This window comes from Castor canadensis, chromosome 3 (assembly GCF_047511655.1).
Source record: "Castor canadensis chromosome 3, mCasCan1.hap1v2, whole genome shotgun sequence".
NCBI classification, from domain to species: Eukaryota; Metazoa; Chordata; class Mammalia; order Rodentia; family Castoridae; genus Castor; species Castor canadensis.
In genome coordinates, this window is record NC_133388.1 from 99,297,802 (window position 1) to 99,369,890 (window position 72,089).

Consider the following 72,089-nt stretch of genomic DNA (forward strand, 5'->3'; position numbering starts at 1 on the left):
GACCCTGAGTTCAAACCCCTGTACCACCAAAAGAATAAAATTAAGTTTTTTCCATGACTGGCCTCAAACTATATTCCACCAGATCTCTGCTTCCTGAGTAGCTGAGATTATATACCTGAACCACCATGCCCAGCAATTTTTTAAACTTGAATTTTAGTCAGAATAATTTAGAGAATGGAATGTAATCCACTTTCATAGTGCTAAATAGTAAGAAGCAGGGACTTTTATAATGCTGTACTTTCAATTTCTCTATTGGTGAACTCACTCTCAATTTCAATATTAGAATTTTGAATACTAAGGTTCTACTAATTGAATATTATTTCTGCCAGACACAAATGTGAATATAAAGAGCAAAACAATAGGAAAAATCAAAAGCCATTTCTGGATGTTGTAATAAGTGACTAGAAGGAAGGAAGACATCAAAATGTGTTCCTTCATAGAGTGGGGTTGCCAGGAGCTGAGGGAGCAGGAAGTGGGGAGGTACTGCTTAAAGGTTAGAAAGTTTCAGTTTCACAAGATGAAAGGAGTTAAAAAAGTGTGTGGTTGCCATGGCTGCCCAATAAAGTGAATGTGTTTAACAACACTGAACCACAGACTTAAAACAGTTAAGTTGAAGAATTTTCAGTAATTTATTACATTTTAAAGATAAAATAAACTTTGTAATGGCTTAATTGTTTGTGATGAGTTCAGAGAGAGATTTTATTTTCTTTCTCTACTTTTCTTTAGTGACTATGTTTTACTTTCTTAAACAGAAAGTATAAATTAACATTATAGATTCATCATTAGAATTTCAATACTTGTGTTTTTACTATACTCAAAAGGAGTTCAATGGAATGTAAGTGATAAAATATCACTGCAATAAAATATCAGGTAGTAGACAGATAATCATGTAGGCCTAGTCCACATATTTTATAATGAATGGTTGGGGAAGCAGCAAAGTATCTGAGTAGCCTGTTGGGTCACAGTCTTGCTCATCCTTAGGGATGAAGGGGAAAGGGGCATGTGAAGACCATTAGTGCATGAGAATTGGTGGGAAATGGATGGGCAGATTGGTTGGCCAGGATACACTCAACATAATTTTCCACATCTGAGGACAGATCTTCATTCCTTTTTTTCACCTCTCAGTGCTTTCTTTGATTTAACCTTTGTTTGTTCCTACAGGGTGTTGAAATTGGTGTGCTTTATAGGACTTTCACCACCTTCACCATTCTTATTCTCTGATTGCACTTCATTTACCTGCTTCTTAAACTGGAGGCAAGAGAGTGAAAAGTAGTACTCTTTGGCTTACAGTTCATCTTCATTGTTCACCTCCTGGCCAATATTTACTTGTAGTCCTCAAATCAGTGATCACTGGCCCTTCCTTGGTTGTTCATGGCAAGAACGGAATGGAAAAATGGCTGAAGTGTATGTGCCACATTCTCAGCTGAAGGTGAACCAGGCAGTGCCCTGCCTTCCAGTGTTGGCTCCCAGTACATAAGTATAATTTTCAAGGTTGACTGAATGCCATGTTTTTCTCATTTTTGTGCTTTTTCTTGGTGATTTCACTGTTTACAATGTCCCTTGAGCATAATGTTGAAATGCTGTCCACTGTTCCTGAGGACAAGAACACTGTAAGGTGCTTTATGGAGAAACTATGGCCTGCTATACCTTTCAGGCAAAAGCAATAGTGCTGTTGTCCAAGGTTTCAATGTTAGTGAATTAATGAATCAGCAATGCAAATTAAGTAAAGTGTTAGGCAGAAATACACATAAAGCAACTTTATGTAGTGCTCAATTGAAAAAAAAATAATCTGACCAGAGCTCATAGGAACCTATCCTAGTGGTTCAGTGTGACCTCCTTCAGTGTTCACAGTGACCTTGAAGAATACAACTGTGAGTATGAGAGGCAAATCTACCTCTCCTAATGCAATTTACAGTCTCATCAGTTTCCAGCACTAAATCACATGGTTCATTCATATTGAATTTGCCACATACTAACAGTCCTGTATGTTTAACTTATGACAGTTTCCTAGCTCTTGGCTTAGGAAAGTTAATTTTTAGGCCTTAGTATATCTAGTACTTATAATACACACTCACATATGTATCTGAATTATGTAATGGTGTGTATTTACTCTATACACTCTGCACATTCATAGAGTGTATATGTTTGCTCCCATTTCTAGTTTACAAACAACTTCATATTCTAAATGTTATATGATATATTTATTATTCCATTTCCACAAATTTGATGACTATAACTTCACATAAGTTATTACATTCTTCAACTTTTCATCAACATAATATTTACCTAAGATAATCATTTTTTGGCAGTACTAGAGGATTGAACTCATGGCCTCATGCTTGCCAGGCAAGCACTCTACGATGTGAGTCATGCCTTCAGCCTAGATTTTGGCTCAGAGTTTTGAAAACATATTATGTATGATAATATCAGTCACCAAATATAAATAGATTTATGCATAAAACATACCTACATGCCTGAAATAAGAGATCTCCACACTGTTCAAAAGAAAACTACTCTTGTGTTTCAGTCTTAGCTTCTGTTAAACAAAGCCTTTGTAATTTTTTCATTATACTTGTCTATTACTGAATTTAGCATGAAAGTTAAATACATAAAGTATAAGTCATCCTTATGGATTCTATATATAACTTTTTTATAGGGTAGCTGTCATGTCCTTTGCCACATAAAATGTGATGTAAATCAAAACTCTGTGTCACAGAATTCAGTTAGAAAATAGTCCTTCATTTTAAATTTTTTTATCTACTGGAGCAGAATTGGAAATCTTTTTCTTGAAGAAGAAGTTGAAGTCAACCAAGATGGTATTTTGTGGTGAAATTGATAGTACAGTTTATTAGGAAAGTAATACACTTTCAATAGACTGAAAGCAGGTCATCTCGACAGAAAGAATGAAAATGACCAACATAATTTTTTTAGACAGTATCTCACTATATAGCCCAGGCTGGCCTCAAATTCTGAGCTCCTCCTGCCTTCACCTCTTGAATGCTGGCATTACGGGCATGCTGCACCAGGCTGGACAAGAAAAATATCTTCATAGGTTCAGTTTGAGTACATTGTAGACATAATAAAAATTAAAATAAGCAATTTCTTGCCAAGTAGATTACATTAAATGATGATCATTAATTAAAGAAAATTAAGTTGAAATCAGAGTAGAACTGGCGCAGGAAAAACTTTTCTCTCTGACATACAGTGAAAAGGTTCAGAGCAGAAAGGAGAAAACATACTCTTTGCACTTTTCAAGTGAAGAAAAATATCTTCATCCATGCCTAAACCTCCACAACAGCTTTCTTTTCTTCATCTTTTCCAAAATGTTGAAGGGACCTAAAAACTTAGGAACTTCTGGAATATGCTCAGGATAAATAAACTTATATGAAAACATACTAGATGGAAGGACATCTTCAAACATGGTACTTTGCCATGCACTCCAGATAGAAAGTTCTGTTCTATGGCAGGGCTGAGGTGCTGGCACAGGTGGGGTTGTGGAAAGGAGGCTGGAAGCCTTGAGATAGCAATGCAGCTGTGATGAAAATCATCTTTTTTCTCAGTGGAGAGCAGGATGTTTATCTCCTAAGGGGAGAGCAAGTACAAGAGGAATAGGGAAAGGTTTGTAACCCAAAACTTGAAAGTGTTTGATGTGCCCCTGTAGAGGAGCAAATATAGTAATCTTAAACTGACAGATGCCACTATGGGAAGGTGACTGGGAAGTAGCAAAGAGGATAAAGATGTATCAAATTTGGGTTGCAATACACTTTTGCATGGAAGCAATGCTAGGAAACTCTGTTTATCTCAAGCTAGCAAAAATGCTATGTCTTACTTATTATCTCTTATGTTTTCAACAAAATTGGAGAAGAGGGCAGAACAGGTTCTGCCTGGAAATGAAGGGGTTGGGGAGACAGGGAGGGAGTGGGAAGCAGGGGTCAGAGATGGCCCAAAAAATGTATGCACATATGAATAAATGAAAAATATTTTAAAAACTTTTAAAAGTGCTTGCTTTCAGACATCATCTCAATGAGCAGATCCTGATATTAGTAGAATCTTGCTACTGTTGCAGATGGAGCCAGTATAGGGTGTTTTATGTGTGTGTGAGAGAGAGAGAGAAAGAGAGAGAGAGCCCACACATTTACCCATTTTTCCTAGAACTGCATTGGGATAGGTAAATGAATGAAGGAGGCAATTGTTTGAAGAGCTTTGGGTGCAGACCAAGTACTTCCACCCACTTCACCCCAGGATAAATAATTCACTAGATTATAATGCTTGATTTTGTATGCCTTGGTTATAACAGTATAAAAGACATTAGAGAAGTTTTCTTGAATTTACTGTTCAGTCTACCAATAAGACAGGACAAGAGAAATAAAACTCACTCTACAATGTGCCTTAAATTAATCTTTTGATTTAAAGCATAGAATAAAATTTTTCAGATAACTTAGAAATAAATCTTTTCTCTGAGGTTACAATATTTGTGTAGGGTCAGAACAGAACTTTTCCCAGGTGTCCAATGCCTGCTCTTACATCTGAAACACTGGGACTGAAAGCAGCTGAGAGACTCAAACCTGTACTTTTATTAAAACTGAGTGTGTAATTACATAAAAATAAAAGAGTTTGAGTTAATCATCAATTCCAATAGAATATTGAATTCTTAATTGAGAAAAAAATGGAATTGCATATTAGAAAGTATAGCTGTCTAAACAGGTTAACTTAGAAATACAAGCATATGAGATATATACAATTTAAATTCTGCTTGGCAAAAAAAGAAAACAACTCTATGTGGAATGAAAACAAGCATTAGGCAGTAAGTCCCCTCAACATTATGAAAAGATGAAGAAAAGAAACTGCTGTGGAGGTTTAGGCATGGATGAAGATAGTTTTCATCACTTGAAAAGTGCAAAGAGCATGTTTTCTTCTTTCTGCTTTATCTTCCTTACCCTAACCTTTAGAATATAAATAAATCTCTTCTCTGAGTTAGCCTTCTCCAGTTGTTACAAAATAGAGTCAGCTCTAGGGTTACAGGTCATGCTACCTCAATATTTAATGGAGTCAGCTCAGGAGGGAGTATATCAACAGCCACTTGGGATATGTGTGAGCAACAACTGTAGTCATTGAACTTGTGCTTGGCCTGCCATTTCTGTGAGATTGTGTCCTAAGTTCACAATGATTCACATGTCAGTTTCATGCAGGTCAATCTATGAACAATTTCCCAGTAAGAAATGTATTCTCTCTCCTCTGTATTAGTTTGCAGGGAATCTTTTGTTGGCAGTATCTTTGTATTTCCCCCAATACTGAAGTGCAGTACAGTATTTTGATATATTAAATAATTTAACTTAATATATTCTATATAATCAGTCTGCCAACATGAATCCTTTTTAAAAGTAAGTAGTGTCTAAATTAAACTAGATTAATTTGCATCAGAAGTAGAACAATTTAAAATAGAGAAGGTTAGAAGCTTGTTCTATAAGTTTCAAAATTATTTTTATGAAAGAATTTATATCCACTGAATAATTGAACAGGAGTTACTATAATCACTATTATTATTAGTGGTACTATTATTGTTTGTAATCAAAAGAGAGTGTAACTCAATAACTTCATGTTAAGGATTAGGCCCTGAGTGTCCAGAGAGATTAAATAACTCATGCAGAGTTGTGTGAGAGAAACACAGAGCTGGATCCCTGCCTGTGATCCCAATGCTAGGAGTCTCAGCTGATATCCATACTACCTTCTCTTTGTGTAAACCATAAAATACATCAATACTTTTGTAGTGGGCAAAAAAGGTGATTGCGAAGCCATATATCCAATCTGACATTTTCACAAATCCAGATCTGCCATTTTTTTTGATTTTGTAGGGTTTTTTGGCAGTACTGGGATTTGAACTCAGGGCTTCATTCTTGCTAAGCAGACACTCTGCACCTGAGAGACTTGGCCAGCCTAGAGCTTCTTTAATCAGCCCACAAAGTGTACTTGGTACAAATGAGTGAGAATCAGACCTCAGGAAAGTGGGTGTGGCACCTGGGGATAAACAGCTATTTCACATGCTCACTATGTAAGCTGTTATCATTTATATCTTTAATTCAGTTGGAGAATTTGCCCTATTGCTGTTGGTATAGAATCAAATTTGGTGTACAAAACAAACTAAGTGTGGCCTCTGAGCAGACTTACCAGCTCATGGACCACCTGCTCTCTCAGGGTACTACAAATTCTTGGTGTTCAGAAGCTCTAATATTAATTATTGTTTTATTTTATGTTTCTGGATTTCCAGCTAATCCCTCATTTGAACCAATGTATACTCTCCTGCAAAAAGTAGATACATTATTTACTCTAAAGCTTTTCAAGTCAGTAAATTCTTTAAAACTTTGTTATGTTTTCTTAGTAACACCAGCAGGGCAGAGGAACACTGACTGAAAGTCTTCAAAACAGTGGCTAACAACAGTGCCATGTGTGAGCTCTTGGCAGGAGCTCAGGTGGTCTGATTTCTCACCTGGGCAATTGGAGCTGGCCAATATGGGAGACAGCTTCTGCTGTCTGCAATGTGTGCAGATTTTAAAAAAGCCCTTAGGAAGTCTTTTGATAAAAGCTAGTCCTTCTTGAAAACTGATGTTTACAGTAAGAGAAAGAAAAGCTAGGAATAAGAATAAATGCCTGTGAATCCTGTGTCTTTTCAAAGCCCACCATTTTTAATGGATCTAACAGTCACACTAAAAATCTATGCATCCCAACTACTAGAGAAGTTATATTGACTTGCATTTTATTCTCTTGATTTGGGGTAATTCTATATCTATTCTATGATATCATTTTCTCTTTAAAAGGAATGGATTTTTCTACAGGTGTTATTCATTTTGGACCGTATTTCAAAGTTTTTTTACTTTAAATAAGTATACAATATTTTCTTTATTTTTAATTTCTTATTATAGACAAATATACATAAAATAGCATTTACCACTTAACTATTTTTCAAGTACATAGTTCGATGGCATTAAGTACATTCACTGTGTTGTGCAATCATCACCACCATCCATCACAAGAACTTTTTCATGGTGGTATAATATTTTTCCTTCAACTTATAATATTTGTTTAGCTAACCATCTTTTTTTTATAATAATAACTTTAAGGTTGTATAAGTCCTGAGATGGGATTTGTAGGTCAGTATTAGCACGCTCTTCTAGTGTTAGGAAAAATGCCCCTCACAAAGAAAGCTCAGAAGAAAAGTCTCATATCCAAAAACAAAGTTTAATGGCAGGCACGAGCTGCCTAACAGACTAGAGAAAGATGGCGCAAGGGCTGACTCTGGGCCAGTTGTGACCTTTTATAGAATAAGGAGGGTAAGAAGTTGGTACATGTGCAAGAGTCTCCAACAGGGGTGGAGCTTGTCTTGGAGCATGGGAATTTTTGTAAAAGGGCAGGGCTATTATTGGGAATGGCTCCATTGTCCAAGAAGTGAGGCCTGAGAATAAAATGGCAGCCAATTTTTAAAATTGTGGTATTATTGTTCTATCACCTAGTATGTGTGAGGACTGGGGTTTGATCCCCAACACTTTTTTAAGGTTCCTAAAAAAATGTCAAAGGCCCTGGGGATTGTTGTAAATCTGAAGGGAAACTATGGTGAACTAGGTACTGCACACTAGCCTTGACTTTGCCAGTTGGTATTGGATATTGTGTTAAGCAGTTTTCTACTTATGTGGCAAAATGCCTGGGAAAATTAATTTAAAGGAGGAAAGATTTATTTTGAACTTTGGTTTTAGAGCATTCAAACCCTGGCTGCATGGTACCATGCCTTCAGGCTCCTGGCAAGAAAAAAATGTTAGGGTGGGAATTGTGTGGTAAAGCAAAACTGCTCTCATTGTTGCAGCAAGGAAGCAAAGAGAACAAGAGGAAGAGGTAACTCTGGAAAAAAATTTGGAGGCTACTTAAAAAGCTAGACATCGATCTACCATTTGATCCAGCAATACCACTCTTGGGGATATACCCAAAAGACTGTGACACAGGTTACTCCAGAGGCACCTGCACACCCATGTTTATTGCGGCACTATTCACAATAGCCAAGTTATGGAAACAGCCAAGATGCCCCACCACTGATGAGTGGATTAAGAAAATGTGGTATCTATACACAATGGAATTTTATGCAGCCATGAGGAAGAATGAAATGTTATCATTCGCTGGTAAATGGATGGAATTGGAGAACATCATTCTGAGTGAGGTTAGCCTGGCCCAAAAGACCAAAAATCATATGTTCTCCCTCATATGTGGACATTAGATCAAGAGCAAACAGAACAATGGAATTAGACCATGAGCACATGATAAAAGCAAGAGCACACAAGGGAGGGGTGAGGATAGGTAAGACACCTAAAAAATTAGCTAGCATTTGTTGCCCTTAACGCAGAGAAACTAAAGCAGATACCTTAAAAGCAACTGAGGCCAATAGGAAAAGGGGACCAGGAACTAGAGAAAATGTTAGATCAAAAAGAATTAACCTAGAAGGTAACACCCACGCACAGGAAATCAATGTGAGTCAATACCCTGTATAGCTATCCTTATCTCAACCAGCAAAAACCCTTGTCCCTTCCTGTTATTGCTTATACTCTCTCTACAACAAAATTAGAAATAAGGGCAAAATAGTTTCTGCTGGGTATTGAGGGGGTGGGGGGGAGAGGGAGGGGGTGGAGTGGGTGGTAAGGGAGGGGGTGGGGGCAGTGGGGAAAAATGAACGAAGCCTTGTATGCACATATGAATAATAAAAGAAAAAAAAAGAGGAAGAGGTAAGAGACAAGATAAAGTCTATTTCTTCCACTAGGCCCCACTTACTAAGTTTCTACTGTCTTTCCAATAGCTCATTAAATTATAAGTCCATTAATACACTGATGCATTGATAAGGTTGAAACCTCATGATCCAACTGCTTTCTAAAGGCCCAGCTCTCTCCACTGCTTCAGTAGGGACTAAACCTTCACTACTTGAGCTTTTCAGGAATACATAAGATCCAAACCATAAGAGATATTGAGGAAATCACCTCTCTTTAAGAGTCCTATTGTCTTATCAAGGAACAAAGCATATCAAACTTAGAAACAATAAATGTGCCGTTATTGAGAAACAGTGACACATTAGATTAAGAAAAATTAAAAACTTCCAGCTTTTGAGTTGTGATTAACTTTCTATAATGTTCTATATGGAATCAGTATGCAGATATTGTAAAACAATGGACTCAGCAGACTGAATATTATTTTCCTGAAGTTGAACATTGACATCACAATTCAGTGCTGATCATTTTCCAGTAGAAATTTCTGTGATATTTGAAATGTACTCCATTTGGACTGTCATACATGAGATTAACTGGCTGCACAGGGCTATTGAATATCTGAAATGCAGGTAGGATAATTCAGGAATGGCATTTTAAATTTCACTTTCTGTGACTAAGTTTACATTTAGATTGAATAGCCACATGTGGATAACATGTGCTACATTGAATACTGCACCTTCAAGCCCATTCTCTATAACTACTAAAACTTCACTATTTAGGTCTACCTATAATAACACAGATATTCACCAACATGATCATATCAACATACAAAACAAGTGTGTTCTGCTGTCTTTGTGGATCAGCTCACTCCTTTTCTCCCCAGGCAAGCACCGATCTGCTTTCTGCCTCTCTCTGTAGATTTGTTTTGCTTCTTCTAGAACTCCGTATGTGTGAAATTGCAGTTTTTCATTTTTTGAATCTGATTTTGTTCAATAAACATTATGGTTTGAGTCTCATGCTTATGAATGTGTATCAATAGTTCCTTCTAACATTTTGCTAAATATTAGTTCATTTATTACTGTACCACAAAATTCCACTATTGATGAATTTTTGTGCTGTCCATAGTGGTGTCCAGTTCCAGGTGACACCACTATGAATAATTATCTGGTAGTGTCTGCATATGTGAGTGTGTGCACATACACACTCACTTGTGCTTTCATTTCTCTTGAGCTAAAACTTCAGAGTAGAATTTCTGGGCTGCATAGTGAAAATGTCTATATTGGAAATTGTTGGGGAATTTTGTGGGTTTTTTTTGGAGGCTATTCAACATTATGACCAATAAACTTTGATGCCTCCATTTTAAGATTATTTTTTTCTTCTCATTGAAGTATTTTCAATATATTCCATTATGTTGTTCTTCTGCACAATTGTTTATTTCACCTATGCTTTTGAATGGATGCTGAATACAGCCTAACATAGATATTCAATAGAAAACAATAAAATGAAACAAAGCCTGAGGCTATGTCCCGTCCTGCAGGACACATCAGCGTGGGTAGCGAACCTAGAAGGGGAAGAATGAAGGGACAAGAGACACGAAGGAGACAGCAAGACAAGAGTTCTGATCAAGCTGCAAAATTTTATTGTTCACACAGGGGTATTTATGTGCTGAGGGAGTGAGGGGTACGACGAGGTGCAGGCTGGTTGGCTGGTTCTGCTATAGGACTTCTGATAGGGTGCACGTTCGCGCTGGTGGCAAGGTAAACTCCCGGAAGAGAAGCAGGGATGGCGCCATCTTGTGCTGGAGATGGAGAAGTTGGGAAGGTGGTGCGATACCGCAGGGTATTTGCATGAACACAGGATGTTCGGAGAAATGCAAGATGTCCCAGGAAGACAAACAACCGCAAAATGTTCCAGGGCAAGGTCAAGACAGAATGGCTCACAAAGGGAGCCTTGTCTCCGACAAGGCTAGTGCCTTTTACAGTTACTGGCCTTCTGTATTCATATGGAAAGTAACTTTTAATTTTAGTATCCATATTTAGCAAATTTCAAAGAATGACTTATGGATCATTCTTTCTATAGCATTTTCACAGATGTCATGTAATGTCATTGGCACTTATTGGCAGCAAATTCATTTTATTATATTTTTTTCTAATATAACTGGCTCATTTTCCAAAAATACTATTGGTAATGACATTAAATCCTATACCTTTCATTCATAGGATTTTGAAAGAAATCCAGACATTCTTCAGCTCAAGGATCATGAACAGTGGTGGACTTGAGCAGCCTGTCTTGGCTTCCCACAAAGAAGTCATAGGTGGCTACCTGGGGAAAGGGGATGAAATGGGTCTCAGGAGATAAGGAAAAGATGATTAAAGTGTTTGTTGAGAAGACTCCAGCAGGTGATAGCAATTTCAGTTATGTACTGCAAAATTCTTACTTCCTGGTAGCTGATTAATTTTTAGCCCAAAGATGGTGGTATTATCTTGGCTCCCATCTTTAAATGACATCATATTCAAATGCTTGGGATTAGAAGGAAGACCCAGAAACTTTAGTTGCTAAACACTTAAGCGCATTTCAAAGACAAAGGTTCTGTGCAAAGTGTCAAGTAAACAAAAATGTTGTTATGCTGGACCATCAGTGACAGAGCCTGAATTCATTTCCATCTGAGCCTGCACCTGCAACCAGGTCCTCAGCCTGGCTTCCTCACTTTTGTTTTCTTCTGGGCACCCTGGTAGGAAATAAGACAAATTGATGAGTTTCACAAATTTACACATGGAGTTCTTTGCACAAAGCACATTTTAAAAGTTTAAAGTTTCTGTTGTTGAAAAATGTGAACTTTCAATTTTATGATATCATACACAAATTAAAAGAAAACTGATGGATCTGAAAACCTTATGTTGTATTCATACCCAGTCCTGATTTAGATAGAATAAGAAGAAGTGGACATTATTTTCCTTCTTCATGGAAGCCATACTCCTTTGATTGTTGTTATTGACAGAGAACTAGACTTACAAGAACACACAGAAAGGCAGCTGGCTAACATGCCAGAAGGGAGCACTCCTACACACAGATGAACAAAAGAACCCTGGCGGACTTTAACTCTGGCCCTGGGACCTCTCATCGCCATGACATCAAATTATTTACACTAATGCCATCTCACACTCAACTGTCATTGATAGGTACTACTTCAGAGGTGAATGTATTTTGGAGACTGTTTTTTGCTTTCCCTAGATCATTAACAAAATGAAGCCATACTAAACACTGTTAGTTAAACCTAATAAAGGATTAAACCCTAAGAAACGTCCCCAGGAATAACAGGGATTTTCATGCAAGTCATCTGATCTTCTAAAGGCCTCCAGTAGTGATATTCCCATCTTTCTGATTTCTGTTCTGAGGCCTTACTTCTTGGAGAAAGTGAAACCATCCATTCTTTCACTCATTGTACCCTTCCTTCTCTCTTTCTTTTCTGCTTTCCCCCCCTTTCTTCTCCCTCATTTTTCCTTTCTTCTTTTCCTCCTTTTCTTTCTTCCTTCTATCATTTTTTTTCTTTCTTTTCTTTCCTCTTCCTTCCTTCCCTCTTCCTTTCTTCCTTCCTTTCTTCTCTCTTTCTTTCTTTCTCTCTTCTTTTCTTTTAGAGACACAAGGGTTTGAACTCAGGGCCTCTTGCTTGTTAGCAGGTGCTCTACAAGTTGAACCACACTCCCAGCACTTTCTGCTTGTAGTTATTATTTTTTTATAGAGTCATGCATTTTTGTCTAGGGCCTGCCTCATACAGAGATCCTTCTACTTATGCCTCCTATATGACCTGGTGCACAGTTGTGCACCACAACACCCTGCTTGTTTGTTGGGATGGAGTCTTGTGGACTTCTTTTCTGAGCTGGTCTAGAACTATGATCTACCCAATCTCAGCCTTACAAGTAGCTGGAAGGCACACACCACTGCTGTCAGCCAGTTTTTTAAATTCATTTTGCCAATGTATGTCTTCTAATTGGACAGTTTAGTTTATTTATATTTAAATTACTTACTGATAAATAGGAAAGTGTGTCATTTTGCTAGTCTTTCATTTATGTGTTATAGCTGTCATACCTCATTTTTTATAATGTTGATTTAATTTGTGTCTAATTGTTCTTGTCAAAGTTAAGTGTTATAATTTAATTCTTATTTTATGTTGAGTAAATTCTGTAGTTATTTTCTTTGTGGCTATTGTAAGCATTACATTTAACATCCTAAAGTTATAACACTGATTTGTACTTTTACCAGTTTAACTTACTTACATACAAAAACAGCTCCTATACTACAATTCCCAACCTTTTTTTATTTAATGATGTCACAGGATTAAATATTTATGCACTATATGTCCAAGAACATAAATCTAATAATTGTATGTAATGCATTAGGATACTAAAGTATGTAGAAAAAATCCAAATTTAGCAATAATACCAACTTTTTGACTAATAATTGTTTAAATATCATATTATTTTAAATCCTCTATAGCAAACAACATCAGAGTAATGAACAATCATAGCAGCTTTCAGGCAGCATGGACTCACCCTGACTGAGGTCTTGGTCCACACACCACACGAGTCACTTCATAACTCTTCATCTCACTGTGCACAGCTCTTCTGAGCATTTCTTTCAGGGCATGTCTAGTCCTGATGAAATACTACAGCTGCTATCCTGGAAGGACAATTTTGCCCATCACAAGATTCTTGGTTGATAGAGTTTGGTATTGTTTTTCTTTCATCGCTTTAAAAATATTGGCTTAATTCCTTTTGGTCTTCAAAATTTCTCAGAAAAAATCTGCTACTAATCTGATTGAGCTTCCCTTCTATATGATGACTGTTTTCTCTTCTTTTCAGGATTCTGTCTTTGTCTTTCAATAATTTCGTTAAACTATATCTTGGTCTGGGTATCTTTGAGGTTGATATATATATAAGTCACTGAGCTTCCTGGATATTGATCTCCCTATTTTTCACTTAATTTTGGCCATTATTTACCAAATATTTCTCTCAGCCCCCTCTCTGTATCTTTTCCTTGTGAATTTTACTATACATATGTGTGTTACTTGGTTGTTTTCTATGGCCATTTGTACTCTTCCACTCTTATTTGGATTTTCTCCTTTCTATCTGTCACACTTGGTAATTTCCTGCTCAAAGCTTCCTGTGGTTCCTACTAGTGAATTTTTCACTTTAGTTATTGTAGTTGTCAGCTTGAGAATTTTGTTTTGTTGTCTTCTTAGATTTTCTGCCTTGACTGAACATTACTGCTGCAGTCTCCTGTGTGCCACTTCTTAATATTTTCATCGTGTCCATACATTATTTTCTTAACTGGCTCCACATCTTCTTTTAGTTCTTTGGGCATCTTTAAGGTAGTTGTTTTCATTTCTTCCTTTAATGGCTTGCAATCTGGTCTCTTTCAAAGACAATTTGTATTTGTGTTAGTCGTTTTTCCTCTGACTGGACTATATTTCTCCATCATTGTCTTCTGTTAGGAGCATAATGTTTGGGTAACTGAACAATTTACATGTTGGAATCCTAATACCCAGTATGATGGGATTTGGAGGTGGAGCCTATGGCTGGCTTTGAGGATGAGATTAAAGAGGGTGAAATCCCATGGTGGGAGGAAGACACTGGCACTATGCCTTGCTCTCTTCTACTCCTCAAGGACACAGCAGGACACTGCTCCTCTGCAGAGCAGGAAAGAGCTTCACCACACACTCCACTGTGGCACCACAAATCATGAAAGACAAGTGTTTATTGCTCAAGGCACTTAAGTCTGTGGTATTTTGTTATAGTAGACCAAACACACTAACACTTATGCTTTTTAATCTTATTTTTACTAACTTTGAATACTACATTGCTCTATAGCAGGCAAGAGGGTCAAAAAAAAAAAAGAAACTAGTCTGCGTTTTGATGATGTAGCAGTGGAAAGGGGATGGCATAGCAGGGAGATAAAAGTTAAAAATCTAAACATAAAAAGGATCATGTAGCACTGGGAGTGAAGTAGCCAATTTAGTTACATGCAACCATATATGGGATAAACCTTGCTTTTTGCTTCTGTAACCTATTGCAAGGGCATATAAGGTGAGAACTCTTTGTTCTCAGGGCTCAGTCTTTGGATGTGAATTCACTGAGCTGCTGCCAGCACACTAATAAATATTGCCTCCTCAAGAGCCTTAGTGTCCCATGTCTCTGTTCAAGATTGCTGTAACAGCTCTAGAAATAAGATTATTCTCCATTTTTTGGGTTTGGTGATTATTTTTATAGTTGTGAGCCATTTTCACACCACAGACTGGCCTACTTGTGAACTTAAGGTTTTCTGGGGTTTTTGTAAGCCTGTGACTTTCCTAGGCAGTGAGTTTTTAAGTTATTCTGTATAGATGGTTATTTTTTAATGAACAAATCTTTTTAAAGACTAAGAGAAAAACAAGTGAGGACAAAAATAAATGATAAAAGAAAGCAATAGATTATGGTGTTTGAAACACATTTATAGTCAATTCATCCTTGTGGGCAAGAAGGGTCTCATAGAGAATGGTGAAGTCTCAGCTGCCTTCCTCCTTCCCTGTACTTTCATGATAAGAAGCAGTTGGTGATCAGAACACAGACCCTCCATACCTGAAAGACAGGACCCTTATTGCCCACCCTGGCTTATGGAAGTTGTATCAGCCAGTCCAGAAAAATGTTCAAGACTGCCTTACCTGAGGATGAGGCCAGAGGAAGGGCAACTGCTACTGAGGTTAGAGCTGAAATTGACCAAAATGAGCCATAATTCATGACTGAAGCCTTCCCTAAACTTTGCAAATATTGGAATAGACAACAACGCACTTGTTGTTTAAGAGAGAAGACACCTTCTTTACCATCTTCCCAGGGTTGTTTCAAGGTTGTTTTCTTTTTGAGGCATTTTGACTTGGTTCTCAATTCTCAGCTGAGTGTGTGAGTTTCTCTGTGTGCTCCATTTGTTTGGCAAATAAGATTTGGGCTCAGTGCTGATTCTGATCATCACATAATAGTGAAGCAATGAGATCAAATAAATACCTTCTTTCATATGGAGATGAAGATGGATAAGCTTTCCTGGTGCCTTTTAACTGTTTTATTACTTTTGTTTTTGTGTAGACAGATTTCTGGTATATCTTTTCTGCACTATAGAAAATATAAAAGAATCCAAATAGTTATTCCTCAAATCCAGCCTCTCAGCAAATCTAAATGAAGTTTGAGAGAAGCAGATTTAGCAGCAAACTAATAAAAAGTAAACTGAGGACAAAGAAAAGTAACGAACTTGAAGGAAATGAAGCCAGGCTTGCTTACAACACGTTCCTTAATGCCTCTTGCCTTATTTTCTGTATTTGTAATATGTGGCATGAATTCTGCTATCTCCTGAGATATAATAATGATTGTAAAAAGAAGTATCTAGAGAAACAGGAGCTAAAACACACACACACACATGGGGAAAAGAGGAAGGAGACAGATAAAGAGAGAGAGAGAAACAGAGAGAGAGAAAGACCAAGAGAGAAGAGAGTTGATTTTAAGGAGCTGGTTCTTATGTTATACTCCTTGAAGAGTATTCTGGACTCTGATGGTTTGGGTAGCAGTTTATGTTACAGTTTTGAGTATTAATTCTGCATACTGGGAAATCAGGAACGGTTTCTATGCTTCTTGAGAATTCTTTCTTCTGGATGAGGTCTGCCTACACAATGGAGGATACATTGCTTTACCAAAAGTAATTGAATTGATAAGTGCTTGTTAAAATGCAAATCATGGCTGAAACTATACTTTTACAGCAACATCTAGGCTGATTTTTAGTCAAACAACTAAATAATATAGCCTTGACAAACTGACACAAGTTAATCATCTCAAAATATATGTTTATCCCATGTAAATTTCCTCCTTTTCCTACTTTACATCATATCTCTTTACCCTTTCCTGTTACCCCTTTCTATTTATTATTAATAGTTTTATCTTGAATAATTTTTAAATTTCTATATATTCTATCTTAGTTTCTGTCATTTCTAACATTGTTGTTTGTATAGTTGTTTCTAGTTTCTTTTTTACTACATTTAAGTATCTGGTTTGTTTTTGAATGGTTGCTTTCATACAGCTACTTGTTTTTTCCTCTGAGTGGTAATGGGAATCATAACCCCCAAGAGAAGGCTGTCCACCAAGAAGACCCCATGAAAATTGAAATGTTATCCATCTCAACAGATGTGTGTATTTCAATGTGGAAACTTAAGAAAATGAAAAAGAAAGGTAAAAGACTTCTCCAAAAGTTTATAACTCTTCAATAACCAAATCCAAAGATACAAAAAATGGTTAAAATAATATAAAAAGAATTCAAAATTTTAGTTTTAAAATTGATCAATGACTTTAAATATGATTCAACCAAACATATGACTGGAGGAAAGAAGTTAATTCAAGATGTGGGTAAAAATTCAGCAAGGAAATAGAGATTCTCAAAAAAGAAAATAAAAATCTTAATAAGTCAAATAAAACCTTCAGTGGAAAACAGTATCAATAGAATAGACAAAGAAGAAACAATGCTGGAGATTAAAGATAAAGTTGATGTATTATCACATTCAGACAAAGAAAAAATAAGAATTCTTGGACATAATCACAAGACCAAGTCTATTAATCTATGGGACAGAAGAAAGAACTGAAATACAAACTAAAGGCATAGAAAAAAACCAATTCAATGTATTATAATAGAAATATCCCCAAATATATGTAAGGCATGGCCAATGAAGCATTTAGAACCACAACTAGACAGAAAAGCATCTCCACATGTCACATCTAATTAAAATGCCAAGAGGTGAGAACAAAAAAAGATATTAAAAGTGGGAAGAGAAAAATAACTTACTTACAAATGCATACTTCAAAATTTTATCAGTCATTTCAACAAAGACCATAGAGGCTGGCAAGATATTCCATGTTATATTTCAAGGTCTGCGAGTAAACAACTGCAAACCAATATTACTATATATACCAAATTTAGCCTTTAAAATTGATGGAGAAATAAAACACTTATAAGATAGGCACAGGCTGAAGCAATTCATGACCCCTAAACCAACATTGCAGAAGATATTTAAAGAAATCTTATATAAGGTTGAGAAAGACAGTCAAAATCACAATTCAGGCAATAATAAATTTCATTGAAAGATGTGAACAAATGAGAACTAGGCAAGAATCAAATGAGTTCAACTCAATAAACCAGAAAACCTCTAACAAGAATGAAGAAGAAAGAAAAGAACAAACAGTACTCAAGTCAACCAGGAAAAAAAAAAGAAAAACTGACAAAATAATAGGAACAGCACATAGCTCTCAATAATAATTCCAAGTATAAATGATCTTAACTCTCCAATAAAAACAGTGCAGATTGGCTAATTGGATTAAAAAATTATTTCCAACTTTTTGTTTTCAGCAAGAAATGCATCTGACTGGCAAAGACACACTCAGACTTGAAGTGAAAGGATGAAAAATGATTTGCCAAATAAATGGAATTTGAAAGCAATCAGGAGTAGTTACATTCATATCTGACAAAGTAAAATTCAAGACACAATTTGTCAGAAGAGATAAAGAAGTTCACTATATATTAATTAAGTGTACAATCCACCACTAAGATATAGCACTTATAAATATACATTCACCACATGTCATCATACCCAATTTCATAAAAAATACAACTGTGGCATAAAGGGACAGATGATAACTTATATGATGACCGTGATAGCAGCAGAGTTCAATGCCTCATTTTCATCAAAAGACAGCTCATTCTGACCCTAACACACTCCCCTCCAAATAGAAACTTGAAAGTTCAGCTGCTCAGTAGTTCAAATGCACTTCACAGAAATCTATGGAACAGTACATTCATCAGCTGTGAATACACATTCTTTTCAGCAATCCGTGTAACTTCAAGTGAAACAGATTACATCTTAGGCCATAACAAATACTAGAGAAATGAAATAATTTTTTTCACCTTATCAGATCATAAGGAAGTAAAACTAGAATTTAACAGCAAGAAAAATTACAGAAAACACACAAATACACGATCATTGGGTAGTTGAAGAAGTCATGAAGTAAATTTTAAAACTCATACAATCTCACCCGCGCCCCGCCGCCGTCACGTGATGCGGCTGCGGAATCTGAACTGCGGGGCCTAAACCTAGGTAAATTTGTTGCTGGTGGCCGCTGCGTGCGCAACCACAAAGGCTAATCCGACAGAGTGGGGGAAGCCGGTGGAGTTGATGCTCCCTCTTCCAAGTCAGGTCGGCTCCCGTTAGTTGGCTGCCGTTCGTTGCTGCCCTGTCCCCGAGCGTTTGCATGAGCTCCGGCGCGTGGGGACACTCTGGTGACCATGTAGGGGGAAGAGTGGGGAAGCTCAGGTGCCTGGGACAAGCTCAGCACTGTCGCCCCTCCGCCCCCGCAACCCGAGTCCCTCCACACTCCCGCCCGGAGCGGGCCTCGCGCAGGACCGGTAGACTCTGCTGGGAACTCCGACCTCCAGCGGAGGCCCGGCCAGGAAGCGCCGCGAGTTCTCTCCAGGTCTCGCGAGAGTTGAAGTTGAAGGACTATGGCCGCATCTAAGCTGTTAAAGGACACGGCCTCGCGACAGCTGGCCAGGTATCACAGTTCTCAAGGAAACATCTCCAGTTACTGCCACATAGCCGGAGGGGTCTGCGCCCCGGGACAGAGGTTCCATCACCGGGGAGAAGAAAGTTTGCGGGAGAATGGAAGAAGACGCGCAGGTGGGCTGCACCATTCTAGGGTTTTTAGTAAGGCTCTCTGGCCCGAAAAGTAGTGGCTGACTCCGTATACTTTATATACTTGTATGAATACACAGTGAAACCTGTTGAAATTTTTTAAGAACGGGGAGGGAGAAGAATGGAGGGGGGTGAATCTAACCAAGGTACATCCTAAGCATATATGGAAATGTCACAATGAAACCCTCCTGTGCAAGTAATCTATGCTAATTAAAATGTTTTTACAAAGTACTGAGTGCAAGCAGGGGGCAGTGGTTACCTCAGGGAACATAAATACTCAGGGCGGACTGGCTCCCCGACCCACCATTATACCTTCAGGCGGTGCAGATGGCTAACAGAAAATAATAGAAGAGAAATCATAAGATGCTTGGGAACGTCCTAGCATGTCTTCTTTAAGCCACACTCATAACTGCCTCATAGGTGAGCCTGTCTTACAAAATGGACACATTTTGTTAAGAGGAATCTATTATCTTTTAAAAGGAACTGCAGCCTGACTCCCTGAATTTCATCCACTTAAAAGCCGTTTGACTTTGAGCAACTTTCTTAAATTCTTTGTGCCCATGTCTCCTTATCAATAAAATGAAATTATCAGTAAAAAAATAAAAAATAAAACTCATGCAATCAAATAAATATCAAAATTCCACTTAACAGAATCTATTGGATAGCAAAAGGCAGTTCTCCTTGTTTTTCCTTTTTTTTTTTTTTTTTTGGTGCCACTGTAATTTGAATCCAGGGCCTCATCTTGCTAGACAGGTACTATACCACTTCAGCCACTCCATCAGGCCTCTAAAAAGGGAGTTGAAGAAAGAAGCTTATAGCAATGCATGCCTGCATTGTGAAAATAGGAGGTATGTCCAATAAATAATCTAATAATGAACCTAAAGTTCTTAGCAATGTAATAATAAACCAAACTCAAAACTAGCAGAAGGAAAGATATTGTAAAGATCAGAACTGAAATTAATGAAATGGAAATCAAATGATCCCTGCAAAACATCAGTAAAACAAAGAGTTTGTTCCTTGAAAAGACTAAAAATGATTGACAAACCCTTCTCAAACTATCCAAAATAAATAGAAACTAAAATTAATAAAATTAAAGACAAAATGGGATAGTATAAAAGATTCCACTGAAATTCACAGGATCATTTATTTTGAAAAAAAAAATTTCCAAATAGTGGAAAACCTAGAAGAAATGGAAAATTTCTAGAAACATACAACCTACCAAGAGGCTATAGAAAAACAGATCTGTAAAGAGCAATTAGAATGAAATAAGAGTCTACAATGAAAGAAAAACCCAGGACCAGGGAGATTTCCTGCCGAGCTCCACAGGACCTTTAAAGAAGAACTAACACCATTGCTCCTCAAATTTTTCCATAAAATTGAGAGGAAAGCATCACTACCAAACTCATTCTATGAAGTCAGTATTATCATGATATTATAACTGAGAAAAGAAAAAAAAAACAGAAAAACCAAACTGTGGACCAATTTCCTTAATGAACATACATATAAAATTCTTCAAACAATAATTGCAAACAGAATTCAACAACACATTAAAAATCATTTACCATGATTAAGTTGGTTTCATTTCACTGCTGCAAGGACTGTTCAGCATGTGCAAATCAGTAATCATAATACAATGCCTAAATAGAACCTAGGACAAAGATGACATTATCATCCCAAAAGATGCTAAAAAGGCATGTAACAAAATTCAAACTCTCTTCATAATAAAATCCCTCAATAAACTAAGAGTAGGATAATCATACCTCCATATAATAAAGCCTGTCTAAGACAAACCAGTAACCAAGATTATACTGCATGATGAAAAACAGAAAGCATTAACTCTTAAATCAGGTAAGAAAAGGGTGTGTATTTTCATCACTCTTATTCAATACAGGACTTTGAACTTTACTCAGAGCAATAAAGCAAGAGAAAGAAATAAAATCATTCTATTAGGAAAGGAAGACGTCAAAATATCCTTGTTTCCAGGTAATAGCATCTTGTACTTAAAATACCCAAAATATTTCAGCAGAAAACAGTTAAATCAGATCAATAATTTCAGTTAAGTAGTAGTATTCAAAATCAACATGGATAGCTTTTCTACATACTAGCAACACATTCCTTGGAAAGGAAGTTGCAATCTAGTTCACAATAACCTCAAAAACAAACCAACAAACAAAAACACTTAAGGACAACTTTAATCAAAGAAATTAAAGATCTCTACAATGAAAACAATAAAGCACTAAAGAAACAAATGGTAGAAAACACTAGAAGACAGAGCTCTTATGTTCATAAAACAGCAGAATTAATATTGTGAAAATGACCATATTACCAAAAGTAATGCAATCCCTATCAAAACTTCAATGACATTCCCACAAAAATGCAAAACAGAATCCTAAAATTCATATGGATCAATAATAGACCTCAAACTACCAAAATGATCCTGTGCAATCCCTTTCAAAGCATACTCCAGGACCATAACAACAAAAAGCAGATTATTGGCATAAAAACAGACATGTAGAAAAGCAGACAAGTAGAGTAGAGGACTCCAAAATAAACCAATCTGGGTCTGGGAATAGTATCTCAAGTCTTTAATCCTAGGAGACATCAGGAGGATCATAGTTCGAGGCCATCCTGGGCCAAAAAATAGTGAAACTCTCATCTCAACTAAAAAGCTAGACATGGTGGCATGAATCTGTGATCTCAGCCACACAGAAGGCATAGGTAGGAGGACTGTTGTCCAGGGTTGGCACCAGACTAAACCTTGAGGCTCTCCCTGAAAAATAATTAAAGTCACAAAGGACTTTGGGACATGGCTCAAATGGCCAAGTAACTGTCTAGAAATCATCAAACTCTGAGTTCAACACCCAGTACCACTACCCCCACCAAAAAAAAAAAAAAAAAAAGAGAAAAGAAATAAACTGACACATCTTTAGTAATCTGATTCTTTCCAAATGACTCCAAACCATACATTGGAGAAAACACAGTTCAACAAATGATGCTGGAAAAACTGGATATCCACATGTGGAACATTGAAATTAGGTCACTATTTCTCACTCTGTACAAAGGACCTTAATGTAAGACCTAAAAGTTTGAAACTACAAGAGGAAAACTTAAGGGAAACATTTCAAGATCAAGGAATAGACATTGACTTTCTAAATATGAATCCAGTAGCTCAAGAAAAACAAGTAACAGCAAGTATTGACAAAATGGAACTGCATCAAATTAGGAAGCTTCTGCACAGCAAAGTAAACAATTTCTAGGTCAAACAGTAAAAGAGAAAATAATCTAATCAATAAATGGGCAAGTGAACTGAACAGACACTTTACAAAAGTACAAATTAACAATAAGTGCATGAAAAATGTTTGCCATCTTTTCTAACCATCTTGGAAATGGAAATCAAAACAACCCCAGTCAGAATAGATACCAGCAAGAAAATAAACAACAAATGCTAGCAAAGGTGCAGGGAAAAATGATTCCGTAAACACTGTTGCTGGTGATTTTAAATTAGTCCAACCACTGTGGAATTCAATATGGAGGGTCCTCAAAAAGCTAAAAATAGAACTCACATCTGATTCACCTACACAGCTGCTGAATATTACTCAAAAGAATCAAAGTTAGAATACAATAGACACACTTGCACACTTACACTTATTGTAGCACTATTCACAACGGCCAAATCATGGAATCAGCCTAGATACCTATGAATGAATAAGAAGAATATGTACTTTATATGCACAGTGAAATTTTACTTAGCCACAAAGAAAAATTAATTTCTTACATTTTTTAGGAAAATGGAGTGAACTGAAGATCTTCATGTTAAGTGAAATAAGCCAGACTCATAAATGTTCTACTCTTCATTTCTGATTTGATAATTTTATTGTCTCTTTTTTCTTGGAGACCTTACCTAAAGGTTTGTTGGGTTGCTGGTATTCTTCAAAGAAGCAGCTTTGGGTGTCGGGTTTCATTGTTTAATTTTTTTTTTTAATTTCCCATGTCCCACTTCATGCGGTAAATTCTTATTTCTTTCTTGCTGCTTATTTCAGGTTTAGTTTGGCCTTTGTCTCCAGTACCTTAAGTTTGAAATTTAGATTACTATTTAAAATTGTTCATCTTTCATCATTTCTTTGTTTCTCTCTCTCTCATTTAGGATTCCATAATTTAGGATTTATATTCCTTACTTAGACTGGACATAAATCCTTACTTGGATTTGTATTTACAGAAAGGAACTTTCAAAGGTTCATCCATACTTATACATGTGTATTATTTCCTAGTAAAATCTTCATGGAATTTGAAAGGCTCATATTGAAAGTAGTTTTATTTTCTAAAGCATGCCAATTTGGATCATCCTTCAAATTTGGGGTGCACGAAAGATGTACAAAGAAAGTACTCAAGGTATACTTTAGTTCATAAAAATAATGATAGGAATAAAAACAAACATTTTCAAATTACCTTAAGCAAATGTAATGGTTTTGTGGGTGAAATTACTTCTTAGTACAAACAATATACTATGTGAGTGAATTTTACAACCAAATTCTTAAGAGCATTCAAATTATGTGCCATTTAAATTGTTAAATTTGCATTTATTTGGTATTAGAAGATACAGGAAAGTAAAAACAAAACCTCAAACTATTCAACTTACAAAATAAGAGAACTTCAAATTAAAAATTATCTGTTGTTTATAAAATATGATCTTGATTTAATTGCTTGACATGCAATTTCATACTAAAAAGACTAAATAAATGGATAGTTTATAGAATGCTCTTATTCTGGACAAATTACACTCAATAGCTTTTAATTAAGATAAAATTACTTGATAGTTTGAAGCATAATTTATAATTGAGTAATTTACAATTTATTCAATAATTTAGATCACATACAGACCAACAAAAAGAACAATCTGACAATTCCCACTGCACAATTCTTCCCACTATCAATATTACCCAGGAATCTGACATGTACTCCACTCAGTTGGAATATGTTTCCATGTACTATTGATCAGCAAAAAGTAGTATATAATGTCAAGCCTTCTCCTTTTTCCCTCTCTTGTCTTTGTGTCTCCTTTCTCTCTCTTTCTTTCTTCTTTTGAAGAGCAGCTCAATGATTTGTGATACAAGATATGTTAAAACAATACAAGGAAAAGTACAAAATAACACTGAACAGTAATGCCAGCACCTATCTCAGGGTAATAAGTACAGATATTGTTATTTTAGTGCTATTTACTTTTCTTTAGAACATAGATGAAAGCCATGAATATAAACTTGAGGTATATACACAACACATACACAACCTTGAACAAAATACTTTTTCCTAAGTAATATCACATTTTAAAATATTGGAACACTTTCTCTCTGATTTATGTTTGACAATGGAAAAGAAGATAATACATTCATCTACGGAGGGGTATACTGATTAAAAAGATCTTAATGTTCAAGATGTCTTCCTCCATATTTTTTCTTAACACAGGCTGTGAAATGACCTGAAAGGATTCATTATGAGAAAAATGTCAGTCACAGCTTTAATATTGTATTTGGGAAGCAACTGATGAGAAAGAAAATTGAAAGGTGAGACTTCATATTTGGTTCAAATAAGTAGTCTTAATCTTTCTTTTTTAAAAAAAGTTTGAATCAGTTCATTTTAAGTTTTTGCAACTCTCAGGTAAAATCCAGCACTTGGCTGACACAAAGTCTATGAGAAGAGGTCAGAAGAGGCAATCACATCTTAAATCATGACTGTGGACATCAAGATCTACCTTGCACTATGTTTCTCCACATTGCATAGAGCAATTACTTTCAGGCTGTGTCTTGCCCTCAGTGACTCCATTTATAAAACAGTTTGCACCATTTTTACTGAAAAGGCTAAGGCAGAATGACTCTGTACCTTATTTTTACAAGTGAACAGCCACCATCTGTCCAGCAGAAAGCTTGTGGCACAGATTATAGGTATGCACCACTGCACCCAGTATTAAGCATACTTAAACAAATAAAGAGCTGTATTAAGAGGTGTATGTTAGTGCAGTTCCACACACTGGCATACAATTCTAGTGCATACTTGGCAGATGCAAGTTGCCCTATATAATAAGCTAAAAGCTTACCAGCTCAGCCATCCTGCTGTTTTCCCCTAAAAATGTAACCAGTGGTGGATAATTAGTGGAAGCATATTCCCTGTAATAGTGGGAATAGAAAAACCAACACTTTGCATTTGGATAATCATTCCATACTCCTTTAGGAAGTGAACTCCATAAGAAATAATAACCAAATGTCTGTGAGATGATCGTCTAACAGCTGCTGTTGATTTCCATTCAACTGAAATATTCATAATATGTCCTGAGGGTTACCTTAAAAAGTTTCTTGGCCCAAGCAGAGCTATTAAAGCACAAAGAGCATCATTTCAGAATTCTGACTACTATGCAAAGGAAATATTACTTAGAAAGAAAGATACGTGGAGAATTGTCATCAAGTTGAAAACTAAGGTTTGCAACTTCAATGTTTAACAAACCCCAATCCTTCCTTTCTCTGATATTTTCTTGTACACGTTAGCCTTGATGATATTTTTATGGCTACCTTTCTTAAGTTCCACCCACATCTAATGAATTATCAGATCATAATTATTCAATTATTAAGATTTATCTCACCTTTACCCTACCTCACTATTTCAGTTCCTGGTTATTTGCTGCCTTTTAATATACATCAATAGCACATAAGATTTTCTGATCTCTGTTTATCCCTCTATGTGAAGCATTATGTCTGAGCTGAAAACCACTTAATGGTACTTTATTTGCTGTCTAATTCTACCTGTAAGTTCTTATGGCGGAATTGTGTCCCTACAAAATTCTTATGTTGAAGTACTAAACCTAAGCACTTCAGAACATGACTGCATTTAGAGACAGACTCTTTAAACAGATAAAATGACATAGATGGTGACTGTAATTCAAGGAGACAGGTGATGTATAAGAAGAGGAGATTAGGACACAGACACACAAGGAGGGAAGACATGAGGACACATGGAGAAGAAATGACACACATCTACATGACAAGGAGAAAACCTCAGATGAAGCCAGCTCTGCCAACACCTTTGTTAGACTTCATGCTTCCAGAACAATGAGAATTTTAACTAAATTAAAATCACCAGCTTGTGGTATGTTTATCTTGACAGTCCCAGGAAACTAAAACAAAAGTTGTACTCAATACAATATACACTGCTGAGAGCTTCTTCATGCCTGCTCATCATCATTTTTATATGCTTTACTGCATTTTCTTTTCCCATTCTTCTTCTTTCAAAATATGAATTTGTTTTAGTGTCCTTCAGCCAGCTTAATCATTACCATTTTTCAAGATATTGCTAAAGCAAAGTTTATCCTCAAGAAACTCAGGTACATCTCCTCACAACTCTATCCTATTGACCTATTGTGTTTGTACATGTTTCACTCATCCTAGATGTACTTAGTAATTATGCATTACTTATTTTTTGAGTTCCTACTTAGGGTCATATTTTGAGTCCTGTGTTTGCTCAATAAATGTAAGTTAAAAAAAACACTATATAAACCAAAAGGAAAATGAAATAGAAAGGGGGACAGAGAGAGATCAAGAAAGCCTCTGTGACCTCTACAAGCAGCAGGTCTTTATCAGGGAGAGGAGACCTGAGAGGGACTCTTAGCCATCAGAGTAACACTCTGAGAGGTGTGACAGCATGCCTCTCTTATAGGCTGGGGTTTTTAACCATCCAATAGTGGGAAAAGGGAGTTTGGAGGGGTGTGGGCATTAGAAAAATGACTGTGCAGGGGGAATGAGGGAAGGTACTGGACATTATCGGGAAGGTCACTGGGGCTGGGCAGTCAGCCATATGTGTAGATTTTCTCTGGCTCTTTTATCGGAGGTAGCCATGTTTGCCTTGTTCCAGTGTTTCTCAATATTCCAGCACAAACACTTTATCATCTTCAATTAATCTTCTCTAGCTTTAGTACTGCAAAATCTTCAGTATTCATTTATTTGTCACTAACTAGAAGTAAACAATTCTCACTACAAGCAAGTGTGTGAATTAACTTAGAAATACAATAGTCTTCTCTGGAAAATGTCATAATGGAACTCCCAGTATAACTAATGCATGCTAGTAAAACAGTTTTTTAAGAAATACAACAGATCTTATATTCAGGGGGATACATTTGAAGCCCCCTTGTCAATTCCTGTAACCATGAATAGTTTAATGTTTTTATCATCTTAACTAAGCTCTTATGCACTATGACTTAACTGCAGTTATGTAGCAGCAAACAGTAGCCTAAATTTGTTTCTTCTTCACAGTTTCATGCATTGAGTGTTGTTATTACTACAGATCTTAGCATCCTCAGCCTACCATATTTTTTCTTTCCTTACTAAGAACTGTCACTTTACAATTTAAAGAAAGCATTTTACCACTTCTCTAAATGTCTAAATTCCCAGAGCTCATGAGATTTTGGTCCATTATTAAATACAGTAGAGGCTATATGAACACACACACAACCACACTTCCACAGTCATTCTGGTAGCCATGATGGTTACTAAATAACTGGGGGGGGGTGTAGTTTTTATAGATATATATGATTGGCAAAGGGTTGACTCATGTTCTGGGCAGGACAGAGGAGGAAGGTGCAAGGTTTTATTACCATGGTCAAAATGATACACATTTTAGAACTTTCTAATTGTTTATTTCTGAAATTTTCTATTTTATATTTTCAGACAAAGATTAGCCATAAGGAACTAACCATGAAAAGCAAAATTGTGGATAAGGGGGAATAAAAATTCATAAAAGGGAGGACAATGAGTAGAGAATATTTTTAGTTATTTAAAGTTTTCTGAAGCATTTCATTAGGGAAAGCATATGACAGATGTTTTGCAAGGAATTACATATGCAAGATGGAGAAATTGTTTTGAAATTTTGGCTTAGAAAATTTTTTAAACTTCTTTTTTATTAGAAGAACAAAAATAAAATTGATTCTCTTGTCTAAACATCTATGTAGGCAAAAGTAACCCAGAGTGTGTCGTTCCTCATGTCCATTTGGGCTCATCCCTGAAATTCATTCAGAAATATGTAAAGACTTGAAATGCTGCCACTTGCCCTAGCCTTCAGTCACCACAATGAAAAACCTATGCAGTGAAAGTACTATCACTTTAATTTCTCAAGTTTCTGCATGGTAAATAACCTGCTTTTCTAAATCCTCAGACCTTCTTTGAAATCATTTGTGATACTACTCTCTCTCTCTCTTTTTTCTTTGGAGATTCTGGGGCTTGAACTCAGGGCCTTGTGCTTGCTAGGTTTGCTAGGCAGATGCTCTAGCACTTGAGCCCCTCTATCAGCCCTGTGACATTTCCCAAAGAGCAACACATGCATTTTTAAAATAACCTTTTAATTGAAGAGTTGTTTTAGGTTTATAGGAAAGTAGCCCAGGATGTATAGAGAGAGCCCATGTACCCTACACCCACATTCCTCATTTGTTAATATTGTGCAATACTATGGTAAATTTTTCCTAAAAATAAGAAATGATATCGATATACTACTATTAAGGTATAGTACAGGGTGTCAGTGGCTCATATTTTAATCTAGCTACTTGGTAGGCTGCAATCAGAACCACCCATAGTTGAAGCCAGTCAGGGCAAATAGTTCATGAAACCCCCACCTCCATAATAACCAGAATAAAACAGACTAGAGGTGTGGCTCAAGTAGTAGAGCACCTGCTTTGCTTGGAGTTCAAATCCCCAGTACCACCAAAAAATAAAAACAAAAAAGATATATTGCTATGAAGGCAATACTTTATTGAGATTTTCTTCATTTGTCCTTTTTAAGCACTAGGATTCCATCCAAACTACCATATTACATTGATTCACCATGTCTGCTGGCTCCTCCTTGCTGTTACAGTTTCTCAGATTTTTCTTGTTATTTATGATCTGGACAGTTTGAGGAGTACAGGTTGGGTACTTGGTAAATACATCCTTCAGTTTGGGATTGTCTGATTTGTTCTCATGTTAAGGTTTATTGATGATTTGGATGAAGGCCACAGAGGCAAGGTACCATCCTCATCACACTGTGCCCTGGGCACACACTACCATCAAGACCCTTGCTGCTGATGCTGCCTTTGATTGCCTGGATGAAGCTGTGTCTGTCAGGTTTTTCCACTCTGGGGTCCTTTTTTCTTCCTCTCATTTCTATATTCTGCTCTCTGGAAGAGAGAGCAGTACACACCTAAAGAGTTGGGATGTATGTCCCACTTATTTGGGGGAAGAATCACAATAATCATCTTTTAATATCCTATGCAATTGACTCTTCCTCTCCATTTCCTTATTTAATGTGTTAATCAATTATACTAGTGTGAACTCAGGGATATTGTTTCATAATTTAGATTATATTTCAATATTGCATTTTTATTTCCTGTTTCAGATTATTTTTGATCAGAGCATCAAGTGTCCCTTTGATATGCTCTCATCATTGTATATTTCTTATTTCTCTTTTGTTGTTATGTTCATTCATTTTATACCACTCTACTTTGTTGAACTGCATGATGCTCCAGGCTTATTTCTTCTATGAAAGAAGAGTTTAAGTTCTTTCTTAAAAAGAATGTTACCAGAAACCAAGATTAGGTAATAGATATGCTTATCTTTACTAGATGTCATTGCTTCCAGGCAGTCTCAGCACAAAGCTGGGGCACATGTATACCACCTAGATACCTACCTATAATTACTTGCATAGTGAGCCATTAGTATCTATATTAAGAAAATATAAATTTTTGCTCATGTTTATAACTTTAATCCAGTTCACATGTCTTACTCAGCCATTCTACCCTCTCTCCTCTTGCTTAGCCACAATCTCTCACTGTGACGGCAAGGTATAGTACCTGCCACCCAACACACATGCATTTACTTGCTCAATCCTAGGATACATGCACAGTGGTTGTCAGCATGTCCCTGTAAGGAACAACCTTATCAACTGGAGTATGGCATTATATAAAGCTCTGTGTTTCTTTACCATTACAATTTGTAGTCATCTCCACCATTGCCTAATTCTGTACTACATTTTTGCCCAGTCCCTTCAGAGAGGTTATGAGCTCCCATTTTAATTTAATTGTAATATTATGGTACAATCTGTGTTCTATCCTGTGATCACTTTTACCACAAGTTGACATTTTAAAATTTCTGTACATTAAAGCTCATTTCTATACTATAAAGTTCTATGGGCTCCTACAATTTGTAGTATCATGGATACAGCATAAAATTGTATGCACAATACTCCCAAGGCCCTAAAAATCATCAGTTTACTTAGTAAAGCCTCTGAGCTCCCTTAATGGAAACATGTAGCACAGAGTCTCTTCCAATTGGCTCTTTAATTGAAAGTATGCATTTAAGATCCTTTCTATGACTTTCTGTGATTTAATGGCTTCTTCTTATTACTGAATAATATTCTGTTATATGGACAATCCAGTTTGTTTAGTCATTCATCTATTGATGAAGATATTGGTTGCTTCCAGTTTGAAATGATTGTAAAGTAATCATAAATATTTTGTCTAAATTTTATGTGAATATAATTTTCAAATCTATTGAACAAGTACCTATTGGTATAATTGATTTCAATAATAAGATTATATTTAGCTTCTTAAGAGACTGCAAAACTGTCTTTCAGACTAGATATTCCATGTGGTATTCCTCCCAGCAATGAGTGAGACTACCAATTCATGCAATAGGTGCATAGTGGAACCTTAATACTGTTTTAGTTTGCATTTCCCTGACAGCATTTTAATTTTCAATTCTATAATGCTAATAATATGTAGTGGTTTTGCATTTGCAAAACTTCTTTGGTGAAGCAGAATCTCATCTCTTTTGAGTATGTTTTAATAGTACTGTTTGTTTTCTGAATGTGTACTGAGAGTTTTTTTCTATCTTAAATACATATACTTTACTGGACAAAGAATTTGCAAATATTTCTCTCAGAAGTATTTCATGTTTTGTAGTTTATTAACAGTGTCTCTTTCATTATAAAAGTTACATTCTTTTAACTACCATATCAATTTTTTCCCTTTATGTATTGTGTTGTATCTAAAAACTCACTTAGGCTAAGTGGTTAAGGCCATGTAGACTTTCTCTTAAATTTTTCTGGGTTGTAAAATGTGGGTCATTATGTTTAAGTTTAAAATCTATTTTGAATTAATTTTCATATATGCTATAAAGTGTAACCTAAAGTTCACTTTGTGCATGGTATGTACAACTCTTCAACCTTTTGTTGAAAATACTACATTTTCTTCATTTAATTACTTTTGTGATTTTGTCAAAAATCAGTTAACAAAATTTTTTAGATCTGCTTCTGGGTCCCTATTCTATTTCAAGGACCATTAGGTCTGTTAACTTATGAGTGCACATATTGTTTATTTATGTCTATAAGTATGTGATGTGTGGGAGACTGAGAGATTGATTAAAACAGGGAAATCTTTCCTTTGGTTCAAAAAGCAATAAACTGTGTCAGCTTGAACCTTAATTCATAGCACACAGAATAAGCCTCTAAAGTTTGTCTCTGCACTGAAGATTGACATTTTAGAGAAATACAAGTTATTTCCTTGGCTACAGTATACTGAGTGAAATAAACATTAGTTTAAAAGCAAAACTGGAAATTGTTTATTTCAGAGAAAGACTATATTGCACAGTAACTACCTCAAATAAGAGCTCTTAAAATACAAAAGGTCACTTAGTAAATTTGGGGAAAAATTTTCAGTAGAGAACAAAGCCTGGCAGGAAATGAAGATACAAAATGTTATTCATATAGCAGAATTTATGGAAGATTTTCTGTAGCTACTGATGTCATGGAGTTCTTAAGGGATATTGAGAATGATATTTCAGTTTATCTGGGATCTTAGAGAACAGTAGAATTATGTTCAACAGTTTGACTGTGGAAAGGATCTGAGCACTGCAGTCTCCTCTGGAGGTGGTGCTCAAGGCAGATGTCATGCTGCTTTTTTGGGCTGAGGATGCTCACTGTAGGCCTGCTGCTTATCACAGACTATGAGACTGGGTGCACAGTGAGTACAACTGTCCTCACATGCAGTCCCTCTTCCAGTTAATGAAATGATAGCATTTGTCCTCAGATGTCCCAAAACCTCTGACAGTTAATAGAGATCTGGAAAAAAGTCATTGATGGATAACAGCTACCAAACATAGCTGGAGGATTCTATCTTCAAGCAACAGCCAGATAAAAGTTATTTGATGTTTAGAATGTCTGTGCCTTAGCCAGGCACAGTGACTCAAATCTGTAATCGTAGTTACTTAGGAGGATGAGATTGGGACCATTATGTTCCCAGGACAGCCTGAGCAAAAATATTCATAAGACTGCATATCAATACAAAAAGGTGTGAGGGGTAGAATAAACCTGTTGGAAGAATGCTACTGTGGGAAGCACAAAATAAAAGGATAATTTTCCAGGCCAGCCTGTGCAAAAAGTGAAACCCTGTCTCCACAATAACCTAAGTATAATGAGCTGAAGAAGTGGATCAAATGGTAGAGCCACTTCTTTGTAAGCACAAAACCCTGATTTTAAATTACCAGTATTGCCAAGGGGGGAAAAAAAAAAAAGAAGAAAAGGAAGAAAGAAAAAAAATAAAAGTGAAGGAAAGAAAGCTGTGCTTTATCTGTTGGTCTATTTTTTAAAATAGGCTCCTTATGGAAGTGATATTTAGCATATAGTTAAGACTGTGATCTGGTTGGCTGATGTTCATAACCCAAATCTGCATGTCATTGTTAGTGATCTCCCTTTTTACTTTCAAAAGCGTTCTCGTGTAGATGGAAAAGGATATGGGTGGCTATACCTCCCTCGTTTTCAACTGAGTTTGTTTTCAAGTTGTCACTTCTTTCCTCGATGAAAAATGAATGAAATAAAAATGGAGAAAACTGATCCAGATTTTTGTTTTTTCAAGAATATTTGTTTGCATTGATGGAAAATATTTCTGTGGTATGCAAAGCAACATGGGAGATAGGGAATTCAGAGTATGAATTCTCTCTATATTTGTGTAGGAAGCATTTGCAAAGGCTTGAAGTGTAATGTCAGTGGCAATATTTCAATGGAACTACTTTCATATAGCATATTTAATGCAGATTACTGTGTGTCCTCTAATATGAAATAGTAATTTTAGGTAAAACATTAAAATTATATAATGATATTTTCAATTCTTCAATGCTTAAGTGGTTCTTTGCACTTTTGCCCTTCGAATGTTTTATTTGTTCTTGACAAATGGAAAGAAATCAGTAATGTATAACATATTAAGTGAAAACATAGGTATTGGAGTCATACTCTCTTGATTCAGTTCCCAGTTCTCTCTCTCCCTAGTTGTACAACCTTGGGACACTCCCAGAACTTTCTCTCTGATCAAATCATTTTTGAATTGTCAGGCATTTGATAGTCAAAGGTGATTTTGTTGCACTTAAAAATCATGCAATATTAGATTCACATAGATAAGTGTTATGTTGACTGTCCCTCAAAGAAAAGAAATAAAATTTTCTTCTAAAATAAATGACAGAGAAATATCTATTTTTCAGGTAATTTATTCCTTAAGGAACACTTTTTGAAGGTATATTCTAAAAATTCTGGATTGTAGCTAGGGCTGACTTAAGTGACTCACACTTCTTGTGGAGATATTTTGAGATTTATTTCAAAAAAGTAAATTGATCTACATTTACAAAAACCTTCATAACTGAAAATGTACCCATATTTTAATTACTTTTGTCTCAGTCAAGTAAGATATATTTTGAGAAAAACAGCTTCAAATCAATTCCTCAGAAAGTACTTGTTATTGTTTATATATAAATTATTAGTTTATATATATATATGTATATATATGCAATGTTTAAACTGGCCAGAGTAATCTATGTTAATGCTCACATTTCTTTTTGCATCTTGGTAAATTTTTTAATCACTTTCTTTTTTCTCAGTGTATTATATAGTGTTTAAATATTAGATTTTATTACCTACTTTAATTGCTGTAAGATGTAGGTGTGCAAGGTGGAATGTTAAGCAACTGTAATGGAAACACATCCTCTTGTACCAACCTTGTTACTGGACTGTGACTGCTGTACTTCTTGGCTAGGCAATCTGTCAGCCAATTCATCACGAAACCATGGATATATCAAAAGCTTGTTTTGAAAATCCCATATTATATGCATACCAATGTATTTTTGAAAGTGTGAACAGTAACTTCAAATTTTAATTTAAATTCAAGGATCATAGAGAACACTATGCTATGAAAATAAATGCAAATGTATAGCAGGGTTCTATCTCAAGCAAAAATCACAGCCTCACTCTTTTCCCAAAAATTTAATAAAAATGTCATGATCAGCAAATAGATGAAAGTACAAATTAAAATTCCTTAGTATATATCCACTTTTTTCTGTTAAGTCAGAATACTATCTATCATTCACACTCCTGCAAGGTGTAGATGAAATATGTGTCACATATTACTAGTAGTACTCTAAGTAAGTGAACTGGTAAGGTACTTTAGAAAACTAGTTGGTAGTACCTACTAAAGCTGGTTATGTATATAAATATGATCTAATATAGGAATGCAACTGAGTTCAATGCCCCCATAGACACTTATCAATCTGTTTACCCAAAGCATGAACTGAATGTTCATAATGAACAGTTGCCCCAAATTTTAAAGATTACAAAATCCCACAATCAGTTAAATGATAAGTAAATTAGAGGTCTAATCATGCATTGTGATGCAGCAGAGAGAAAAAATGATTTGCAAATATTAGCCACAAATGTGAGTGATTTTCAAAACATACCACTGAGCAAAATATGCCAGATACAAGCACCTTTTAACTGTTCACTATGGAATTATATTAAACCCAAATACAGGCATGATGAATCCATGCTATCAGAGAGCAGGGAGCTCTCTTCAGGAGAGCAGTTGTGATCAAATGCAGCTTGAAGCTCCTCAGGTCTTTTCTTCCTGAATTTGAATCCTGGCTTCACTACTTCCCATATATTGACTTGGTAAACTAAGTTTAAACCTATGCCTGTATCAGTTGCCTCATCCGTAAAGTGGGAATAATAATAGTGTTTTCCTCATGAGGCTGGAACATCCAGCATATAACAAATTCTATATAATATATAGGAACTCTGTATTATTTGTCCTAGACAGTTGTGGTCTCTGAACTAGGAGTGATAATCAAACAGGACATGGGATATATCTGTCATATAATACATTTTTAAAAGACAGCATGATCACATATTAATTTTATAAGATCAACATCAAGCAAATACACATAGGACATCTTTATTCTGTGTGTATATCAGTCTAAGGTTCAGTTACATTGTAAAAGTCACACATAAAACAGTCTGTTCAGTAATGAAATAGTAAATTTACTAGTAAAATTACCATTTCTATTACTACTTGGGGAGAAAGACTATTTTAAAAGTTAAGTGACTAATGCAAAGACATTTGGACAGGAATTAAACTTAAGTGAAATTTTTGATACTAAAAAATTTGCTTTCCCCTCTAATAAACTTAGACTGAATACACAGTGATTATGAAGTGGCCTTTTGTGACCACAGAAGTCTGGTCTGAAGACTCAGACCTCTATAGTGATTAAGCTAGAATGGTCAAAGTGATCAGTGACTAAGATCCCCTATTGATTTTCTTTTGGTTTGGTTTTTGGTTCCTGTTTGCATCTGCAGACAAGACAGACAAAACTAAAGATGCTCTTTCAAGCAATCATACAGCATTTCAGACTTCTACTGTGAGCCCACTCCTGTCTCAATTCCGTCTCCCTCCTGTGAGCCCTTGAAGCACACCATCAGCCTTGCTGTTTGCTCACTAGAGAGCATTCTCAGGCCAGGGCCTTTAAGACACTTGCTCATGCAGGTGACAAGGCTGAAATCTCTTCAGCAAGATCTGAATCAATGGCCTCTTTTTTTTTCTCATTGCATTGGTCTTGGTTTGTTCCTAAAGAATTAACCACTGTTAAAACCAACTTGCTTAACAGGGATGTCTCTAAATTCTGGGAAAAAAACCTAGGTAAAAATTCCTTGGGTTTTTAAAACTTTCTTCTACTGGTGCTGGGAAAATCAGTGTTCTTCAGCATTTACTTTGTAGACAGAGGTGAGATGAGGTTTTGTTTTGTACCATGTGTATAACTAATGTCTGGTGTGGTGGCTCACACCTTTATTCCTGCTACTCAGTGGAAGGACATTGGGAGGATGATATTTGAGGCTAGTCTAGGCAAAAAGTCAGAAACAAGCATGGTATGGTGCCTAGAACCCCAGCTATGCAGAAGGTATAGGGAAAAGAATCACCCTCTAAGTCTGGCCTGGACAAAATGATCAGAACTCTGTCTGAAAAATAGAGAGAAAAGGTCTGAGGGGTAGAAAGCCTACCTAGTAAGTGCAAGGCTTTGAGTTCAAACCCTAGTATCACTTAAAAATAAGAATAGGAAGCTGCTGATCGTTACCTGAGACAATGTTAGCAAAGCCCAATAATTTCCTAGTATGTGCTGTTTTCCCCTAATTTCTTCTATTCATTGCTTCAGTAAAATCACTACTTTTGTTTCCCTCTCTTTATTTGTTATATGAAGGGGATAATTTATTTTATTTTTTAGAAGTAAATATTTTGACTATATTAACAACTATTATTTCTATTTTACATATTTGAAAAGAGATTATTCTTTTCTTTCTGCACATTTATTCATAATTTTTAAAATTTATTCATTATTGTTCTTCTGGGAATCAGTTATGACTTTTCCAAATTGCTTACAATATATCATAGTTGAATTCACCTGCCTCATCATTCTCCTTTGTCCCTGCTCCAACAGGTCTCATTTTTTCCATTTAAATTCTGTGTACACAATATTTCCATTGTCTTCATCCTCTTTATGTCCCCCCACACAAACCCATACCAACCTCCAGATAGGACCTGTTTTGCCACCATGTTCTCTGTTTTTATAAAAACATTATAATTTTGTTTCTTTAAGATAGCTATACTGAGTGTTTCATTGTGACATATCCATATATATATATGTATTATAATCTGAACTAGTTCATTCCAATTATTCTTCTCTTTTTATACCTTGGTGAAAGAGGTAATTTTAATTCGTTTTGTTGCTACTCTGATTCAGGAACAAATGTTGCTAAATATTACCCTTAGCAATCTGAAGTTCTGTTACATTTGTCATCTCTGCTTCTGACTTCAGAAAATGATTTTATATTGCAGGCTGAATCAGGATGCAACCTTGTGACATCTTGCTTCAGTGTGGTGTTCCTTGCATTACTCAGCTCCCACAATACAGATCCTCATATAGTAAAGTTGTGCTCTATCCCTTCTAGATACCCTGTATACTAAAATGTTGCACTGCACATTATCCCTGGGCTCCCAAGAAACAAGTCTTACAGAATCCCTTCATTATTTTGTGATTCAGGAAATGACTCAAAAGTTCTAAGAACTGTTAGACTCCATTCTTTCTCTGGACTCCATCTTGGAGGTCTTTGTCTACCTGCTTCTATAAGCCCAAACCCCTCCCTTTTTGAGATGTTCATTAGGAAACAAATTGCTGTAGTTTTTGTTGTCATTTCTTAATTGTTCACTGTGTTGTCATTCACAACCTTCAGTTCTACTTTAATGTATTTTTCATTATAGTCTTAAACTGACCATAAATCCTATTGACCATATATTTTTAATGTGATCATTTGTCTTTACTAAAGTTGTAATGTTATTTCATTTGTGTATCTAATATTCTCACCAGCAAAATGTATTATAGAAAGTTTGGTGAATTCTACAGCTTAAAGATTCTCGGTACTTGAAAACCAAACATATTTATACTTACAAAGTTTATTGCCCATTTATGGATAGAAAAGTGTGATCCATTTCCTCACCTATCATAAGGTCATGGCTAACACTCTGACAATAGAAGACAGATTGATGAGAGAAAAACATGACAAACTCATTTAATCAAAGTTTTACATGATACAGGAGAGTTCAGAAAAGAAAACTCAAAGGTTGAGGGAAAATGTCATTTTTTGTGCATTGGTTCAATGAAGCATGGACAACTGTGTTAAATGTGATTGATCAAATGTGTGTGTTTGCTAATATAATAATAGACCTAAGGGGACCCAGAAAGTCCTGTCTGTCCAGACACTTCTAGCCTCTTTGTGTAGCATGCTTTCCTCTAGTTATAGGGAAGAAGGGAAAGAGTAATCTATGTTTCATGACTTGCTTTAAGGAGTGGGATTCTGGTTTCTACCACTCTGGTTTCTAGGGCTTGACAAGGAAAAGGTGGTTGGGGTAGAAAAAGATGGAAAAAAAGCAGAGAGGCCTCTATCTCATTCCTTCCACGCTCCTTCATTTCAAAGTACTCAGGACACCAATGTGCCATACTTTGGGGTATCAGGTTCTGAATCCCAACTTCTATATTAACATGACTTTATTATTCCACTGCCTCACCAATATAGCTTTACTCTTCCAGGAAGTGTTTCACTGGGAAGATCAATAGTGTAATTGCTGTTACTATGCATTTTAGGAAACTCTTTAAGGATCCAGTAAGCCTTTACTGAGCTAGGTCCATCAATCTCAATCACACTCCTACGTTGAAGAATTGTGTTAAGCCATGTTATAAAATCCTAGTAAATGTCCCACTTAGCCCTTCCTTCTTTGAGTTGCCACAGATCTGTACTTGCAGAATTTTTTTCCTATAGGCTGCTTTGTAGATATTTTGGGAAGGTTGCATTTTAAAATCATCATCCAAGAGACTTCAATTTCTCTTCTTCCATTTTAATCTTTTTAGATTAGCTTTATGTATTTTTCCCCTAGTGGTACTGGGGTTGAACTCAGGGTTTCACATTTGCAGAGCAAACAATCTACTTCTTGAGGCAACCTTGCAGCTCATTTTGCTGTGGTGGTTTTGAAGTCAAGGTCTAGCTTTATGTCAAGGATGACTTGACCTTTGATACTCTTGTTCTCAGCCTCCCAAGTAGCTAGGCATTAGCCATTGACACCCAGCTGCTAATGTATGTCTGTAGCCTTAGCATCTATATTTATCTTTGGTTTTTCAACCAAAGTAATAGTATAAAATTTTTCTATAATTCACAAATATGAGTCCATTTTCATATTAGACAATTGGAAAAAAAGAGAGCGATAAACCCTCTCATTTAAAAATATGCATGCTGTCCTTAACAGATTATTTTTTTTTCTTTTATTATTCATATGTGCATACAAGGCTTGGTTCATTTCTCCCCCTGCCCCCATCCCCTCCCTTACCACCCACTCCACCCCCTCCCGCTCCCCCCCCTCAATACCCAGCAGAAACTATTTTCCCCTTATCTCTAATTTTGTTGTAGAGACAGTATAAGCATTAATAGGAAGGAACAAGGGGTTTTGCTGGTTGAGATAAGGATAGCTATACAGGGCATTGACTCACATTGATTTCCTGTGCATGGGTGTTACCTTCTAGGTTAATTCTTTTTGATCTAACCTTTTCTCTAGTACCTGTTCCCCTTTTCCTATTGGCCTCGGTTGCTTTTAAGGTATCTGCTTTAGTTTCTCTGCATTAAGGGCAACAAATGCTAGCTAGTTTTTTAGGTGTCTTACCTATCCTCACCCCTCCCTTGTGTGCTCTCGCGTGTCCTTAACAGATTAATCACTGTTTTCCTGGTTTGCACTTAAAGACATTGTATTCAATATTTGATTTCCTAAGCTAAAAACAGGGTGTTTTACCCTTCATTTTTCTGCACTTTCTTTTTTAACAGCCAAGTCACTCCCCACCTAGGTGGAGAATTGATTCTAATGGCCTCATTTCTGACTTTCCAGTATTTCCCAGTTATTTAGTTTTCTTAAGAACTGATTTAAATATATTAGCCTCTCTGCAAATTTACCTCCTATACTTTATGAAGAACATACAACATGGACAGGAGATAAGTTCAAGTGCAAGTACAGCATGTGTTTCTTTATTTCCTTCTGCAGCAGTTCTCAAACATTGCTTTATTTAAGTATTCTAGAGGACCTTGCTTATTTTTTTTAAATACATTTGAAGTAGGATCCAAAAAAAGTCTACATCATTTCCACCAAACAACTCTGGGGCTTTCAATTCAACTGAGATACAATAACCAACAAAAATACTTAAACCCCTCTAAACTCTCCATCTACAAACATGTTGATTAAATGTTCTTGAAAGTAAAATTATTTGGAGCATATAAGCCCCCTCCATGAATATTTTTAATTAACTTATGGTGCTATCTATACAATTTTGACTTTCTTTCTTATTTTTCTGTCAAGAGAAACTATAACTCATTTTTCCTCAGCAAAGGACTTTGAAAGAACTTTTTTACTCCTCCCCTTCTTTTATTTAAAATAAAGTTTAGTCAAGTTATTTTTATTGACTCCTTTTGTCAATTGCCTTTGCCACAACTCAGCCTGCTGTCATTTTCTTACATCACATTCATTTGCATTGTTTGCCCCAATTAGTCATCCCATTTTAATCATTGTTAATGAATTAAAGCCACAAAAACATAAAAAACAACAAAACTATTCTCACTGTGAGGAAATATATTGTGACCTACTTTTAAGCCATACTCATCAATTTTTCCTAGTTCTACAGTAATAGTGTCTACAGGAAGACACTATGGGGAGGAGTTTTGCAGACACAGTGTTTAATAAGGAATATTCTCAAGATCAGTAGATGTTGGAGGGATGGAAGCCAAGACTGGGCAGAAGATGAGCCGAGATGTAGTGCAGGCCCATAGATAGCCACAAACAGCTTCTGGCATTGCTTAGGAGCTGAATTTGGTCAGTACTGAACTGGAAAGCCTGGACTTTATGGCATCCAAAAGCCATAGAATGTGGCTGCCACAGGAAGGAGCATGACCTTTCTGAACAACAAACCTCTCTGCAGCTCAGACAATCCTGAAAATATTGATATGGAAGACTGTCTACTTCCAGCACTCCCAGCAGTTCATGGAAAACCTCATTACAGGGGTTCTAGCCAGTAGATCTCAATATCAGCTACTGCTGGTCCACATAGGAAGACTTGCTTTACCTCCTGAAGCAAAGTTTTTACTTTCATCCTTGATACTATCACAGTACCTCTAAGAATCAGTACCTAGCAGCAGTAGATGCTAGGTATTTTGATGGAGAAAAACTTGACATCTGAAAACTCACCTGCAGGCCACTACACATATTTTGCCAAATCACACTAATTCTACTCCATTCTGTTTATCATTGAGAATATTGCATGTCTTCATATAAAACTGTAAACTCACCATGTTTCTCACTATTGAGTACCCAGTCTTTTAGAGGTAAATTATTCTCAATGATTTAACAGTTGTTATTTAAAACAAAACAAAAAAAAAGAAACAATGTTTAAATTGAATTCTATGTACTTCTTTGGTTCTATTCTGAGGACTTTTTGACCACTCAAATTCAACTTCTATCTCCTTTATCCTAATGTACCCTTCCTAAAACATTTTTAAAAATTGTGTTTGTTTTGCCTATAAAACCTGCAGTGGACTTCTCCAGGCTAGAATTTATTTTTAATAGCTACTTCTCACACTAGCATTAAAAATCATTCTGGACAGATAACTTAAGCTAATAAAATATTTATCTTAAGGAAAAAAAAGGAAAGTAGTGTCAGATGGAATGGAATGATGAGTAAAAAGTACATATAATCAGAGTGACTTAGTTGAAAAATAATGACATTTCATCATAATAGCAGAGAGATGTCAAATTCCTTGTTCTAGAGTCATCTTAGAACATATTCATGATGTGCCTGAACAGGTAAAGTGTCATGAGTATTCCTGACTAAAAATTCATTTAAATCTAAATATCATCACATTATATTTATGTTCAGATCAGCAAAAAAATCCTCATTTCCTTAACTATAAATTATGAAGAAGATGGAAATGTAGAATTAATTACAATTAACTTTTGAAGTAGAAGGAAAAGCAGAAAAAGAATAAAGTGCTACCAGAGTCTATTATTTTGTCGGGTTAAGAGAAGGGACATTCCTGTATTTATATCAAGACCAGAACACTGTGTGCTGGTATCATTAAAAAACAAGTAATTATGACAAATTAATAAAATGTTGAGTTCAAAACACCATTTGGCTGTAAATGCCAATGATTCCTGTCCTAATTTGTCCCTGTATTATCAAGTATACACAGCAGAAATCAACACTATTTCTATAAATGAAGGATAATGAATGGATAATGGCAGTATGAAGAATGATGAGATAATTGTAAGAAAACTAAAATTAGTTGCAAAATCTATCAAGGCTCCCATTCCTGAAAAAATATTCCATCTTTAAGACAAATATACTATTGCCTGAGAAAATGCCAGAAAAACACTTTGAACCTGGGAATGGGTAGAAAGCTTCCCTCCTCAATCCTTCTTAACAGATGGAAGAAGAAATGATAAGTGTGCCCAGACACTTACTACAGGGGAGTGATGTGCTTAATTGCCAAAGAGAAGAAATGAGGAAAAGAGGGCTCAGCAGTAAAATAAAGAAGTTAAAAGAAAGAGTCATGATAAGAAGGCATAGTCCATAGATAAAAGGCTGGAGAGCAGAATTTTAAATGATCTTGATGTCTTATGAAAGGGTTACAAAAAAGTATATAGTACAAATTAAAATCCAAAACAGAAGGGAAGACCAAGATGACTAAAACCTAATAGATCTCTGAGCTGTCAGAAGTCTGAAAGAGTACTTCCTATATATATTCATGATTGTAAGGATCTGATAATGTGGCTTATTGCCAACACATAGTGGGTACATAATTTACAATTACCAACCTTTAAATTAGCTTTTTACAGCAGATAATATCCCCAGAAACAACAAACAGCTGATTATCCAGCCTGCAAGCTGGAGGCCTAATAAACAGAATGGCCCAGCTGTGACTTTCTCTATAAAGTGCTGAACTGATCCAGCCTGTGCAGAAGAGGTATGACCAGCTGCAGCCTGTGAAAAATATCAACACATTGCACCACCTTGGAGAAACTGGTAGCCAGCTGAAATTAACTGCCTACCAGGAGAAAAGCATTTGACCAAAAAGCTCAATTGCAGCTCCCAGAATTGCCCTATAGGCAGAAATGGCTGGCCACTGCTCACACACTAGCACCTCAAAGGATCACTTTGGAGAACCTGTCTACTCAAACAAGCTTACCTTGACTGCCCACCACCCCCAAGAAGAGCCTGGACTTAAACACCCTGAGTATATTCCCCCAAAACCTGTCTGGTGAGAAGGGCACCATCGATTGCTATGCAGTCCAGCATGTCCCTAAGAAGGGACAGAACCATGAGTAGAAATTGGAGGGAAGACCCAGAGCACTCTCTGACTCAGAGGAAAACCACCCCTCTTCATAATAAGGAAGAAATTTCCACCATACATATATATATAATATATAATATTATATTATATATAATTATATATATAATTAATATATATAATTTTAGTCATCTTTTCAAAAAATTTTTGGTTACCTATCTCCTTTTGCCACTCTGTTCTAATTACAATTTGCTTTGCCTTCTCTTGTTCCACATTTTTTCTCTCTCCCAATTTTTTCTTTTCTCTTCATGTCTTTCCATCTTCTCTCTCATCTTCAGCTTGTCCCGCTGTATCTCCATCCCACCCACAACTCTCCCTATCTCTTCCACATTAACCACTCAAAGCATAGTCTATAATACAAATTTTACATGCTAACCCCTTCTTTCCTATCCTTCTTCAACTCCTGACATATCCTCCCCAACAATGACTGAAATACATACACCTTTACACACATTAGGGACTTATTTCTCCATAGCTCCACACCTCTTCTCCCCATCACCCCATTCTCCCTCCCAATCTCATTTTGTATTGGTATCATTTTAATTACCTGTCAATATTTATGCGATCAACTATTATCTCCCCAATATCCACTGCTTATAGATAATCTTGCTGAGGGTTATAGGTATTATGAAAATACCCGGTGTGACATTGAATATGTAAATTTGTTTTGTTAGTTATACCTCCAGATCAGTGAACAGAAATGTTGAATAACCTAGCTAACAACTAAGCCAGACAGATAATAGAAATTAAATCAAGGGAAAGATAATAGATTAAAACCCCCAACTAACTAATCAACAACCCACGAGCAAAGCTTAAAATAGAAACATGGAGAAAAAAAGAAGGCAGGGAATATGATTCCTCAAAAGTTTAACAATCAGACAGTACAGGATTGATTGGGAAGTAAAGGGAATGAATCCAAAGTTGCTGAGGTCAGAAGAATGATGACAGGAATGTTTAATGATATTAAAAAGAAAATTAAAGAGACATACAAAATAACTCAATGAATCTGAAGAGAGCAGATACAAAACTCAAGAAGACACAGAAACAACTAAATGAAGTTACAGAGTATTTCAACAAACTTCAAATTGAAACAAATGAAATTATAAGAAAAAAAGACAAATGAAATAAAGAAGGCAGTACAAGATATGCAAGAGAAGCTTAACAAAGGTATGGAAAGTCTAAAAAAAACCAAGAATCAAATAGAAACCCTGGGAATAAAGTTTCTTAAGCCAAATAGAAAATATGGTTAAATGCCACTCTAGCAGAATGGAACAAGTAGAAGACAGAATTTCATTGCTCAAAGACTAAATACATCTCAAACAAAAGACAGAAAAATACTAAGACAAAAGCCTGAAGAGCAGCAAAAGGAATATGCAAGAACTCAGTGACTTCATCAAAAGACCCAACCTGTGAATCATGAAAGTTGAAGAAGGAGAAGAGGTGCAAGGCAAAGGTATAGGAAATATATTCAACAAACTAATATCAGAAAATTTTCTAAATCTTGAGGAAGAGATGCCCATTTAGATACAGGAAGCCTCCTGTATCTAAATAACTACAATAGAACCTCTCCATGGCATATTATACTTTAAACAAGTAGAACAGAGTACAAGACAAGAATATTGAAGCCTCTAAGTGAGACAAATCAAATAACATGTAACAGCAAGCCCATCAAAACAGCAGATTTCTCAACATAAACATTAAAACCAAGAAGGGCATGGAGTGAGGCATGTCAAGCATTGAGAGAAAATATTTCTATCATAAAATGGTCTACCCAGCAAAGCTATCATTCATGGGAATTGTTAAATCTCAAGAGAAGAGCAGAGAAGTAATGAGACAGTAGCATAGAAGTAATTACATACACACAAACCCTAACACAGTAAAACAACTAAATGACATGAATCACAACACACCTCTTAATATTAAGACTGAATGTTAATGGTCTCAACTCCCCCATTGAAATATGGTCATTGTCAAGCTGGATTAAAATGCAAGACTTGACAATTTGTTGTTTACAAGAAGCCAACCTTATAGACTTCTGTATATACTTTGGCTTAGGGTGAAAGGGTGGAAAAAGATTTATTAAGCTAACAACCCCCTAAAATAGGCAATATGACACATAATTATATCAGGTAAAGTATACTTCAAACCTAAATTTGTCAGAAGAGACAAAGAAGGCCACTTCAGAATCAAGGAACAACATATCAAGAGGAAATACCAATTGTTAACTTACATGTGCCCAATGTCAGTGCACCTAACTTTATTAAACATATAATACTGGACTTAAAAATACAGGCAGGTCCCAACACAGTGATAGTGGTTGACTTCAGTACTACTCAATCAACAATAGGTAATCACCTAGCCTAAATGACAACAAATAAACTTTACAGTTGAATGACACCAAAGATCAAATGAAACTGACAGAGGTCTACAGAATATTCCATCCAGCAATAGGACAATATACATTCTTCTCAGCAACACATGGATCATTCTCCAAAACAGATGATATTTGTTCAGGTCAGAAAACAAGTCTTAACAAATATATGAAAGTTGAAATAAAACCTTACATACTGTCTGGTCATGATGCAATAAAATTAGAACTCAACAACAAGAGAAACCACAAAAAATATTCAAATATCTAGAGACTGAAACACATTGCTTCATGATGAGTGGATCATCAAAGAACTAAGGGAGAGAATAAGAAAGTTTCCTGGAATTTAATGAAAATGAAAATGCAAACTACCAGAACTTGTGGAACATAGCAAAGGCAGTGCTAAGGAGAACGTTTATAACCATGAATGCTATATTAAAACCACAGTAAAATCTCAAATAAGTGATTTAATGCTACATCTCAAACTCAAAATTAGCAAAGGATAGAAATAAGAAAAATTGGGATCTAAATGAACGAAATAGAGACAAAAAAACATACAAAGAATCAGTAAAACAAAAAACTGTTTCTTTGAAAAGATAAATAAGATTGACAAATGCCTAGCAAATCTAATTAAATAGGAGGGAGAAGACCCAAATTAATAAAATTAGAAATAAAAAAGGAGAGATAACAATGAACACTGAGGAAATCCAGGAAATCATTAGGGGTAGCCATGAAAACCTATACTCAAATAAATAGGAAAATCTAGAAGAAATGGCCAATTACTAAACATATATGAATATCCAAAATTGAACCAAGAGGATATAAATCACCTAAATCTATAACAAGTAATGAAAATGAAGCAACAATAGTCACCCAGAAAAACAAAACTCCAGGACTTGATGAATTCACTGCTGAATTCTACCAGAACTTTAGAGAAGAACTAATACCAACACTCCTCAAAGTTTTTCATGAAATAGAAAAGGAAGGAACACTGCCAATATCATTCTATGAAGCCAGTATTACATTCATCCCAAAACCAGAGAAGGACACAACAAAACAGAATTATAGTCCAACCACTTTAATAAAATTAGATTAAAAAATTCTCAGTAAAATACTGGCAAACTGAATTCAACAACATATCAAAAAGATCATATATCATGATTAAGTGGCTTTCATCTCAGGGATGTATGATGGTTCAACATATGCAAATCATTAAACATAATTCAACGTACTAACAAAAGCCAATAAAAAAAACACAGGATTTTCTCAACAGATGCAGAGAAACCCTTTATTAAAATTCAACACTGTTTCAAGATAACAGCTCTGATGAGACTAAGAATAGAAAGAATGTACCTAACATAATAAGTGTATACACAATAAGCTTATAGCCAAGATCATACTAAATGGGGAAAACCTAATCCATTTCCCTTATAGTCAAGAATGATACAAAGATATTCACTTTCTCCATTTTTAATCAACATAGTCTTGCAATTCCTAGGTACAGCAATAAGACAGGCAGAAGAAATAAAAGGGATAAATAGGAAATGAAGAAGTCTAGCTGTCCCTATTTGCAGATGGCATGATCTTCTACCTAAAATACTAAGAAAACTCTACCAAAAAATCTTGGACACCATAAACAGCTTCAGAAAAGTAGCAGGGTAAAAAATCAACTTACAAAAATTAGTAGTCTTTCTATATACCAACAATGAACAAAGTGAGAAAGAATATAGGAAAACTATTCCATTTATAAAAGCCTCAAACAAATAAAATGCCTAAGGATAAACCTACCAAAGGAAGTGAAAGAAGTCTACAATGAAAACTAAACACCACTGAAGAAAGAAATCAAACAAGATTACAGAAGATTGAAAGATCTTCCATAGTCATGTATTAGCAGTGTCAATATTGTAAAAATGGCTATACTACCTAAAGTCACCTGCATGACTTGTGCAATCTCCATTAAAATTCCAATCACATTTATCAGAGAGATTGAAAACTCAACCTTAAAGTTTATTTGGATGCATGAAAGACCATGATTAGTTAAGATAACAATGAGCAAAAAGAGAAATGCTAGAGTCATCACAATATCTGACTTCAAACTATACTATAGAGCCATAGCAATGAAAACAGCATATTACTGACAAAAAAGCAGACCTGAAATCCAGTGAAACAGAATAGAAGACCCAAACCTGAATCCAAGCAGTTATGCCCACTTGATTTTTGACAAAGTTGCCCAAAACACAATGGAGAAAAGAAGCCTCTCAACAAATGTTATGGGATATCTCCATGCAGAAAACTCAAAGTAGATCCATGTCTTCACCCTACACAAGGATCAACTCAAAGTGGATTAAGGACCTGAAAATTTCAGGATTAAGACCTGAAACTTTGAAGCTAATGCAGGAAATAGCAAGGAATAAATTGGAAATAATAGTTATAGGCACTGACTTCCTAAATAGAACACAAGTGGCTTTGTAACTGAAACAAAGAATTGTCAAGTAGGACTACAAGAAACTAAAAAGCTTTTTCAAAACAAAAGAAATGGTCACCAAATTGAAGAGGTAGCTCACAGAATAGCCATGCATCTGACAAGATGTATAGCTTTGCCAGCTATAAATTAGACAAAGAATTAATAAACAGAATATACAGGGGCAAATTATCTGAACAGAGCTTTGTCAAAGGAAGAAATCCAAATGAATAAAAAACACATGAAAGAAATGCTCAACATCCCTGATTATAAAGGAAATGCAAATCCAAACCATGTTAAGATTAGACTTCACTCAGGTTAGAATAAGGTTACGATACTAATCTGAGTACATAACCACTCAGATTAGAAAGGCTATCACAAAGAACAACAACAACAGCAAATATTGGTGAGGATGTGGAAAAAAGGAACTCTTATACACCGTTTTTGGGAATGCAAGCTGCTAAAATCACTATAGAAAATAATCCTTGAAAAAACTAAAAATAAACCTATAATGCTAACTATTCAGGAGGCAGTGATCAGGAGGACTGTAATTTGAATCCAACCCTGGGCTAATAGTTTGGGAGACCCTATCTTGATAGAAAGCATCATAAAAAAAGCAGCTGATACAGTAGCACATGCTTAGGAAGTGTGAGGTCTTGAGTTCAAACCCAAGTGCAGAAAAGAAACCTAAAAACTGAACTGCCATCAATTCTACTTCTAGGGATATACCAGAAGGCATGTAAGTCAGATTATAATAAAGAAGATACCTGCACACCCATATTTATTGCAACATTATTTATTCACAGTAGACAAACTTCAGGAATTGTCAAGATGCCTTACAATGGATGAATGAACTAAGAACATATGGTATTTATATAATGAAATTTTACTCAACAATATAAAAGAATGAAATTTTCCCTTTTGCAGGTAAATGTATGGAACTGGAGAATGTCATCTTATGTGAAGTTAACCAGGTTCAGAAAGCCAAAGGCCGTATGTTTTCTCTAATATGTGGAATATAGGCCCAATACAATTACAAGCAATATTATATATACATAGAAATATATACAAAACATGTATCAAAAAGTGAGACTTATAGAGGAGACCAAGGGAGGAGGAAAAATAGGAAGAAAGATAGCAAAAAATTATGAAGTACATCACATCTGTGTAGGAACCACACACAAGGAAACACACTGAAAAATGTTAGACAACATGGGATGGGGGAAAAAGATGAGACAGTATAGTGTAGGGGGTTATATTGACTCACCACAATGTATATGCACGTATAATACCCAGGTCAAAATCCAACTGAACAAGGAACAGACACCTAAACAATGAAGGACAACAATGAAAAGCAGGTCACACTTAGGGAAGGGCACTAACAGGAGGGGGAGAGTAAAAGAAGGAAGTAAAGAAGGTAAATATGATTGATATACTTTCTATACAAGAATGAATAGAGGATTTTTAAACCTGTTGAAATCATCATAGAAGGGGAAAAATGTAGCAGGAGAAAAATAGAGGGCATAAACCAATTCGTGTTATAGTATACATATTCATTGAAATGTCATAATGAACCTCCATGTATAGTCATATTAAACAAAACAATGTCTCTTTTCAGAAGCAAAGGAGAATAGAGTAAAATAGGTCCTGTCTGGAGGTTGGTACCAGTGAGAGGAGGGAGGACATAAGGAAATGCAGAACAAGGGTGAATATGGTGGAAAAACTGTGTCCTCATATATGAAAATGGAAAAATGAGACCTGTTGAAATTATTCCAAGAATTGGGGGGTTGGGGATAAAGGATAATGATAGAGGTGGTGAATTCAACTATGATGTATTACAAGAACGTTTGTAAATATCACAATGTACCCCTAGTACAACAATAATATGATTAAAAAGTATCCATAAAGGAGACTTTTTGTCTGAAAAAGATGGCACAGACCTGAATCTTCTTGTGAAATAAAAGTACAAATGCTGGAAATATCAATGGATAAAACCAAGAAAACATTCAGAAATAAAGCAAGATGGATTTCTTTGAAAATTCATAAGACAGGAAAAGTAAAGCACAAAGGCATCTCTGTCTGCTCACTCAACAAAAGAACATAACATTGGCATTGAGTTCCCTGACGTCCAACCTCATACCCAGGTGGGCTCATCTCTTTATGGTATGGGAGTTCCACTGACAACAACAGATGAGCCAACACTATGGGCAGGGTGATATATCAGGAGTTCCTTTAACACCTGGGATAATGGATATTTTCTACACTAGCCTGAGATACCTCATTCCTCATGCAAGGGAACCTGAGGGCCAAGTTACATCAGCAAGGGGAACCCCAATTATAGTCTGGGGTGGCAGGTACTCCCAGGTTCCCACAGGCAGGGGAGCCACACAAATGTGCCCATTAGAAGTCTGTTTCTGTGGGCCCAAGAATCTCCTTATCTAAATTATTTCTGGTGGAATTGTTAGGACCTGTGCTGGGAAACCTCTTCTGTCCTACAGGCCACAGAATGGACCTGTATACTATTAAGCAAGACAGATAGGTGAAGCAAACCAGCAGTTTCTGCAAAACTTTAGAAACCATAGCCCACAAAGAAGGTCTGGACCTACAAATAGAATTGAACCAAGGTTGAGTCCCTGCTAAAATGGAATATCCAAATAGAATCTAGCCATTGCACATAATAAATAGTCATCACAGTAAAAATATTACCCATCACACCAGGAACCAAGCAAATCACAAGTTAAATGAGTCTTTCAACTAACACCAGTGGCAAGATGGATTAGATGTTGGAATTATCTGATAAGAGTTTCTAAGCAGCATTCATAGAAATGCTTCAAGTATGACAAGTTCCTTTAAAAGACATTAAAAAGTAGAAGATTGAAGGAAAAAAAATAGTAATGAAGAGAGAGGGTTATAGAATTAAAAAATACAATAACAGAATTAAAAGCCTCCATGGATAGGAGCAATAACTATTTATGACAAAAGACAGAATCAGTGGATTTGAAGGGAGAGCAATTGAATTTTCTCCATCCAAACAATAATAAGAAACAGTCTGTTAAATAAACTGAATATAGATTCAGGAACCTGTAGAACTACAGTAAAAGACCCAACATTCAGCTCACTGAACCCTCTGAAGGAAAGAAGAGCATGGGTCCCAATGCCTGTTCAAAGAATTATGGCTGCAAACTTCTCCACTTGGGTGAAAGATAGATTCCTGCAGATCCAAGAAGCCACCTGATGTGTAAACAAGATATTCTCAAAGAAACCCATGCAAAAGCAGATCCTAACAAAGTTATGAAAGATAAGAAAAAGAGAAAATCCTGAAAATGCATAAAAATGATGCATAATTACCTGTAAAGGAACACTAGGTTGTATGGAAATAGTTCTAATCTGAAAACATGGAACCAGAAGAAATTACTCACTGCATTCAAAAATACCAAACAACAATGAAAATAACCCAAAAAACAAAAAAACAAAAAAAAACAAAGAACTGTTGGCCATTAGTGCTATACTTGTTGGAAACATGCTTCAGGAAAAAAGTGGAGCAAAGAGGAAGGAACTTTAAAGTAACGTATTGCTAACAGGCTTATTGTTAAAGAGCATCTAAAACAAGAACTTAAGCCTAAAGGAAATGATAAAAGAAAACATTGTGAATCTTTAGGAAGAATAGTGGCTAGAGCAAACACATGGGATATATCCCTATAGTCCTATCACTTTCCTCTCAGTGTGTAATTATCTATCTTGATTGAAACAGAAATTATAACATTATTACTTCACCCCTACGCATGGCAGAGAACTATTAATAGGAGCTTTTTGATAATTATTTGGTGCCACAATCTTATTTCTGGCTTAGACTTCCTGTTCATACACAATGCTTATACTAAGTTGAATTACATGAAAATATCACTTTTTCAAGTAAAAATTTGGGTAGATATTGACAGTTTCATTGGTTTAACTATTAATCTGTCCATAAACATTTGGAATTGTTTTCTAGTTTTCTTAATCATTCTAGATTTCAAACCACAGGAAAAACCTTTCTAAAACAAGCAGTATTTCCATCAATCCTTTAGTATGAATTCATTTACCCTTTAAGCCATATCACTGGCAGTATAAAATTGGATAGTATAAACCTATACTGATGTCACTTATACTTTCCTGCATCAAAAACCTTCATACCTTGCACGAGGCACAATATCTGAAATCAATGAACTTCAGGAGCACCCATTGTTGTGACTCCATTTGCATTTCCAAGTAATTTTGTCATTTGCAGCATGGGCTCTTTTACTTCTAGTCAGTTCTCCTAGTTGCAATTGCTTTTGTTCTGTCTACTTTAATGAGAAAGAGTATTTACTCAACATAATTTTTTAATTCACAGATATATCCACAAAATATGCAAGAATGATTATGCTATGGAACTTGCTTTATACAGACAGAAAAAAAAAACCTCACCATTTGTCTCACACCAAAGGCCAGCAACTTGTTATAACTGGTGGCCTTGTGTTTCAGTACTAATATCACTTCTACTTCAGATACCTGAGTTTGCAAGCACATATGTATCCCCACACTGTCTCCATCAATGAAAGCCAAAAGCCTGACACCTTAGTTGGAAAGGTTTTAAACTCCACAGGTTGCCTCAGGTTTGCACTTCTGAATATTCATTCATCTAAGCACATTAGATAGCTGAGCCTGACAAGGGAGAATCAAAAATTGAGTAGTTAAATTTTTGTTGTGAGACAAACACTTAATGGGGGAATCTCCCCAACTTTAGAATTTGTGTTAAAAAACTCAATTGAACTATAAGCTCCTGTGTTTTCCCCCAAGTAACAAGTGCTGCCTTAACTTCTGTTGTTGAAAATATTTTGATGACTACAAAATCACCAAATTTCAACTGCACATATTCAAGTAACTATTCCTGTATATATACTTGATTTTTAAGACTCAAAGTCATGTGTCCAAAAAGTATTTACACTCTATATTCCCTATCTTAGTTATCCTTCATTGTTCTCAGTGGAAGAAACAATGGCCAGTTTCAAACTTTCTCTCCCACGAAATTCTGTGAGTAGTTTCACATTTCAGTTTCTGTATCCAGCTATCCAATTACCAAGCCCTGTCAGCTTAAAAGTTTTCAAATCTGATCATGTCTTACCACATCTAACCTTTTACGAATAAACGTATGTTTTCTTACATTTTGGTGGCTAAAATATTTCGAGTAATGAGAGATCTAAAGAAGAAAAGATCATGTCAATGTATATTTTATATTTGGTAATAACAAAGTGTAAAATTTTAAATGAGATTTTTTTTAAATCCTGAATGTATGACTAATATACATACTACAAAAATCTTTTTAAAATATTGACACATTTTAAATGTATTTTGATTGGTAAGATATTTTGAATATTAGAAATGTTAATTTACCATTTTGAACCATTTAATCAAAATTATAAAAAATCATAAAGTATAAATAGTGGATGAATAAGTTTTTTTGTTGGAAGTGATCTTGAATAAAAATAATTTTAACTAGATTATTAATTATGGCCAAATAATAAGAAAAAATTTAAGAAACTATAAATATTAATTTAAATAAGAATTTTGTCAGGGAATAAATGGATCATATAGTAGTAATACACTTTGTTGAGGCATTTAAATATAAAATGTGCAGTCAACTATTTTTGAAAATGTATACTATGTTAAATTATGAATACAGTGTTATAAGTAAGATTTAAATAAAAATAAAAACAAAATAATGACTCAAATCCCCTTATTCATTCTGTTTAAAACCAACACTAAATAAGTTGCAGAGATGCAACTTTAAAACTGGAGTTCCACTCTACAAACATCCTCATATCTTATAATTAAATAAAAAGTCAAAGTTTTACTTATACTTTTTATCTTATATATAATGGCTTTATATACATACAAATATACACATATGTGACTAAAAATAGTCTTTCAAATGTTCTCTTCAGAAAAAATAATTACAGGAAATAGGGAGTAAGAGATCACTCTGAAGAAAAATCAATGATGAGGTCATTAAAATAGTTTCTTACTAATTGCATGTATCAGGCAAAATGGAAAACTAAGCACAAAACTTTCTAGATTGGCTACATCTACAGGGGAAATATTACCAATGTTCTCATTTATCTTTAGTTTTCTCAGATTGTTTTACATATAGATTCAGACCATGGGCAAATGAAGTGAACAGAGGGCCCTGTGATACTTGTGGAATTAGGTCATTGTGGGTAATAATTCCCCATGCACTGTTTCAGATCGGCAAAGCTAGAACTATGAGCTATAAGATGATATGTTTGCAGAAGGTACTTATCCTGGCCTTCTGAGTCACTGTTGAGGAAAGACTGGCCCTCACTCACATCAGGTCATTTCCTGAACAAGAAACTTTACCACAATCATTAACTGAAATTCAGGGTTTTCTCTTGCTACATCCTAGCCTGGTCTCAGCTGACTAATGCAAAAACTCACAGAGGTAAAGCTAGGAATATCTTCTCACCTTGTTTCACATGTTTGCTCTTTTGAAAGCTAGAGGACAAAATGGTTTTCTTGTAAATAATTTATTTGCATAACACATTGTTAAATAAATTTTCTCCTTAAATTGGGTTAAACTACTCTTTTTGCTCTGGTTTGGGTATGAGAATCTATTTTGTTTTGTTATTTAATTTAGAGTCATCACTTTGTCACAATAATTTTAAAATATGGTGATACTCTTAGGTGATATTGGCAATACATACAATACTAAAATGAACAGAAAAATTAAATTCCTAGCTCTTGTTATGTCTGTACAGCACACTATGCATTATGGCTGTCTCCTGTATATACTTAGTTTGTTATTTCTGTTTATGAGTTTATTAAGTTTTGAATTTGTTTTTGAGTGAATTTTCTCTCCTTCTTCTTTTTCAGGAAGAAAAAAATCAGAGGGTGTTTTCTTCTGAGTATGGTCCTATATGGTAAGAACATACATTTGTACAAAGTATTGTTTACATAATCTTTTGCTAGCAATTTTTACATTTAATTACTCCATGAAAACCACTAATGAACAAATGGTTACTAACTGTATGGTGGGTACTGGACACTGTTGTCAACAAAGGCCATTCTGAGGTGAGTCAACTAAAGTCAGGTCTTAGTCTCTGTTGTGCAATTGTCTGAATCATCTAGACCTCCTTAATGCTACATAGATTTCTATTTCATCACACACACATGAGTACACACACACATACCCTCACACACACTCTCAGTGTCTTACATGATGGTTCATTCCTTATTCTGTCCTCCTTATCTAATATTTCTGGGTTTTTTTTTTGCAATGAAAACTTCTCTGCAGAGAATTCACCCTTGCTTCACAGTTTAGTCATCATTCCCAGTTCTCTAATTTTGTAGAAATTGCATTTTTTCTCCCATTCCTGGAAAGAGGCACATGATTTTCAATGGGTGGTTAGAGCACTGTAAAGCAATTCTCATAGCACTCTGTGTAGAAACTCTGTGAGCCTGCAACTTGTCAGGGGACAAGGCTTCTGTCTAAGTGTTAGAGACCTGGAAGAGAAGAACCAGGGAAGAAGCAGCACTTGAAAATGGAGCCAAGAAGCTGAAAAGCATCTGTATCTATGGTCCCCCCTTGGCACTCCCAATCTATACATGAACCAATATAGTCTCCTTTTTGCTTAAACTAATTTACATTCTTTTTGCCTCTTGTCACTGACCAATACCAATAGATGGTATTTCTAGATCTCATCCCATACTCAGGCTTTCCTGATCTATACCATTTCTTTCTTATTTATCTTATTTTCAATATTTTCAGTGATAGAGTTCATAGCATGTTCCATATTGAAAATAAATATGGAACTGTTTTCCATCACACCATCTGGTATATGCACAAGTTGACAAATAACAATTTTTCTATCCATATTTTTCCATCCAATCAGATTGTTGTGAAACCTTGAAATGTGTACAGCTCACCCCACAGTTGAATGATTGCAGGCACATCTGTGAATGGGTCATGCGGAGTCTGGTGAGCACAGTATGTTCTTCCTTAGGGAACCAGCCTAGCAATGGGTGCCTTCTACTAGAGCCACCTATGGCTATCTTAAAATTGAGTTCCTTTGCCACTCATATGGGGGACACCATTCTCTTTCCAGATGGTGAGGAGGCATGAAGTCAAAGCCAGATCCTTCTGCACAGCTCCCAACTCCACCAAAAGGCAGCCTCTGTGTGCAACTCCCTAATGGCCTAGAGAGACTTACTGAGAACTGTACTGCTGAGGAAAACCTGACTTTCTTTCCTTCTTGGATTTTAGACACCAGCCTGTGTTTCCTTCTACTCCCTTTATCCATTTCAAAATTCCAAAATAAAACTCATGCACTGAGAGTCTCTTCCTACTTTCTAACACTCAGATAATCCAACAGACACATGAAGACAATTTATTCAAACTATGTCATTTAATGGGAATTCCACATGATGACAGTGGTATCACTTCATCTAAATGGCCCGATGATGTTTGGTTGATAATACTTCAACCTACTGAAGATGACTAAAATTCTTCTCATATCTGCAATATACTATTAGCATGTTGCTGAGAAAGTTTATCCATGTGTCACTGTGTTTTCCAACAAATATTTGTTTTCTTTAGCACTTGACTGACATTATTTAAAGTAGTTTATTATTTTTTCCTTACTCTTGATTTTGTAAAGTCTCCTTATTCTCACGTTCTCTGAATATGTACCCATTTTTATCATTCTTCTTTCAGAACCCAAAGGCACCATCTGCCTAGAATGTTACAAGCATTCATGCCAAGGAAGTGAGGAGTGTATATTAGGCTCAAATCTCAGCTGGGACATCTGTATGGATTTTCACTGCATGAATGTCAAATGCTAAAGCAAAGATCCCCTGAATCCATTCACATTATGTACTTACTCTCATGTCACTTTCTAAAAATGAAGGACCATTAAAACTGTTAAAAATTTAGGTCTATCTGAATTTAACTGGTTGTTTGCTATTCTTACTCTTCAGAAATTTGGAAATAAGCATTGAACTTTTACTCCATAAAGTATATATTCATGATCAGAAACATGATAATTTTGCTATCCATATTTCCCATTCTATCAGATTGACATGAAATCATGAAATGTATATAGCTCTCAGCACAGGAGGTGAATGAATTAATCTTTCATTACACAGACATGCTCACATGGTTTTTTTTTTCATTTTTCTTTTATTATTTATATGTGCATACAAGGCTTGGTTCATTTTTCCCCCCTGCCCCCACCCCCTTCCTTACCACCCACTCTGCCCCTCCCTCTCCCCGCCCCCTCAATACCCAGCAGACACTATTTTGCCCTTATTTCTAATTTTGTTGTAGAGAGAGTATAAGCAATAATAGGAAGGAACAAGGGTTTTTGCTGGTTGAGATAAGGATAGCTATACAGGGCATTGACTCACATTGATTTCCTGTTCATGGGTGTTACCTTCTAGGTTAATTCTTTTTGATCTAACCTTTTCTCTAGTACCTGTTCCCCTATTCATATTGACCTCAGTTGCTTTATGGTATCTGCTTTAGTTTCTCTGCATTAAGGGCAACAAATGCTAGCTAGTTTTTTAGGTGTCTTACCTATCCTCACCCCTTCCTTGTGTGCTCTCGCTTTTATCATGTGCTCATAGTCCAATCCCCTTGTTGTGTTTGCCCTTGGTCTAATGTCCACATATGAGGAAGAACATACGATTTTTGGTCTTTTGGGCCAGGCTAACCTCACTCAGAATGATGTTCTCCAATTCCATCCATTTACCAGCGAATGATAACATTTCGTTCTTCTTCATGGCTGCATAGAATTCCATTGTGTATAGATATCTATACACAATGGAATTCTATGCTTATATGGTTTTAAGACTGAATTTGTATAGTATATTCTACTCTGTTTCTTTGGTTACCTACAGTTTCACAGCAAAGAGTCACACAGCAATTATATCAGCTTTCATTTGGTTTTGTTTTCTTTGCACAGAATGTGTTTCCAGTGTGTGTCAATGTAGTGGCTCTACATATGTACAGCATCCTGAACACTGACTCCACCTTCACACTGAATATTCAAGTCTTACTTAATTTAACTTCAGTTGCTTAATTTCTCCACATACTTGCTTTTCAGAGGTTAAAAATATTGCATTTTCTCAAAGTTTCTTTAGACATGTTTGATCCACAATATCTTCTCCAATTCCTTCACATCTGAGAAACCAATTCATTATTGTGATGCATCTCTAAGTGAATGCAGTTTTTAAGTGTGATGATTTTATCTTCATCATATTTTGATATAGTGAATAGTGGTATTCAATAACAGCCATTTAAAAAAACCATAATGAAGAATCAACTCAGTCAGTGGATTTCTTCCCTTGACACACAGTAAAAATATGAATCTGTATGAAGTGATAGCTTGACATTTAAATACGCAGTGTATGACATTTCTCCATTATCTCTGGTTCCTAACACTTCTCCTAACATATGTAATATGATCAATAAACAAATCAAATGATTTTATTGTTTCTGGACTTGCTTCACCCCTGATGCAAACCTTCAGAGTACCTCATTCATCTCCTTGGGTATTGTTTTCCTATATAACTTAACCAAGACGCCCATCTGGGGCTCCACAGAAAGTCTTTTCAAGCCTCAGGTACAATAAGTGCACTGGGAGCCATGTCTCTCCCATGCTTTCATTAGTTCAGGAAAAAAAAATACGTGAGGAATATGCTTGTAAGCTAAACTTTATCCATCTGCTGATAGATTTCTTCCAGTTGGAACAATTACCTATCTTAAAGCTCTAATTACCTGCTATTATCTGTGATTTTAGAAGTGTCTCCTTTCTTGTTTTAAAAAGTGAATTTAAATTTAAAAAGTCCTTTCCTGTAAAATTGATATGTGAAATCCATACATAACAAAATTTCCCATGTGCTATGTTTTCTTCATAACATAAACCTACACCCACAAGTGTATATATACACATAACTTGACAGCTCCATCTCTCTTCATAATGACATGAGACTCTATTGACTATCAACTCAAGAAGTAGAAAGTTACAATCTTACCTATTTCAGGTTTCAGTCTTGTCTTAAAGATTCTTCTCTCCTGATTTTGTGTTCATTATCTTGTCTTTGTTAAAAAAAATCACGTATGTATGTATCCTAAAGTAAATATTGTTCAATTTAGCATGTGAGCATGATAAAAATTCTCCCAACACTATATCTGGTTTTGGTCATTCTACTGTTCATAAAATAACATTGCTGTGTTCATAGTCTCACTTCCCTGAAAAGAGTTAAGTGTACTTGCATACATTTATATAACAATATTATTTCTTTTTTTGAGAAATGTCAGCTCACACATTTTTTGGCTTTTGTAGTGGTTGCATCTTTCTGACATAGTCTTCTTTCAGTATTATTATTTTTAAGATTTTTCAGTTTTTGTACCTGTACCTTATTCACTTTTATTCTTTCATAATGATTCCTTCTTGTGTACCATTCTAATTAGCAAATATATCATAAATTATATATACATACATGTATACGTATGCATGTCTGTATGTGTGTATATGGGTGTATGTGTGTGTGTGTTGGTCTTGTGATTGATATTTGCATTTTTATTTTTGGTGTTTATTAATAGCACTGCTAAGAACATTTTGTACATGTTCTAAGGATTGAGCCAAATTGCTTCCTAGATTAATTTTATACCTACACTCACAGCATTGAATTTTTTGGTAATAAAATAATACTGCAGTGTTCATAATTTTACCTGCCTTAATAAAAAAATTAAAGATACTTTCATATGTTTATGTAATAACATCATTTATTTTGTTGAGAAATGCCTACACATGATTTCTGGTGACTTTTATAGTTAAAGTTCTTTTCTTATACTTTTTATGCATTTACATCTTATTTTAAATTCATTTGTTGTCATAGGCATTGCATATACATTTTGCCACTTTGTAGTTATGATGTAATGTTTCTTTCCCTAAGATCATAAATATATTTCACAGGGTTTATTCTAAACATTAAAGCTTTGACTTTCAGATTTATGTCTTTGATATTGTGAATACTGTGAGATAACAAATCTCCTTTGCTTTTCCTTTTGCAAAACGTAGCATTTGTTATTTTTTATTCTTTAAATTTATCATTGTAGAACATACATACTGAAATGAATATTATGTGTACTGCCCAATGAATTCCTTCATGTGGATATAGGAATCATTACTACCTTACACAGGTGTAGTATTCTAAGTCAGAAACATTCCAGCCCCCCCCAGGAATTTATCTTATGTCCATTCCCTGTCAATAAATACCTTGTTCCATGAACTAATTATTACATGCCACAATAAAGTATATGTACAAATTTTTAGGCTTTTTGTGGAGAATGGACTGTAAGAAGCCTGTGAGAACTTGACATAAGCACAACTATGTCAAATTACCTGCAGGCTGATTTGGCACAGCCCCCAGCCACAGAAGGGGGTGAGTGCAAAGTGCAGCACAGCTGTTTCTCTTAAAATGTTTATGTTCAGATAATAGTGATCATAGGTTCTTGCTGTTCATGATAACTACAATGTCATCCCTCCCACCAGCCCCAAGAACTGTTACTCTACTTCCTGGTTTACTGCTGTATATAATAAACTCACTGGAAGTGGATGAAGCTGTTGTATGTCTCCACCAGAGCACCCAGCCCACCTGACCCCAGCTTTGTGCATTTATGTCTTCTGTCTTTTGTCCTTTCTAAATCACCCATCACTCCCAGTTAGGTTTCTAGGACAAGCTCCTGCAGGCCATAAGAGCTTTTTATGAGTGAAATCACGTAACATATAATATATTTTGTCCTATCCTCAGATAAAACTTTGAGTTTCTCATGGGAACAAGAGATCCCACTAACTTAACACAAGCTTATTTCCACTCAAAGTATTGAATTCAGAGTATTCTCAAACAATTTTCTTCATTTCAGGCTGAGGCACATCTTGAATTCTAAAGTAGAACTTTTCTGCACCTATGCCTATCTGATCTATGCCATCATAGAATGTGCTTTGCCAATTTCCATAAAGTATATCTGATGTGAGGAGAAATTTGAGCTATCATTATGATAGTGAAAATAGAAATGTGTGTATACTCTCCTCTACAAATTGTTTCTAATGTACCCAAGGATCAGCAATTGGAACTGTATAAACAGTTATCTAAAATACACATTTATTTATTACTGGAACTTTTCTTTAAATTCCATTCTTTTGTATGATTATTTGTGTTTCACATTTGTGCTTAGATTCTCCCCAAACTATTTTTAGGTCCTATTCACCAAGACATTTGCCCCCACTCTAACCTCTGTATTTCTTCTTGAAGGAGAGATAAGGAATATCCAAAAGCCAATATAATTAAGGTAAACTATGAGGGTAAGTTTGTTTTCCTTGTCTGTTTGAAAACATATACAATCACACATAACAACATTTTAGTTAACATCAGATCATATATGTGATGGTGATTCCATAAAATCACATGGTCAAGTGACATTGTAGACATGTTAGCTTGTGTAAGTGCTGTCTGTGTTCACACAAAGATGCATTTCTCAGAATGCAGCCCCCATCATTAAGTGGCACGTGAATATCTATGAAATATGCACTTCAAATAGTCTCAAAGCATTACTAGTAGTTGAATTAAAATAAATCAGGCTTATATTTAGTCTTCACAACTGAGAATATGTCGTTGCATTGATTTCTTTGCCTAATGGAAGAAAATACTGTAATTTCACTTCTAATCAGGACATGTGTTTCTGAACTAAAGGAATTTGACTTTCATATGACATAGACCACTAACATACTAGACAGAAATCCAAAGAGAGCAACTGACAGGCTGTCCCTATGCAACACCTCAGCCAAGTAAACATGTAAATACAAAGAAATTTACATTTAGCATCAAGCAGGATGATACTTACTACAATGAGAGTAATTTGGTCACTTGAGTAGTCGCAGAGGTGAGTGGCATGAACTTCCTGGGAAAAACTAATAAGGGATACGACAGATGCAAAAATGGAACCATGTGGCCCTGAAACCATATAGAGCACACAGAAGAGGTAGAGTACTTTCTTCCCTTCAAATTGTCAAAAGAACTTGACCTGAACACCTACAACTTCTGAATTTCACTGCATGAAAAATATGTCTCAAAGCAAACTACTAAATGAAGAACAGAAGTTAAACTTCCTGCTGCCAGAGTGCAGAAAAAACATAATCCTAGCTTGCCTTCTCCAGAAAGCAGTCAGAGCACTACCAGGTGTGTGGAAGTCCTGGTCTTCTGTGTTAGCTACTGTTGATACCTGAGGTGTCTAGGGTATAGGAACATTCTTCTCACTGTTGGAGTTTGGTGGTACAAGTCTTCCTGAAACAGCACCCCTCAAGAGAAGAGTAGTGTCTCTTCACTACTATGTGAATTGGAAGACTAAACTCCTGTGTGGTTTTACCAGACATGGGGAAGGAGGTTTGTGACTACTAACAGTAATGAGAGTCCTTGTCTCTTACTCAGTCTTCTCTGAAACCTCATAGGTGAAATGTATCTTCCTGCCTAACTGCAGCTGTTGGGGTGGGAATGGACTGCAGCTTTTCAGCTTGGCAAGTCCAGTGGCTATTGTCTGGATGTTTGTATGTGTTGATAGGGTATCTCTTTCCTGATCCTTTGGGTAGACAGAAGAAACTTTCATGGACTTTCTTTTCTGAATTTCAGTTCATTCAACTCTTCTCTGTACCCAGCTGCAATATATATCTCAAAAAAAATCCAAGGCACACACTGCCATGTCAACCACTTCCTCTACTATGTCCTCTACTTTCAAAATCTATGTATGCTTATTGCAAACAGAATATAGGGGGTTTTAGTGAAAGTTAGCAGAAGGAACAGGATGTATAATTCTACCCTATCTTCCAAAGGGTAATTTATGTAAAGTAATATATTCAATAAGTTAATAATTTGAATGAGTTTTTTTCAGTAATATTATTTCAGAACAATTTTGTATTTCCAATACATTACTAGCTTTATTTCTTTTTTTATTCCAGGAGAGCAAAACATTTTTATTTTTAGGATAAACATCAGTTACAATGATAAAGTTAATGAAGTCTTTCATTTTTACACCAAACATCTTCCTTTCAAACATCTTTATATCATACATTTCATGAACATTTGCCCACTTTATACAATCTTAAACACAATAATTATTAGTGTATAAATATCATAAATAATAAAAGAATACTGTCATACTCTTTTTAAAAATAGTATCATCCAAGATCTTACCGCAAATTGGTTTAGTCTTCTTTTATTTTATTATTTTTACATTTAGTTACAAGTGTATACATTGATTTTGATACCTCCCCCACCTTGCCCTCTTCCAGGCAGAACCTGTTCCATCCTCTTGTTCTTTAATTTTGAAGAAAAAACATAGTTTTGCTATTTAAGATAAAGATAGCTCTACAGAGAGATTCCTAACATTGCTTCCATGCACTCATGAATTGCAAACCATATTAGTTTATCTCTATCAGACCTCTTCACTACTTCCCAGTTCCCTTCCCACAGTGGCCTCTGCCAGTTTAAGATTACTTTATTTGCTCCTCCACAATGAGCACATCAACCACATTCAAGTTTTGGGTTTCCTTTCCTTTCTATTTCTCCTATGTGTGTTCTCCTCTTAGTGTGTGACCCATGTCAAATAATATTACTGCATTTGTTTTGGGTCTATAATCTGCATATGATGGAGAATATGCAATTTTTGGCCTTTTAAGACTTGCTAATTTCATTTAACATGATGTTCTCTAGTTCCATCCACTTACTTCTGAAGGAAAAAATTTCATTCTTTGTGGCTGAGTAAAATTCCATTTTGTATAAATACCAGTTCTCTTGATCCATTCACCAGAAGTGGGGCAACTTGAATGTTTCCATAGCTTGACTATTGTAAATGGTACTGCAATAAAGATGGGTGTGCAGGTGCTTTTGTAATAGCTTGAGTCACATTCCTTAATTCTTAATCAATATTGATGGAACTTTCAAAGTTTGTTCATAAAATTCTCTTTACAGGCTCCATGGTTTTCAAAAACATTCTTTGTTTTTTGAAAAGTTTATCAGGACCTAAGCAATTCTTATAGATATGATAACTGGTTAAGTTTCATAAAATAATTTCATGGGCAGAATTTCAGGTTTCTGAATTAACATTTTTTTCCAGTATTTGGAGGCTTCATAATTTTTGGACTGATTTCTTAAGCCTATTTCAAATATCATGTTTAAAATTGCTTCTTCAGGTTCAATTCCATTACTTATAAACCCCCATCTGATTAATCTGAAAGTAGAGAATTGTGCTAGATTTAAAAAAAATCAGTGGTCAATCATTTCAAGTTCTATAGCTATACATACAAATTAAATACACTAGTGCAGAATGGAACATTTAGCCAGGTGAATTGATTTTTAATTATTACAAAAATAATATGTATAAGGAAAAAAATGTTTTCCCACCACTCCTACTTTCACACACGAACACACATTGAGCAACTAGGAGTTCCCTTTGTGCTGCTGTCTTTATGAGTGACTCAGCTGTGCAGCCTCCATTTTTCATCACAACACAGTGGACTAGTAGAAGTTGTTATCAGAACTTACTGCCAACAAGTATCTAATGATATTTTGGTGGCCTCAGCAAAGCACTTTCCACCACTAACATACTGAATACTTCTCCAGTCCATGGTTATTGTCTTTATATCCCCACTGGAATATAAGCTCACCACTAGCAGTACTAGAGTTTGAACTCAGGGCCTTGTTCTTGTTAGACAAACACTTTACACCTGAGCCATGCCCGCAAGCCCAAAATTGCATCTGTATACTAACAACACACAGTTGGAAAATGAATTCTATCAAAAAAAGCAATATCATTTATAATGGCACAAAATATTCAGAATTTTGGCCTATGTGTAAGAAAGTGTCTGCTAGACTAGTGTGCTAAAATTATAAACCATTGCTGATTTAAAGAATGTATGAATGAATGGCGAGGTGTGCGTTCCCCTTTATTAGAAAAATGAATATTGAGATACAGATTGTCCCCATACTGTTATAAAATACAATGAAATTTCAATGTAAATATAGACATCTTTCATAGAAATAAATAACCTTTTTCAAGACTTATATTGGGAACACAATGGACCTACAATAGCCAAAATGACATAGTAAAGGTCAAATCATAGGGTACTGTGTAACTTCAAAACTTACCAGAAACATTCATGCATCAAAACACAGTACAACAACAACAACAAAAAAAAACAGATACAAAAAATAGATGCAATAAGCAATGAATCTAGATAATTTCCACAGGTACTCCTTGAATATCTATTCTTTATCACCTACAATGAAATTCTGTAAAGAATGGAGAGTATTATTAAAAGTGTGTTTAGAAAAGCTGGATGTCCATACAGAAAAACAGAGAAAAAAAGTTTTCAAACTTATGCCACTCCTCAAATAAGTAACATTTAATTCAAATTGATCATGTGCCAATATATAAACACTAAAGTTATATACTTCACGGAGAAGATAGGGAGCTTGTCAGTTCCTTCCTTGTGTGCTTGAGTGCTTACAGATTTAGCATAGGTGATGTTTGTTAGATAAGCATAAGTTGGTGAATGAGTAAAGAAAATGAATTGATTGATTTGAATAAATTAAAAGCTTGTCTTATTCAAAATATGTCACTATGAAAATGAAAAGCATACCACTCACCAGGAGAATCTATTTGCAAAACAGAGACCAAACAAAGAATTTTATCAGAGTATGTAAAGCCACCTACAATTCAGTAATAGGAATTGAAACAATCAAAATTTAATGTTGGGCCAAAACACTTCAGAATGTATATGTGGATTTTAATTGAAAGATTAAAAAGTGTTGGGCATAATCAATCATCAGATAAATGTCCATTTTGTAGAATGACCCAAACAAGATGACTAAAGTCCCAAGTGTTAAGATAAATATGAAATAGTTGAAGCATTCATGTATTACTAGTTATAAAAAGATACTCATTATGATCCTTGCAAAATACTTTAACAGTTTCTTATAGAATTGATCTAAGATCTTATCATATGACCCACCAATTCTTGTAGATGTTTACTTAAAAAAATTAAAATGTATCTCTGCACAAATACTTCTACAATTGGTCATAAGAATTGTATTCATACTCAGCACCAGTGGCTCATGCCTGTGAGCCTAGCCCCACAGGAGGCAGAGATCAGAAGGATCACAGTTTGTGACCAGCCCACACAAATAGTTCAACAGCCCCCATCTCGAAAATACCCAACACAAAGAACAGCTGGTGGAAACTGCTCAAATGATAGAGTGCCTCTCTAGCAAGCATGAAACCCAGAGTTCAAATGCCAGTGCTTCAAAATTAAAAATAAAAAAAGAAACAGAAAAAGAATTCTACCCACAATAGCCAAAGTTCAGAAAATAAAACCCAATGTTCACCAAAAGGTAAAGGGATAAGTGAACTTGCAATGAAAATCTCTCACTGGTAGAATGGAAGGAACTAAACACTAACAACAAAATGACAATCCTCAAATGTATTCCTTGACAAAGGATAGACACATTATATTCATACTCAAGCATTCATTAAATAAATTCTGGAAAAAAATCTAATCCATACCTGGAGGAAAAAAGTCTGTGGGTGTGCAAATATTGTAAGCTTTGTTAAAAACAGATAAAAACTTCATTGTTTTAAAAGATAAAATTTAAGCTGGGTGGGGTGGTGCACACCTGTACCTTCAGTCCTACCAGGATGGGAGGATTGCCTGATGACAGGAGTGTAGGACTAGCCTGAGCAACATAAGAAGACAAGACCTTGTCTCAAAAAAATTTTAAAAAGATATAATATACTACATGTAAAAAAATATTATACATACCTAAGAAAAATTAAAACTCTAGCATTCTACAAATGCAAAAAGATACTTGCATGCACTGTTTTTATTAGTGTCCATAAATATAAGGTCACAGCTATAAATAAGAATACATGATCAAACTATACATGCACTCCTCTATATAAGCACAAAAACATGTCTATTTTTATGTTAAAATGGACTTAAAGTATTCATGGTGCATTTTCAGTAGTAAGTCTCTCCTATTTCATGGCTGATATGGAAACTGAATACGAGATAAAAGTTACATTCAGGTAGAATGAAACATTTAAACTTCTGTTTCAAGGGCAGCATTTTTATTTTCTCTAACTGAATAGCTTCATGACAGATGTCACCTTTCTTACAGATGTTTTCTTTATCATTTTGAATGTGATTATTTGGGGGTTTGTTTTTCTGTTTTTATGACTAGAAAAATTTCTAGAGAAATTAATTAGAATCTTTCAGTTTAAAAATATTGCCATTATTCTAACAATGAACGATTTCGATGCATGTCATTTCGATGAAGTAAATGGAATAATGAGATCTTCAGATGCTGAGCCAACACATACAAAAATAAGTCTTTCAAAGGCACAAATGGAAGAGTTTTCACTTTCACAGACCTTAACTCTGGTTCCTTGAGTCAGAGCTGAGGTAGTCACTTTCATATGTTGAGTGGTAAAGTCCAGAGAAGTGTCTGATGCACAGTTCCCATCTTCTTTTGGGATCCAAATTGGGATCCCACTTGGCATGGTGCCATCAGAAACCTGCCAGGTATGCAGACAGCTCACTGAAGTTCTCCATAAAACCAATCCAGGGCACAGAGCCAAGGACAGAGGCCTGGACCTTGCCTCACCCTTGCCTATTCTCCACACTAATGGTTAAAATGTTTCAACTACCTATATAGCTGGGAAAGTCACTAAATATGTAGAACTATGAAAAATTATTTTGTAACACAGCACACCATCCCTGTTGGTACAGAGTGAATGTGTTTGTCACTTCTAGGTTCACATTTTATCCTAACATCCAATATGATGGTTTTATGACAGGGAGACTTTGGAGGTGATTAAGTCATAAAATTGGAGTGCATACATATGCATCCCTCTTGAAAAGCAGAAATACAGATTGACAGTAAATCAGGATGCTGGGAAATTTCACTGATTTTGGTGTCTAAAACACACAGATTAAGGGAAAGCATTGGCACCAAGTGAGATAATCACTTGGAGGCTGGGAAGTAAACAAGGAAAAGGCAAAGCTCAACTCCATTGGTGTCATGTAAGTGACTCAAAACCTTGAAGAACCAAATGTATGGAGCTGGACCTCCTCAACACTGTTCTTTTTAACTCCACGTGAGAACCACAGTTTACAGTGTCCTATAGAGATGGAAATAGTCAGGGGCTGAAGGGCACAGAAGGAATCCTGAGTACAATGACAGATATAAGTGAGTTTATGATTGTTCCAAAATGAATCACCACATGGTGTTTTAAAGCAACCGAGACACCCCACCTCATGGTCTCCATAGCTCAAGTCTGGGCCAGGCTCAGCTGAGGTCAGCTCCTCCTTTAGGGCCATAACAAATCAAGAGGTTGGCTGGAGTGACTGTCTCTGGCTTTGAGACTTAGATATTCTTCAAAGCATGCCAGCTGTTGGCAGACTTCATTTCCCTGAAGCTATCCTGCTGACACCTCATTTTCATTCTTCAGATGCCCCCAGGACTGTCCACTGCCTGGAGACTGCCTTGGGTCCGCCCCACATAGAAGCCTCCGATGTCAGCAGAAGAATCTGTCTTCTTTTATATCTCTCCAGGCTTTTTATAGGTCATCTTGAGTAGGTCAGAACAATAATCTCCTTTTTATTAAAGTTGACTAACTTGGCACATTAGTCACATCTGCAAAATCCCTCCTACCAAATACCATGGTGTAAACATAGTGATATCCCATGTTCTTCAAAATCCTCCTTACACCTGGGGAGGAAGCTAGAGGGGCTTGTGCACCAGCAGATAGTTGCTTTGGAGAACATCTCAGAACTCTTCCTGTATATCAGGGAATGACAGAGGAGGAGCTCTGGGCTATAGGGCAGAAGGAATCCTCAGTACAAAGCTAAAGACAAAGGGAGTTCATGTGTATTGTTTTGGGAGGGGCATGGCAACACCAAACGGCCTGGATTTTTCAGGGAAGATATTATCTTCCTTGTGTCAAAGAACCTGACAAACGGGACAGAAAATCTCTTTTAAATTCATTAATGTGCTGCACATGAATGCCTACTGTGCACCCCTAGGACAGCTGATATCTTCCTGAGAATCAATCCGAGAATCCATAGCCTTCAAAATCAATTGCAAACTCTTTAGTGAATCACTCATGTTTCCATTTGCTCTTCTTTTGAATGTATTTATTTTCTTTGATTATTGGATTCTTTTATTTCTTTATTTTTTTGGGTCCTGGGGCTTGAATTCAGGGCCTTATACTCGCCCTGCAGGTGCGAGTGCAACCACAGGCCTCCCAATCTTCATCTCCTAAGTAGCTGGGATTGCAGGCTCTAGCTTCTCCGCCCAGTTGTTTATTGATTTTTTTCTTTTTGATTATTGATTCTTTGGTAGCATATAACTAATTAGAGGACAAGCACTAAAGAACTAGAATAAAATATTTGATGAAAAATGGAGGGGAAAAGCCAGCTACTGATGGTCACACCTATAGTCCTAGCTACTCAGGAGGCTGAGTCAGGAGGATTGCAGTTCTAGGCCAGCCTGAGCATGAAAGTGAGCTTGCAAGACTCTATCACAATGGAAAAAATCTGAGCGTGATAATGGGCACCTGTCATCCTAGCTATGGCAGGAAACCTAAAATAGGAGGACCATGAGTCAGGCTTGCCTGGGCATAAACAAGACCTACTTCCAAAATAACCAGAACAATTAATGCTGGAAGTATTGCTCAGGAGGTAGAGCACCTGCCTAGCAAACCCTGAATTCAAACACCTGACCCCACAAATAAAGAGCTAAACCCCAGAAATTATTAGGAAAAATTACTCCCAAATTTAGCACCAGTAAGGTTGTAACAATCAGGTAGTGATATAAACAATGCATTCTCATATATGCAATCTTGCTGAAGATAATTTGCATATGTAATTTTCTGGAAATAAAAATAAGTGTTGTAAAACTTCTAAAATACAATTAAAGATCTATGAAACTTAAGAATTTATTAATGGGAACTCAGTTAAATGTAAATGGAAAGCAACTGACAGTAACAAAAACACCTAAACATAACTCATGTGTTTCAAGCCTTATTTAATGTGTAAAGTGAAATGTATAGAATGTTGTGAAAAAAGACATACCTAAAACAGTTTGGGAAACATGACTGCCAGAGTGTGTCTCTTGGATGTTCCCAGAGGCCATGTATGGAAGGCTTGGTCCCCAGCCTGTGGCGGTATGGGGAGGTTGTAGAACCTTTAGGAGGTAATGCCTATAGAAGGAAGTTATGTCATTAGGGACCCTAGACACTTCTTGTCTCTCTCTTTTGGCCTCTGAGCTATCATGAGATAAACAGCTTTGGTCTACCATGTGCTCTGAATCTTCTGAAATTATGAACTGAAATAAACCTTTGTGAGTTAATCATCTCAGGTATTTTTATAATAGTAACAGAAATCTAATACAACAACCATTCTGTTCCTCTCCTTAGAAGTCATCATGGTATATGTAAGGTTTAGGAAATTCTGGGGGAAAACATCTAATTGCTTATCAAGAAAATTCTATACCTTCTGGGTAACTGGCAAATATTCCTGTTCTAAACAAGATAAAAAAATTCTGATTTGATAAGTTAAATTTAATAAATAAATTGGCTCATTACTTTTGCTACATATTGTACATGTGTGGTTTATAGTCTCTGGAAAAAGGCAGATTAATGATGATAACTTCATTAAGACATTCTTAATATGATGATTAAGAGGAGGGCAGGATGGTGGCATTTTAGTTTTACTGGTGGAAACCATTACAGTGTTCACATTCTGAGACACTCACAAGTGTATGCTAGGAAGTGCTGGCATTAGGAGCAAAGAAGAAATTGTACCACGCCCAGTACTGCCTTGAGTTGCTGTTTCTGCCATGCCAGTGCTGTTCCTGGCTTGGCAGGCTTATCTACTTTTTTGTAATCTCTGATATGGTACACCCATGACAATCTGGAGTAGAAACAGAAGACCCAATTTTTGAAACCTTAACATACCTAAGAAGAGAAGAAATGTGTTAGAATAACAGGGAAATACCAATATTTATGGAGTGTCTGGTGTGGGACACATTTTTTCTGAACTAATAATATGGTTCTTCTTTAAAAGAATGATTAAAATATACCATGACTAAAATGGAGTTATTTCTATTTATCACAACTAGGATGTAAGTATTTGCTCTATAGACATCAAAATGAAAAGATATCAAAATAAAAAGAGAAACTGCTCTTATGTTATTTGAGCAGATATATCCCTAAGTTCAGTATTGTAGTACTGGTATAGTACCTATCAAGTATTACATAATTGAGTTTGTACATGACATTTTTACTACTTTTGTGGCAGAATGGTGTTTCATTATGCATAA

General features: G+C 35.7%; 2 long non-coding RNA genes across 2 annotated transcripts; one reads left to right on the forward strand and one right to left on the reverse strand.

Annotated features, from left to right (window-relative positions):
- Positions 1-10,351: 10,351 nt before the first annotated feature.
- On the reverse strand, positions 10,352-19,245 carry LOC141421636 (uncharacterized). Its single transcript, XR_012446264.1, has 2 exons — positions 13,286-19,245; positions 10,352-11,463 (listed from the first exon to the last, which is right to left on the reverse strand). It is a non-coding gene; the product is annotated as an uncharacterized lncRNA (long non-coding RNA).
- Positions 19,246-19,250: 5 nt separating this feature from the next.
- LOC141421635 (uncharacterized) lies at positions 19,251-59,838 on the forward strand. Its single transcript, XR_012446263.1, has 3 exons — positions 19,251-19,470; positions 55,524-55,570; positions 57,364-59,838. It is a non-coding gene; the product is annotated as an uncharacterized lncRNA (long non-coding RNA).
- Positions 59,839-72,089: the final 12,251 nt, after the last annotated feature.